This window comes from Arachis hypogaea, chromosome 14 (genome assembly GCF_003086295.3).
Source record: "Arachis hypogaea cultivar Tifrunner chromosome 14, arahy.Tifrunner.gnm2.J5K5, whole genome shotgun sequence".
NCBI classification, from domain to species: domain Eukaryota; kingdom Viridiplantae; phylum Streptophyta; class Magnoliopsida; order Fabales; family Fabaceae; genus Arachis; species Arachis hypogaea.
Genome location: NC_092049.1, coordinates 44,615,120 through 44,678,809, shown reverse-complemented (window position 1 = coordinate 44,678,809; position 63,690 = coordinate 44,615,120). Strand labels below are relative to the sequence as shown.

General features: G+C 38.3%; 1 non-coding gene across 1 annotated transcript; it reads right to left on the bottom strand.

Annotated features, from left to right (window-relative positions):
- Positions 1-19,592: 19,592 nt before the first annotated feature.
- Positions 19,593-19,699, bottom strand: LOC112745213 (small nucleolar RNA R71). The gene has a single exon (XR_003173152.1). It is a non-coding gene; the product is annotated as a small nucleolar RNA R71 (small nucleolar RNA).
- Positions 19,700-63,690: the final 43,991 nt, after the last annotated feature.

The window sequence follows — 63,690 nt, the reverse complement described above, 5'->3', positions numbered from 1 at the left end:
TTCGCATAACTAACCAGCAAGTGCACTGGGTCGTCCAAGTAATACCTTACGTGAGTAAGGGTCGAATCCCACGGAGATTGTCGGTATGAAGCAAGCTATGGTCACCTTGTAAATCTCAGTCAGGCGGATATTAAATGGTTATGTAGTTTTCGAAAATAATATAGTAAAATAGGGGTAGAAATACTTATGTAATTCATTGGTGAGAATTTCAGATAAGCGAATGGAGATGCTTTCGTTCCTCTGAACCTCGGCTTTCCTACTATCTTCATCCAATCAGTCTTACTCCTCTCCATGGCTGGCTTTATGTGATACATCACCACTGTCAATGGCTACTTTCGGTCATCTCTCGGAAAAATGATCCAATGCCCTGTCACGACACGGCTAATCGTCTGGAGGCATCACCCTTGTCAATGGCTTCATCTTATCCTCTCAGTGAAAATGGTCAACGCACCCTGACACGGCACGGCTATTCATCTGTCGGTTCTCGATCATGCTGGAATAGGATTTACTATCCTTTTGCGTCTGTCACTAACGCCCTGCAATCGCGAGTTTGGAGCTCGTCACAGTCATTCATTCATTGAATCCTACTCGGAATACCACAGACAAGGTTTAGACCTTCCGGATTCTCTTGAATGCCGCCATCATACTAGCTTACACCACGAAGATCCTAATTAGGAGATCTAAGAGATACTCATTCAGTCTGAGGTAGAACGGAAGTGGTTGTCAGGCACGCGTTCATAGGGAATGATGATGATTGTCACGTTCATCACATTCAGATTGAAGTACGAATGAATATCTTAGAAGCGAAACAAGATGAATTGAATAGAAAACAGTAGTACTTTGCATTAATCTCTGAGGAACAGCAGAGCTCCACACCTTAATCTATGGAGTGTAGAAACTCTACCGTTTGAAAATACATAAGTGAATAGAGGGTAGGCATGGCCGAGTGGCCAGCCCCCAAAACGTGATCAATAGATCAAAAGATAATCCAAAGATGTCGAATACAATAGTAAAATGTCCTATTTATAATAAACTAGCTACTAGGGTTTACAGAAGTAAGTAATTGATGGATAAATTCACTTCCGGGGCCCACTTGGTGTGTGCTTAGGCTGAGCTTGAGTGTTGCACGTGTAGAGGTCCTTCTTGGAGTTGAACGCCAGCTTTTGTGCCAGTTTGGGCGTTCAACTCTGGTTTTGGCTCCTTTTCTGGCGCTGGACGCCAGAATTGGGTAGAGAGCTGGTGTTGAACGCCAGTTTGTGTCGTCTATTCTTGGCCAAAGTATGGACTATTCTTGGCCACAGACACATAATTGGGTGAACCTTTTCAGATTGTGACTCAGCTTTGCTAAAGTCCCCAATTAGAGGTGTCCAGGGTTCTTAAGCACACTCTTCTTTTGCTTTGGACCTTGACTTTAACCGCTCAGTCTCAAGTTTTCACTTGACACCTACACGCCACAAGCACATGGTTAGGGACAGCTTGGTTTAGCCGCTTAGGCCAGGATTTTATTCCTGTAGGCCCTCCTATCCACTGATGCTCAAAGCCTTGGGATCCTTTTTATTTGCCCTTGCCTTTTGGTTTTAAGGGTTATTGGCTTTTTGCTCTTGCCTCTTGGTTTTAAGAGCTTTTGGCTTTTTCTGCTTGCTTTTTCTTTTTCTTTCTATTTTTTTTCTCCTATTTTTTTTTCTGCAAGCTTTGTTCTTTGCTGCTTTTTCTTGCTTCAAGAATCATTTTTATGATTTTTCAGATTATCAAATAACATGTCTCCTAGTCATCATTCTTTCAAGAGCCAACATATTTAACATTCTTAAACAACAACTTCAAAAGACATATGCACTGTTCAAGCATACATTCAGAAAACAAGAAGCATTGTCACCACATCAATATAATTGAACTAAGTTCAAGGATAAATTCGAAACTCATGTACTTCTTGTTCTTTTGAATTAAAACATTTTTTATTTAAGAGAGGTGATGGATTCATAGGACATTCATAACTTTAAGACAGTGTTACTAACTACTAATGATCATGTAATGAAGACACAAACATAGATAAGCACTTAACATAGAAAACGAAAAACAGAAGAAATAAGAGCAAAGAATGAATCCACCTTAGTGATGGTGGCGTTTCCTTCTTGAGGGACCAATGACGTCCTTGAGCTCTTCTATGTCTCTTCCTTGTCTTTGTTGCTCCTCCCTCATTGCTTTTTGATCTTCTCTTATTTCGTGAAGGATGATGGAGTGCTCTTGATGTTCCACCCTTAGTTGCTTCTAATAATTGTGTGGAAGAAAATGTATCCCCTGAGGTATCTCAGGGATCTCTTGATTTGCAGTTAAATGTTCTACCACTGAGCTATAGACCCTTGATGGAAGCTTTTGTCTTCCCTTTCCTCTTTCTAGAGGTTTCTCTGGCCTTAGGTGCCATCAATGGTTATGGAAAAACAACAAAAAAGCTATGCTTTTACCACACCAAACTTAGAATGTTGCTCGCCCTCGAGCAAAAGAAGAAAGAATAGAAGAAGAAGAAGAAGATATGGAGGAGATGGAGGGATGTGTGTATGGATGTGAGTGGTGAATGGAAAGCAGAAGGGATGGTCATGAATGGAGAGAGAGGGTGAGGTGGGTGGGGATCCTGTGGGGTCCACAGATCCTGAGATAATCATGTGGGATCCACAGATCCTGAGGTGTCAAGGCATTTACATCCCTGCACCAATTTAGGCATGCAAAATGCCCTTGCACACAACTCTGGGCGTTCAGCGCCAGGTTGGTGCCCATTTTGGGCATTCAACGCCCATTTGTTGCCATTTCTGGCATTGAACGCCAGAACCATGCTTGTTCTGGGCGTTCAGCGCCAGGATGCTGCCCATTTTGGGCGTTCAGCGCCAGAACCATGCTCTGTTCTGGCGTTGAACGCCAGGCAGATGCTTCCTCCAGGGTGTGATTTTTCTTCTGCTGTTTTTGATTCCGTTTTCAATTTTTATATTTATTTTGTGACTCCACATGATCATGAACCTATAAAGACATATAACTAAGAAAATATAGTTAGATAAAAATTGGGTTGCCTCCCAACAAGCGCTTCTTTAATGTCAGTAGCTTGACAGTGGGCTCTCATGGAGCCTCACAGATGTGCAGAGCTTTGTTGAGACTCTCCAACACCAAACTTAAAGTTTGGATATGGGAGTTCAACACCAAACTTAGAGTTTGGTTGTGGCCTCCCAATACCAAACTTAGAGTTTGACTGTGGGGGCTTTGTTTGACTCTGCTTTGAGAGAAGCTTTTTCTGCTTCCTCTCCATGGATGCAGAGAGAGATTATTGAGTTGTAAACACAAGGTTGTCCTCATTCAATTGAAGGATTAATTCTCCTCTGTCCACATCAATCACAGCTCTTGCTGTGACTAGGAAAGGTCTTCCTAGGATGATGGATTCATCCTCTTCCTTTCCAGTATCCAGGACTATGAAATCAGCAGGGATGTAAAGGCCTTCAACCTTTACTAACACGTCCTCTACTTGTCCATAAGCCTATTTTCTTGAATTGTTTGCCATCTCTAATGAGATTTTAGCGGCTTGCACCCCATAGACTCCCAGTTTCTCTATTACAGAGAGTGGCATGAGGTTTATTCCTGAACCAAGGTCACACAGAGCCTTAAAGATCATGGTGCCTATAGTACAAGGTATTATGAACTTTCCAGGATCCTGTCTCTTCTGAGGTAATGTTAGTTGATCCAGATCACTTAGTTCATTGATGAACAAGGGAGGTTCAACTTCCCAAGTATCAATGCCAAATATTTTGGCATTTAGCTTCATGATTGCACCAAGAAACTTGGCAGTTTGCTCTTCAGTAACATCCTCATTTTCTTCAGAAGATGAATACTCATCAGAGCTCATGAAGGGCATAAGGAGGTTCAATGGAATCTCTATGGTCTCTAGATGAGCCTCATAGTCCTTAGGTTCCTCAGAGGGAAGCTTCTTATTGATCACTGGACGTCCCAGGAGGTCTTCCTCCTTGGGATTCACGTCCTCCCCTCCTTCTTTGGGTTCGGCCATGGTGCTTATGTCAATGGCCTTGCACTCTCCTTTTGGATTCTCTTCTGTATTGCTTGGGAGAGTACTAGGAGGGATTTCAGTGATCCTTTTACTCAGCTGGCCCACTTGTGCTTCCAAATTTCTAATGGAATACCTTGTTTCATTCATAAAACTTGCAGTGGCCTTGGATAGATCAGAGACTAAGTTTGCTAAATTAAAAGTATTTTGTTCAGAGTTCTCTGTCTGTTGCTGAGTGGATGATGGAAAAGGCTTGCTATTGCTAAACCTATTTCTTCCACCATTATTAAAGCCTTGTTGAGGCTTTTGATCCTTCCATGAGAAATTTGGATGATTTCTCCATGATTGATTATAGGTGTTTCCATAAGGTTCACCTAAGTAATTCACCTCTGCTATTGCAGGGTTTTCAGGATCATAAGCCTCTTCTGCATAAGAAGCCTCTTGAGTATTGTTGGATGCAGCTTGCATTCCATTTAGACTCTGAGAAATCATATTGACTTGCTGAGTCAATATTTTGTTCTGAGCCAATATGGCATTCAGAGTATCAATCTCAAGAACTCCCTTCTTCATAGGCGTCCCATTATTCACAGGATTCCTTTCAGAAGTGTACATGAACTGGTTATTTTCAACCATGTCAATGAGTTCTTGAGCTTCTGCAGGCGTTTTCTTCAGGTGAATGGATCCACCTGCAGAAGTATCCAATGACATCTTTGATAGCTCAGATAAACCATCATAGAATATAACCAGGATGGTCCATTCTGAAAGCATGTCAGAAGGACACTTTTTGGTCAGCTGTTTGTATCTTTCCCAAGCTTCATAGAGGGATTCACCATCTTTTTATTTGAAGGTTTGAACATCCACTCTAAGCTTGCTCAACTTTTGAGGAGGAAAGAACTTGGCTAAGAAAGCCGTGACCAGCTTATCCCAAGAGTTCAGGCTGTCTTTGGGTTGAGAGTCCCACCATATTCTAGCTCTGTCTCTTACAGCAAAAGGGAAAAGCATGAGCCTGTAGACTTCAGGATCTACTCCATTAGTCTTAACAGTATCACATATCTGCAAGAATTCAGTTAAGAACTGAAAAGGATCTTCAGATGGAAGTCCATGAAACTTGCAGTTCTGCTGCATCAGAGAAACTAATTGAGGTTTCAGCTCAAAGTTGTTTACTCCAATGGCAGGAATGGAGATGCTTCTTCCATGTAAATTGGAATTAGGTGCAGTAAAGTCACCAAGCATCCTCTTTGCATTATTATTATTTTCGGCTGCCATCTCCTCTTCCTGTTCGAAAATTTCTGAAAGGTTATCTCTGGATTGTTGTATTTTAGCTTCTCTTAGTTTCCTCTTCAGAGTCCTTTCAGGTTCTGGATCTGCTTCAACAAGAATGTTCTTGTCCTTGCTCCTGCTCATATGAAAAAGAGAGAACAGAAAAATAATAATAATAGGGGTCCTTTTTACCACAGTATAGAGGTCCCAGTGTGAGTAGAAGAAAAGAAGAAGAAGGAATTCGAACACAGATGGAAGAGGGGGTTCAAATTTGGGTGGGATGAAGTGTTAGTAGATGAATAAATAAATAGAAGGAGATGAGAGAGAAGGAGAATTTTCGAAAATAATTTTTGAAAAAGAGTTAGTGATTTTTGAAAATAGTTTTTGAAAAAGGTTAGTGATTTTCGAAAATTAAGTTTTAAAATTAAAATAATTAGTTAATTAAAAAGAATTTTTGAAAAAAGAGGGAAGATATTTTCGAAAATTAGAGAAAGAGAGTTAGTTAGGTAGTTTTGAAAAAGATAAGAAACAAACAAATAGTTAGTTAGTTAGTTGAAATAAATTTTGAAAAGATAAGAAGTTAGGAAGTTAGAAAAGATATTTTGAAATCAAATTTTTGAAAAAGATAAGATAAGAAGATATTTTTTGAAAAGATATGATAGAAATTAGTTTTTTGAAAAAGATTTGATTTTTTTGAAATCACAATTAATGACTTGATTCACAAGAAATCACAAGATATGATTCTAGAACTTAAAGTTTGAATCTTTCTTAACAAGCAAGTAACAAACTTGAAATTTTTGAATCAAAACATTAATTGTTATTGTTATTTTCGAAAATTTGTGATAAAAATAGGAAAAAGATTTTTGAAAATTTTTTTTGAAATTTTCGAAAATAACTAAGAATTTTGAAAAAGATTTGATTTTTGAAAAAGATTTTGAAAAAGATGAGATTTTCAAATTGAAAATTTGATTTGACTCATAAGAAACAACTTGATTTTTAAAATTTTTGAAAAAGTCAATCCAAATTTTCGAATTTGATGAGAGAAAAATGGAAAGATATTTTTTTGATTTTTTTTTTTGAATTTTTTTATGATGAGAGAGAAAAACACTAAAAAGATGCAATGCATGAAATTTTTAGATCAAAACATGTGATGCATGCAAGAATGCTATGAATGTCAAGATGAACACCAAGAACACTATGAAGATCATGATGAACACCAAGAACATATTTTTGAAAAATTTTTAATGCAAAGAAAACATGCAAGACACCAAACTTAGAATTCTTTAATGCTTAGACACTAAGAATTCAAGAATGTATATGAAAAACAAGAAAAAACACAAAACATGCAAATGCAAAGATCAAACAAGAAGACTTACCAAGAACAACTTGAAGATCATGAAGAACACTATGAATGCATGAATTTTCGAAAAATGCAAGATGCACATGCAATTGACACCAAACTTATAACATGACTCAAGACTCAAACAAGAAACAGAAAAATATTTTTGATTTTTATGATTTTCTAATTTTTTTGGATTTTTTTTCTCGAAAATTATTTGTAAAAGAAAAAAATAAGGATTCCAAAATTTTTAATATGAATTCCAGGAATCTTGCCATGTTAGTCTAAAGCTTTAGTCCAGGAATTAGACATGGCTCACTAGTCAGCCAAGCTTTCAATGAAAGCTCCGGTCCAAAACACTAGATATGGCCAATGGCTAGCCAAGCTTCAGCAAACATAGATACCTCTCATGTATACAACAGCTGATATTTCATCCAACTTCATATACTTATGAGTGGGGGCCTCAGTCCAAAAGAATTTAGACATGGCTTTACAGCCAGCCAGGCTTCACATGCTTCATGAAACACTAGAATTCATTCTTAAAAATTTTGAAGCCATAGAATAATTTATTTTTGAAAACATTATTATTATTTTTCTTTTTTTTTTTTTCGAAAACAAAAGAAAAATTTTTGAAAGATTTTTGAAAAATTTTTTTGAAAACAAAACAAAAAGAAAATTACCTAATCTGAGCAACAGGATGAACCGTCAGTTGTCCAAACTCGAACAATCCCCGGCAACGGCGCCAAAAGCTTGGTATGCGAAATTGCTACTCGGGTTGTGAATTGTTGTTCGAAATTGATTCCCTGGCAATGGCACCAAAAACGGATGCACAGAACCATGGTCTAAACATATCTTCACAACTTCGCATAACTAACCAGCAAGTGCACTGGGTCGTCCAAGTAATACCTTACGTGAGTAAGGGTCGAATCCCACGGAGATTGTCGGTATGAAGCAAGCTATGGTCACCTTGTAAATCTCAGTCAGGCGGATATCAAATGGTTATGTAGTTTTCGAAAATAATATAGTAAAATAGGGGTAGAAATACTTATGTAATTCATTGGTGAGAATTTCAGATAAGCGAATGGAGATGCTTTCGTTCCTCTAAACCTCTGCTTTCCTGCTATCTTCATCCAATCAGTCTTACTCCTTTCCATGGCTGGCTTTATGTGATACATCACCACTGTCAATGGCTTCATCTTATCCTCTCAGTGAAAATGGTCAACGCACCCTGTCACGACACGGCTATTCATCTGTCGGTACTCGATCATGCTAGAATAGGATTTACTATCCTTTTGCGTCTGTCACTAACGCCCTGCAATCGCGAGTTTGGAGCTCGTCACAGTTATTCATTCATTGAATCCTACTCGGAATACCACAGACAAGGTTTAGACCTTCCAGATTCTCTTGAATGCCGCCATCATTCTAGCTTACACCACGAAGATCCTGATTAGGAGATCTAAGAGATACTCATTCAGTCTGAGGTAGAACAGAAGTGGTTGTCAGGCACGCGTTCATAGGGAATGATGATGATTGTCACGTTCATCACATTCAGATTGAAGTACGAATGAATATCTTAGAAGCGAAACAAGATGAATTGAATAGAAAACAGTAGTACTTTGCATTAATCTCTGAGGAACAGCAGAGCTCCACACCTTAATCTATGGAGTGTAGAAACTCTACCGTTTGAAAATACATAAGTGAATAGAGGGTAGGCATGGCCGAGTGGCCAGCCCCCAAAACGTGATCAATAGATCAAAAGATAATCCAAAGATGTCGAATACAATAGTAAAATGTCCTATTTATAATAAACTAGCTACTAGGGTTTACAGAAGTAAGTAATTGATGCATAAATCCACTTCCGGGGCCCACTTGGTGTGTGCTTGGGCTGAGCTTGAGTGTTGCACGTGTAGAGGTCCTTCTTGGAGTTGAACGCCAGCTTTTGTGCCAGTTTGGGCGTTCAACTCTGGTTTTGGCTCCTTTTCTGGCGCTGGACGCCAGAATTGGGTAGAGAGCTGGCGTTGAACGCCAGTTTGCGTCATCTAAACTTGGCCAAAGTATGGACTATTATATATTGTTGGAAAGCCCTGGATGTCTACTTTCCAACGCAATTGAAAGCACGCCATTTTGAGGTCTGTAGCTCCAGAAAATCCACTTTGAGAGCAGGGAGGTCAGAATCCAACAGCATCAGCAGTCCTTCTTTAACCTCTGAATCTGATTTTTGCTCAAGTCCCTCAATTTCAGCCAGAAAATACCTGAAATCACAGAAAAACACACAAACTCATAGTAAAGTCCAGAAATATGAATTTAACATAAAAACTAATAAAAACATCCCTAAAAGTAACTAGATCCTACTAAAAACATACTAAAAACAATGCCAAAAAGCGTATAAATTATCCGCTCATCATTGTCTCCTTTATTTCTTGGGCTCTTTCCATTTTTGCAAGCTTCCTCTCCATCCTCTAAGCCATTCTTGCACTATAAAGCCTAAAAACACTGAACACACAGATCACGGCATCGAATGATATAAAGAAGGATTAAAATACACAAATTAAAGGCTTAGAAAGCAAGTTTTCAAACATAAAACAAAACTAGGAAGGAATTGTAAAACATGCAAATTGTATGAATATGTGTGCAAAGACTTGATAAAAACCAATCAATTGAGCATAAGATAAACCATAAAATAGTGGTTTATCAACCTCCCCACACTTAAACATTAGCATGTCCTCATGCTAAGCTCAAGGAGATCAAAAGAATAAATAGGGAAAAGTAAGACTCATGAAATGCAACCTATATATGAATGCAACTATATGCTAAGATGGTTCTGTATACTTGGTCAAAAGTAAAGAAGTTCTTCAAAACAAACATAGGTCAGATATCACTAATTCAAATCATATAGTAAATATAAGTAGACTTGTGAGAAGATAGCTCATGAAAGCAGGGAACATAGAATCAAGCATTGAACCCTCACTAGTAGTATATGTGCACTCTAATCACTCAAGTGTATAGGGTAATCCACTCTAGTCTTCTCTAGTCATGCTTTCTAAACTTTGTTCTTCACCTAACCAATCAACAAGTATTTAATGTACCAATGCAAACATCATGAGGTATTTTCAAGGTTATAATGGGGCCAAGGTAAAGGTGAGGGTATATATATGGCTAAGTGAGCTATAAATTGAATCCTTGACTAACCTAAGCTCTCGCCTAACACATACTCTATATACTTCTTAAATCATGCCTAGCTACCCAAAATTCCTATTTTTGCATCTCATACTCATGCATCAACTTTTCTTTAATTTTATCACATATGCATTGATCTTTTATTAACTTAACATTGTGATAATTTTGTCCCCTTATTATTTATTTATTTATTGAATATTTTTGGGTTTTTTTTTAAAAGTAAAAGTATAAAAGTAAACATAACATATCAATGCACATAGATTTTTAATTTTTCTGGTCTCACATGAGTAGGTACCCAAATTCCTAATATTTTATCATAACACATTTCCTATTAACCCATGTTCCCAAAGTTTCCCCACACTTGGTTGATACACAATCTCTATCTTAAGCTAACCAAAGATTCAATTGGGATAATTAATTATTTTTCTACTTAAGGCTAGTGATGTGGTAAAATATAGAACAAATAGGGATTAAGAGGCTCAAGGTGGCTAACAAAGGTGATTAAAAGGGTAGGCTATTTGGGATAAGTGAGCTAATAACAAATGATGGCCTCAATCATATGCATGCGTATAAACATATTAAACATTGGACATATAGAGTGGAACAAAATAAAAATTACAATCATAGAGAAGAAAACACACAAGAATAAAATGTTATGGTTAAATAGTGTAACCATATAATTAAGCTCAAGTCTCACAGGTTGTGTGTTCTTAACTCAAAAACCATGTTCCAATTTACAGTCTTCAAACAAGTTTAACACAAATTTTTCAATTTAAATTAGTGAAATATTATAAAATAGAGTCTTGAAAAGAAATTTATTACTTTAACCAAGCAAACATACATGAAAACAATTATTATCATGCAATCTATTCTATCTAACCAAAAAAAACTAAAATATTGGTGTTAAGAGAAAGAGAGATTACCTCTGGAAGTCAGGTACTGACCGACCTCCTCACACTTAAAGCTTGGCACCGTCCTCGGTGCCATCAGTCAGGAACAAAGGGGGCTGGTAACAGCATCTCCACAGTCGGGGTCATCATGGCTCTCGGTGCTAGTAGGTGAGGTGGAGTCCGAAGTGTCTGGCTCTTCTTCAGGTGGTTAGTTGCCAACAATCAGCTCCTTGAGGTATGTACATCGGCGCTTGTTACGGCGCTCTCTTTGCTTTGCTTGCCGGTCAAGCCGGTCCAACCTCTGAAGTATCTGTAAGAGCAACTGATTTGTTGAAGGTGCTTGTGATGTAGAAGGAGAAGGAATATCTCCGGCCGGGTCTGCGGTCCGGCTAGTAGTGGCTGCTGGGGGTCTGATGTCCTTCCCGTTGGGGACAATCTGATCATCCCACAGAAGTGTGGTCTTGGTGTCCCCAGCTCTATAGGAGACTCCGGCTACCGAGACTAGATCTGAAACCAAGGCGGGAAAGGGTAGGTTGCCCGCAATCTGTACGTGTCCCATGGCGTGCCAGAGGTGTCTTGGTAAGTTGAGAAGCTGGTCTGTAAGGATACACCAGAGGAAAACAGCCATATCTGTAGTGAAGGAGGATTCGTGAGTGCTCGGAAAGACGTAGTAGGACATAATCTGTGCCCACACTCGAGCCTCCAGGGTAAATGCTGAAGCTAATATGCCCTTAGGTCGGGATCGATGGTATCCATAGATCCATTTGTTGCCAGGTTGTGCTATCACTCTGAGGACGTCGTCCCAGTTGAATTAGTATATCTGGCGCTTAACAGAGGCTTCCTGGTATGCGTCCAATCCTTCTGGGGCAAGGAGGAGATCTAAAGCTCGCTGAATAGCCCCTTCGGAGATAGGGACATTCTTCAGACAGACATAGACAGACTGTAGGATTGGCATGTGAAAATTAAAGTAGATTTCAACTACCCATGAAAGGTTGACCTGCCGTGGCTGCCTCCGTAAGAATCCCCATTTTCTGCGCTCCATGAGGGGTTCGACAAACTCAACAATGTGGGTAGAGAGGATGAGTAGGTGCTCATTATTGTAGTTCCGCTCAGCCAAGATGGGGAACATCTACTCACAGTAGCGGTTAGTGAACCACGCAGTGTCCCTTACTGGAAAGGCTTTCTTTGTTTCATCGACCTTGATAATCCTCTTGACTCGCTTTATGGATGGTTTGACTGATGTTGAGGATGGTTCCGTAGCTAGTGCTCTTTTTGTTCCGCTCCTCGTCGGTGGTTTGTTAGAGGCTTTCTCTTTACTCTTCCTGGTGGCCATCTTGAAAAGGGAGAAAAGAAAGGAATATGAGATCAAGTGGCTAGAACTGGGAGGAGGGAAATACAAGGGATAATCAATGCCAAGGTGAAGAAGAATGTCGTAAACACATGGTCGTGATTCCATGTATTTAGGACATCAATGGAAATATAGCATGATAAATTAAGACAATTAGATGCAAGGTGTTTATTGGCATGCCAGTAAAGGCATGAGTAGCATAGATCAAGCATTAGGAGCTTAATTTGATTATCCAATGTAACAAACTAACAATCATGTTTGTATTGACAATTATAATTAATTAATAAAAGGTTGCAAGGATTTTATGAAAAACAGGCAGTAGAGTAGAAGAATAGAATAATTCAGAATTCACAATGCCATACGGACATTTCACAAACACTTGGTATGCATGTAAAATATTTTAAAGAAAGTATGAAATACAACATGCAAGCAACCTAAAAATTAGTGTTAATTTTCAAATCACATCCTAATATATCCACAAGCAAAATATAGAAGAAAACAATCACCCATTTACATTTCTAACACCAACATAAAAATGCATGGAAGAAGAAAGAAAAAGAAACCATAGATAATGAAATTAAAAGAAAAAAATAAAGAAGAAGGAAACATAAATTAAAGTAATAATGGAAGGGTAAAAGGGAAAGAAGAAAGAACCTGGATGAAGAAGATGAAGAAGGGGAGAAGGAAGTAATAGAGAGTAAGAAAGAATAAGGAAGAATAAAGAAAGAAGAAGGAAGAAATAATTAGTATTGAAAAAAATTAGCATTGGAGGGGTGGGAGATATGAAATCAGGCGCTGAGGTGTTTTAGTTGTGTGTCGCATGCGATGCGTACGCGTGCATCACGCGTACGCGTGGGGCGCGGAAATTTCAGGCGACGCGTACGCGTGACATGGATTGTGCTATTGGCACGAGGACAGCCCCGCGCGTGCACAACTCTCTGTCTTATACGCACGAGAGTAAAAAATCTTCATGACGCGTGCGCGTCAGGGACGCGCACACGTGGATGGCAATGGTGAGAAAACGACACGTACGCATCAGAGACGCGTACATGTGATGTGGTTTGTGCTCCCAGCACAGTTCCAGCTCCACACCATCATAACTTTCTGGCCATACATTAATTACGCCGATTTTACATGTTCACGCGTGCGCGTCAGGGACGCGTACGCGTGGTGGGCTAGAATCACAAGCGACGCGCACGCATGAGGGACGCGTATGCGTCATCTCGCTTGTGCGCTTGGCATGTGTCCAGCACCACTCCAGCCCAACTCTCTGTTAAATTCTTCTCATTCTCGCACTCATATATGACGCGTACGCGTCAGCGACGCTTGCGCGTCGAGTGCTCTCTTCTTTTTTTTTTATGCAGAATGCAGAATGCAGCATGCAGATGAATATGAAAAAATTATGGATGAATGCTAATAAAAAGAAAATAAAATAAAATAAAACTGAGAATAAAAGGAAAAAATCATACAATGGTGGGTTGTCTCCCACCTAGCACTTTGCTTTTACGTCCTTAAGTTGGACGGTCTTCAAGCTCATTCTACTTCTGTTGGTGGGTCCTCCAAGAGGAAGACCTCTAGCTCTTTGTGTTCCTTCATCTTCTCACCATGATAAAGCTTTAAGCGATGTTCATTGACCTTGATGCAATTGGAACTTGAAGGATGACGCTGGTGGAAGATTCCATATGGCTCTTCCTTTTCTACTCTATAGGGACCTTCCCATCTGGATCTCAGCTTTCCTGGCATGAGTCTCAACCTGGAGTTGTAAAGGAGAACCAGATCTCCAGGTCTGAACTCTCTTCTCTTGATATGCTTGTCATGCACAGCCTTCACCTTCTCTTTGTATAATCTGGAGTTGTCATATGCTTCGAGTCGAAGGGTCTCCAGTTCTGCTAGTTGCAGCTTTCTTTCAGCACCAGCTTTCTCAAATCCCATGTTGCATTCCCGCATAGTCCAGAAAGCCTTGTGTTCCACCTCTACTGGAAAGTGGCAAGCCTTTCCGTACACTAAGCGGAAGGGACTCATCCCAATGAGTGTCTTGTACGCTATCCGACATGCCCAGAGCACATCAACAAGTCTGGTGCTCTAGTCCTTCCTATGAGGCTTTACGATCTTCTACAGAATGCGCTTTATTTCTCTGTTAGACACCTCTGCTTGCCCATTGGTCTGGGGATGGTAAGCTGTTACCACTTTGTGAACGATCCCATGCTTCTTCAGTAATCCTGCTAGTCTCTTGTTACAAAAGTGAATGCCTTGATCACTCACGATTGCTCGAGGTGATCCAAAGCGACAAATAATATGGTTTTTAACAAAGGAGACAACAGTGTTAGCATCATCAGTGCGGGTAGGAATTGCTTCCACCCATTTAGAAACAAAATCTACAGCTAACACTATATATAAGAAACCACCAAAGTTTGGGAATGGACCCATGAAGTCAATGCCCCAAACATAAAAAATTTCACAGAATAGCATAATTTGTTGGGGCATCTCATCCCTCTTAGATATATTACCAAACCTTTGGCATGGGGGACATGATTTATGAAAGGTAGCAGTATCCTTAAAAAGAGTGGGCCACCAGAATCTACAGTCTAATATTTTTCTAGCTGTTCTTTGAGGGCCAAAATGTCCTCCACTCTCAGAAGTGTGGCAGGCCTCTAAAATGGACTGGAACTTTGATTGGGGCACACACCTTCTAATTATTTGGTCAGCACCATACCTCCATAAATATGGGTCATCCTATATATAATATTTGGACGTGCTTTTCCGCTTGTCTCTCTGATGCTTAGTAAAATTAGGAGGGAAAGTATGGCTAACTAGATAATTAGCTACAGGTGCATACCAAGGAACTACTTCAGATACTGCATGAAAGCTATCAAATGGAAAAGCATCATTGATAGGAGTGGAGTCATCCTTGATGTGCTCAAAGCGACTCAAGTGGTCTACCACTAAATTATGGGAACCACTCCTATCCTTAATTTCTAAATCAAATTCTTGTAGCAACAGTATCCAACGTATCAACCTTGGTTTGGACTCTTTTTTAGCTAATAAATATTTTAGAGATGCATGGTCCGAGTACACTACCACTTTAGTACCAAGTAAATAGGCTCGGAATTTATCTGGAGCAAAAACAATAGCCAGAAGCTCTTTTTCAGTGGTAGTGTAATTAGACTGAGCAGCGTCTAGGGTCTTAGAAGCATAAGCAATTACGAAAGGATCCTTACCTTCGCGCTGAGCCAGCGCCGTTCCTATAGCATGGTTGGAGGCATCACACATAATCTCAAATAGCTGGCTCCAGTCTGGTCCTCTCACAATCGGAGCTTGAGTTAAGGTGATCTTCAGCTGATCAAATGCATTCATGCAGTCTAATGAGCGGAAAATTTATACACTTTTTGACATTATTTTTAGTATGTTTTTAGTAGGATCTAGTTACTTTTAAGGATGTTTTCATTAGTTTTTATGTTAAATTCACATTTCTGGACTTTACTATGAGTTTGTGTATTTTTCTGTGATTTCAGGTATTTTCTGGCTGAAATTGAGGAACTTGAGCAGAAATCAGATTCAGAGGTTGAAGAAGGACTGCTGATGCTGTTGGATTCTGACCTCCCTGCACTCAAAGTGGATTTTCTAGAGCTACAGAACTCGAAATGGCGCGCTTCTATTTGCGTTGGAAAGTAGACATCCAGGGCTTTCCAGAAATATATAATAGTCCATACTTTGGCCAAGAATAGACGACGTAAACTGGCGTTCAACGCCAGCTTTCTGCCCAAATCTGGCGTCCAGCGCCAGAAAAGGAGCCAAAACCAGAGTTGAACACCCAAAATGGCACAAAAGCTGGCGTTCAACTCCAAGAAGGACCTCTACACGTGCAACACTCAAGCTCAGCCCAAGCACACACCAAGTGGGCCCCGGAAGTGGATTTATGCATCAATTACTTACTTCTGTAAACCCTAGTAGCTAGTTTATTATAAATAGGACCTTTCACTATTGTATTAGAAGTCTTTTTGACCATCTTTGGATGCCTGGTTCTTAGATCAGAGGGGCTGGCCTCTCGGCCATGCCTGGACTTTCACTCATGTATTTTTAACGGTAGAGTTTCTACACTCCATAGATTAAGGTGTGGAGCTCTGCTGTTCCTCAAAGATTAATACAAAGTACTACTGTTTTCTATTCAATTCATCTTGTTTCGCTTCTAAGATATTCATTCGTACTTTAATCTGAATGTGATGAACGTGACAATCATCATCATTCCCTATGAACGCGTGCCTGACAACCACTTCCGTTCTACCTTCGACTGAATGAGTATCTCTTAGATCTCTTAATCGGAATCTTCGTGGTGTAAGCTAGAATGATGGCGGCATTCAAGAGAATCCGGAAAGTCTAAACCTTGTCTGTGGTATTCCGAGTAGGATTCAATGAATGAATGACTGTGACGAGCTCCAAACTCACGATTGCAGGGCGTTAGTGACAGACGCAAAAGGATAGTAAATCCTATTCCAGCATGATCGAGAACCGACAGATGAATAGCCGTGCCGTGACAGGGTGCGTTGACCATTTTCACTGAGAGAATAAGATGAAGCCATTGACAAGGGTGATGCCTCCAGACGATTAGCCGTGCCGTGACAGGCCATTGGATCATTTTCCCGAGAGATGACCGAAAGTAGTCATTGACAGTAGTGATGTATCACATAAAGCCAGCCATGGAAAGGAGTAAGACTGATTGGATGAAGATAGCAGGAAAGCAGAGGTTCAGAGGAACGAAAGCATCTCTATTCGCTTATCTGAAACTCTCACCAATGATTTACATAAGTATTTCTATCCCTTCTTTTATTTATTAATTTCGAAAACTCCATAACCATTTGATATCCGCCTGACTGAGATTTACAAGGTGACCATAGCTTGCTTCATACCAACAATCTCCGTGGGATTCGACCCTTACTCACGTAAGGTATTACTTGGACGACCCAGTGCACTTGCTGGTTAGTTATGCGAAGTTGTGAAGATATGTTTAGATCATGGTTCTGTGCATCCGTCTTTGGTGCCATTGCCAGGGAATCAATTTCGAACAACAATTCACAACCTGAGTAGCAATTTCGCATACCAAGTTTTTGGCACCGTTGCCGGGGATTGTTCGAGTTTGGACAACTGACGGTTCATCTTGTTGCTCAGATTAGGTAATTTTCTTCTTTGTTTTCTTTTCAAAAATTTTTCAAAAATCTTTCAAAAATTTTTCTCATCTGTTTTCGAAAAAAAAAAATAAAAATGTTTTAAAAAATTTTATTCAAAATTTTTAAGAATGAATTCTAGTGTCTCATGAAGCATGTGAAGCCTGGCTAGCTGTAAAGCCATGTCTAAATTTATTTGGACTGAGGCTTGCAATTTGTTATCAAGAGCAAGCTAGTTGTTGCTAATCCACCTGCTGCGGTTCCTGATATACATGCTGAAGCTTGGCTGGCCATTGGCCATGTCTAGTGTTTTGGAGCTTTCTTTGAAAGCTTGGCTGGCTAGTGAGCCATGTCTAATTCCTGGACTGAAGCTTTAGACTAATATGGCAAGATTCCTGGAATTCATATTAAAAATTATGGAATCCTTATTTTTCTTTTTCAATTAATTTTTCGAAAAAAAAAATTTTAGAAAATCATAAAAATCAAAAAAATATTTTTGTGTTTCTTGTTTGAGTCTTGAGTCATATCATAAGTTTGGTATCAATTGCATATGCATCTTGCATTTTTCGAAAATTCATGCATTCATAGTGTTCTTCATGATCTTCAAGTTGTTCTTGGTAAGTCTTCTTGTTTGATCTTGATGATTTCTTGTTTTGTGTTGTATGGTGTTTTTCATATGCATTCTTGAATTCTTAATGCCTAAGCATTAAAGAATTCTAAGTTTGGTGTCTTGCATGTTTTCTTTGCATTAAAATTTTTTCAAAAACATGTTCTTGATGTTCATCATGATCTTCATAGTGTTCTTAGTGTTCATCTTGACATTCATAGTGTTCTTGCATGCATCCCTTGTTTTGATTCAAAAATAAAAGAGAAAAACATGAAAATGATGTTTTTAATATTTCTCTCTCATCATAAAAATTCAAAAATCAAAAAAATATCTTTCCCTCTTCTCTCTCATAAATTCGAAAATTTGAGTTGACTTTTTCAAAAATTTTTAAAATCTAGTTGTTTCTTATGAGTCAAATCAAATTTTCAATTTAAAAATCTTATCTTTTTCAAAATCTTTTTCAAAAATCAAATCTTTTTCAAATTTCTTAGTTATTTTCAAAAATTCCAAAAATTTTTCAAAAATCTTTTTCTTATTTTTATATCAAATTTTCGAAAATAACAATAACAATTAATGTTTTGATTCAAAAATTTCAAGTTTGTTACTTACTTGTTAAGAAAGATTCAAACTTTGAGTTCTAGAATCATATCTTGTGATTTCTTGTGAATCAAGTCATTAATTGAGATTTTAAAAAAATTCAAATCTTTTTCAAAAACTAATTTTTATCATATCTTTTCAAAAATATCTTCTTATCTTATCTTTTTCAAAAATTTGATTTCAAAATATCTTCTCTAACTTCCTAACTTCTTATCTTTTCAAAAATTGTTTCAACTAACTAACTAACTTTTTGTTTGTTTCTTATCTTTTTCAAAACCACCTTACTAACTCTCTCCCTCTAATTTTCGAAAATATCTTCCCCTTTTTCAAAATTTCTTTTTAATTAACTAATTATTTCAATTTTAAAACTTAATTTTCGAAAATCACTAACCTTTTTCAAAAACTATTTTCAAAAATCACTAACTCTTTTTCAAAAATTATTTTCGAAAATTCTCCTTCTCTCTCATCTCCTTTTATTTATTTATTCATCTACTAACACTTCATCCCACCCAAATTCGAACCCCCTATTCCATCTGTGTTCGAATTTCTTCTTCTTCTTTTCTTCTACTAACACAAGGACCTCTATACTGTGGTATAACGGATCTATTATTATTATTATTTTTTCTGTGCCCTCTTCTTTGTCATATGAGCAGGAGCAAGGACAAGAACATTCTTGTTGAAGCAGATCCAGAACCTGAAAGGACTCTGAAGAGAAAACTAAGAGAAGCTAAATTACAACAATCCAGAGAGAACCTCTCAGAAATTTTCGAACAAGAAGAGGAGATGGCAGCCGAAAATAATAATAATGCAAGGAGAATGCCTGGTAACTTTACTGCACCTAATTCCAATTTACATGGAAGAAGCATCTCCATTCCTGCCATTGGAGCAAACAACTTTGTGCTGAAACCTCAATTAGTTTCTCTGATGCAGCAGAACTGCAAGTTTCATGGACTTCCATCTGAAGATCCTTTTCAGTTCTTAACTGAATTCTTGCAGATATGTGATACTGTAAAGGCTAATGGAGTAGATCCTGAAGTCTACAGGCTCATGCTTTTCCCTTTTGCTGTAAGAGACAGAGCTAGACTCTGGTTGGATTCTCAACCTAAGGATAGCCTGAACTCATGGGATAAGCTGGTTAAGGCTTTCTTAGCCAAGTTCTTTCCTCCTCAAAAGCTTAGTAAGATTAGAGTGGACGTTCAGACCTTCAGACAGAAAGAAGGTGAATCCCTCTATGAAGCTTGGGAGAGATACAAAGGACTGACCAAAAAGTGTCCTTCTGACATGCTTTCAGAATGGACCATCCTGGATATATTCTATGATGGTTTATCTGAGCTATCAAAGATGTCATTGGATACCTCTGCAGGTGGATCTATTCACCTAAAGAAAACGCCTGCAGAAGCTCAAGAAATCATTGACATGGTTGCTAATAACCAGTTCATGTACACTTCTGAGAGGAATCCTGTGAGTAATGGGACGCCTATGAAGAAGGGAGTTCTTGAGGTTGATACTTTGAATGCCATATTGGCTCAGAACAAAGTATTGACTCAGCAAGTCAATATGATTTCTCAGAGTCTGAATGGAATGCAAGCTGCATCCAACAGTACTCAAGAGGCTTCTTATGAAGAAGAAGCTTATGATCCTGAGAACCCTGCAATAGCAGAGGTGAATTACTTAGGTGAACCTTATGGAAACACCTATAACTCATCATGGATAAATCATCCAAATTTCTCATGGACGGATCAAAAGCCTCAACAAGGCTTTAATAATGGTGGAAGAAACAGGTTTAACAATAATAAACCTTTTCCATCATCCACTCAGCAATAGACAGAGAACTCTGAACAAAATACTTCTAATTTAGTAAACTTAGTCTCTGATCTATCTAAGGCCACTGTAAGTTTCATGAATGAAACAAGATCTTCCATTAGAAATCTGAAAGCACAAGTGGGCCAGCTGAGTAAAAGGATCACTGAAATCCCTCCTAGTACTCTCCCAAGCAATACAGAAGAGAATCCAAAAGGAGAGTGCAAGGCCATTGACATAAGCACCATGGCCGAACCCAAAGAAGGAGAGGAGGACGTGAATCCCAAGGAGGAAGACCTCCTGGGACGTCCAGTGATCAATAAGGAGCTTCCCTCTGAGGAACCAAAGGACTCTGAGGCTCATCTAGAGACCATAGAGATTCCAGTGAACCTCCTTATGCCCTTGATGAGCTCTGATGAGTATTCCTCTTTTGAAGAGAATGAGGATGTTACTGAAGAGCAAACTGCCAAGTTTCTTGGTGCAATCATGAAGCTAAATGCCAAATTATTTGGCATTGATACTTGGGAAGTTGAACCTCCCTTGTTCATCAATGAACTAAGTGATCTGGATCAACTGACATTACCTCAGAAGAGACAGGATCCTGGAAAGTTCATAATACCTGGTACCATGGGCACCATGATCTTTAAGGCTCTGTGTGACCTTGGTTCAGGGATAAACCTCATGCCCCTCTCTGTAATAGAGAAACTAGGAATCTATGGGGTGCAAACTGCTAGAATCTCATTAGAGATGGCAGATAATTCAAGAAAACAGGCTTATGGACAAGTAGAGGACGTGTTAGTAAAGGTTGAAGGCCTTTACATCCCTGCTGATTTCATAGTCCTGGATACTGGAAAGGAAGAGGATGAATCCATCATCCTAGGAAGACCTTTCCTAGCCACAGCAAGAGCTGTGATTGATGTGGACAGAGGAGAATTAATCCTTCAATTGAATGAGGACAACCTTGTGTTTACAACTCAAGGATCTCTCTCTGCATCCATGGAGACGAAGCAGAAAAAGCTTCTCTCAAAGCAGAGTCAAACAAAGCCCCCACAGTCAAACTCTAAGTTTGGTGTTGGGAGGCCACAACCAAACTCTAAGTTTGGTGTTGAACTCCCATATCCAAACTCTAAATTTGGTGTTGGAGAGTCTCAACAAAGCTCTGAACATCTGTGAGGCTCCATGAGAGCCCACTGTCAAGCTATTGACATTAAAGAAGCGCTTGTTGGGAGGCAACTCAATTTTTATTTATCTAACTATATTTTTCTTAGTTATATGTCTGTATAGGTTCATGATCATGTGGAGTCACAAAATAAAAATAAAAATTGAAAACGGAGTCAAAAACAGCGGAAGAAAAAAATCACACCCTGGAGGAGTATCTGCCTGGCGTTCAACGCCAGAACAGAGCATGGTTCTGGCGCTGAACGCCCAAAATGGGCAGCATTCTGGCGCTGAACGCCCAGAACAAGCATGGTTCTGGCGTTCAACGCCAGAAATGGCAACAAATGGGCGTTGAACGCCCAAAATGGGCACCAACCTGGCGTTGAACGCCCAGAGTTGTGTGCAAAGGCATTTTACATGCCTAATTGGTGCAGGGATGCAAATCCTTGACACCCCAGGATCTGTGGACCCCACAGGATCATCTCAGGATCTGTGGACCCCACAGGATCCCCACCTACCTCCACTCACTTCTTCTCACCACTCTCTTTCACACAACCCCATAAACACTCTTCCCCGAAAACCCTTCACCAATCACCTCAATCTCTCTTCCCCATCACCTCTTCACCACTCACATCCATCCACTCTTCCCCATAAACCTACCTCATAAACTCCACCTACCTTCAAAATTCAAAACCAATTTCCCACTCAAACCCACCAATATGGCCGAAACCTTTCCCCCCCTCTCTTCCCTATATAAAGCCCTCCATTCTTCATCAAATTCACACAACACACCCCTCTACACCCTTCTTGGCCGAATACACACATCCCTCCATCTCCTCCATATCTTCTTCTTCTTCTTCTATTCTTTCTTCTTTTTCTCGAGGGCAAGCAACATTCTAAGTTTGGTGTGGTAAAAGCATAAGCTTTTTGTTTTTCCATTACCATTAATGGCACCTGAGGCCAGAGAAACCTCAAGAAAGAGGAAAGGGAAGACAATTGCTTCCACCTCTGAGCCATGGGAGATGGAAAGATTCATCTCACAAGCCCATCACTAAGAAAAGGATGGAGCAAACAAGAGAGCACATTCATGGATCTCAACAGGCACATGAAGAAGCTCATCATCAAGAAATCCCTGAGATACCTCAAGGGATGCACTCTCCTCCACAGAATTTTTTTTTTGGGAGCAAATCAACACCTCCCTAGGAGAATTGAGTTCCAATATGGGACAATTAAGGGTGGAACATCAAGAGCACTCCATCATCCTTCATGAAATAAGAGAAGACCAAAAAGCAATGAGGGAGGAGCAACAAAGACAAGGAAGAGACATAGAAGAGCTCAAGGACATCATTGGTTCCTCAAGAAGGAAACGCCACCATCACTAAGGTGGATTCATTCCTTGTTCTTATTTCTTCTGTTTTTCATTTTCTATGCTATGTGCTTATCTATGTTTGTGTCTTCATTACATGATCATTAGTGGTTAGTAACTATGTCTTAAGGTTATGAATGTCCTATGAATCCATCACCTCTCTTAAATGAAAAATGTTTTAATTCAAAAGAACAAGAAGTACATGAGTTTCAAATTATCCTTGAACTTAGTTTAATTATATTGATGTGGTGACAATGCTTCTTGTTTTCTGAATGTATGCTTGAACAGTGCATATGTCTTTTGAAGTTGTTGTTTAAGAATGTTAAATATGTTGGCTCTTGAAAGAATGATGACAAGGAGACATGTTAATTGATAATCTGAAAAATTATAAAAATGATTCTTGAAGCAAGAAAAAGCAGCAAAGAACAAAGCTTGCAGAAAAAAAAAGAGAGAGAATAGGCGAAAAAAAAATAGAAAAAAAAAAAAGAAAAAGCAAGCAGAAAAAGCCAAAAGCTCTTAAAACCAAGAGGCAAGAGCAAAAAGCCAATAACCCTTAAAACCAAAAGGCAAGGGCAAATAAAAAGGATCCCAAGGCTTTAAGCATCAGTGGATAGGAGGGCCTAAAGGAATAAAATCCTGGTCTAAGCGGCTAAACCAAGCTGTCCCTAACCATGTGCTTGTGGCGTGTAGGTGTCAAGTGAAAACTTGAGACTGAGCAGTTAAAGTCAAGGTCCAAAGCAAAAAAAAGAGTGTGCTTAAGAACCCTGGATACCTCTAATTGGGGACTTTAGCAAAGCTGAGTCACAATCTGAAAAGGTTCACCCAATTATGTGTCTGTGGCATTTATGTATCCGGTAGTAATACTGGAAAACAAAGTGCTTAGGGCCACGGCCAAGACTCATAAAGAAGCTGTGTTCAAGAATCATCATACTGAACTAGGAGAGTCAATAACACTATCTGAACTCTGAGTTCCTATAGATGCCAATCATTCTGAACCTCCATGGATAAAGTGAGATGCCAAAACTATTCAAGAGGCAAAAAGCTATAAGTCCCGCTCATTTGATTAGAGCTATGTTTCATTGATAGTTTGAAATTTATAGTATATTCTCTTCTTTTTATCCTATTTGATTTTCAGTTGCTTGGGGACAAGCAACAATTTAAGTTTGGTGTTGTGATGAGCGGATAATTTATACGCTTTTTGACATTGTTTTTAGTATGTTTTTAGTAGGATCTAGTTACTTTTAAGGATGTTTTCATTAGTTTTTATGTTAAATTCATATTTCTGGACTTTACTATGAGTTTGTGTGTTTTTCTGTGTTTTCAGGTATTTTCTGGCTGAAATTGAGGGACTTGAGCAGAAATCAGATTCAGAGGTTGAAGAAGGACTGCTGATGCTGTTGGATTCTGACCTCCCTGCACTCAAAGTGGATTTTCTGGAGCTACAGAACTCGAAATGGCGCGCTTCTAATTGCGTTGGAAAGTAGACATCCAGGGCTTTCCAGCAATATATAATAGTCCATACTTTGGCCAAGAATAGACGACGTAAACTGGCGTTCAACGCCAGCTTTCTGCCCAAATCTGGCGTCCAGCGCCAGAAAAGGAGCCAAAACCAGAGTTGAACGCCCAAAATGGCACAAAAGCTGGCGTTCAACTCCAAGAAGGACCTCTACACGTGCAACACTCAAGATCAGCCCAAGCACACACCAAGTGGGCCCCGGAAGTGGATTTATGCATCAATTACTTACTTCTGTAAACCCTAGTAGCTAGTTTATTATAAATAGGACCTTTCACTATTGTACTAGAAGTCTTTTTGACCATCTTTGGACGCCTAGTTCTTAGATCAGAGGGGCTGGCCTCTCGGCCATGCCTGGACTTTCACTCATGTATTTTTAACGGTAGAGTTTCTACACTCCATAGATTAAGGTGTGGAGCTCTGCTGTTCCTCAAAGATTAATGCAAAGTACTACTGTTTTCTATTCAATTCATCTTGTTTCGCTTCTAAGATATTCATTCGTACTTCAATCTGAATGTGATGAACGTGACAATCATCATCATTCCCTATGAACGCGTGCCTGACAACCACTTCCGTTCTACCTTCGACTGAATGAGTATCTCTTAGATCTCTTAATCGGAATCTTCGTGGTGTAAGCTAGAATGATGGCGGCATTCAAGAGAATCCGGAAAGTCTAAACCTTGTCTGTGGTATTCCGAGTAGGATTCAATGAATGAATGACTGTGACGAGCTCCAAACTCGCGATTGCAGGGCGTTAGTGACAGACGCAAAAGGATAGTAAATCCTATTCCAGCATGAACGAGAACCGATAGATGAATAGCCGTGCCGTGACAGGGTGCGTTGACCATTTTCACTGAGAGGATAAGATGAAGCCATTGACAAGGGTGATGCCTCCAGACGATTAGCCGTGCCGTGACAGGCCATTGGATCATTTTCCCGAGAGATGACCGAAAGTAGCCATTGACAGTGGTGATGTATCACATAAAGCCAGCCATGGAAAGTAGTAAGACTGATTGGATGAAGATAGCAGGAAAGCAGAGGTTCAGAGGAACGAAAGCATCTCTATTCGCTTATCTGAAACTCTCACCAATGATTTACATAAGTATTTCTATCCCTTCTTTTATTTATTAATTTCGAAAACTCCATAACCATTTGATATCCGCCTGACTGAGATTTACAAGGTGACCATAGCTTGCTTCATACCAACAATCTCCGTGGGATTCGACCCTTACTCACGTAAGGTATTACTTGGACGATCCAGTGCACTTGCTGGTTAGTTATGCGAAGTTGTGAAGATATGTTTAGACCATAGTTCTGTGCATCCGTCTTTGGTGCCATTGCCAGGGAATCAATTTCGAACAACAATTCACAACCTGAGTAGCAATTTCGCATACCAATGTCCTTACTCAGCTCGAACTCAACATCTTTCTGCAGCAGTCTGGATAAAGGCAATGCTACCATACTGAAGTCCTTGATAAATCTCCTGTAGAAACCTGCATGGCCAAGGAACGAACGGACTTTCCTCACGGAGGAGGGGTAAGGTAAACTAGAAATGACATCTACCTTTGATGGATCTACAGAAATACCAGTATTAGATACAACATGTCCTAGTACAATACCTTGTTTTACGATAAAGTGGCATTTTTCAAAATTTAAAACAAGGTTTGAACTAACACACCTGTGTAATACTCTAGCTAAACTATCCAAACAAAGGTGAAATGAATCACCATATACGCTAAAATCATCCATGAAAACTTCCATATAGTTCTCAATAAGATCTGAGAAGATACTCATCATGCATTTTTGGAAAGTAGCCGGTGCATTACATAAGCCAAAAGGCATCCTTTTGTATGCATATGTTCCAAAGGGACATGTAAAAGTAGTCTTCTCCTGATCTTCAGGAGCTATATGAATTTGAAAATAGCCTGTATAACCATCTAAAAAGCAGTAATGTGATTTACCTGACAGGCGATCAAGCATCTGATCAATAAATGGCAAGGGGTAATGATCCTTGCGAGTAGCTTGGTTGAGACACCTGTAATCAATGCAAACTCTCCATGAATTCTATACTCTAGTTGTCAGGAGCTCTCCATGCTCATTCTTTACTGTTGTGACTCTAGACTTCTTGGGCACCACTTATACTGGACTGACCCATTCACTATCTGATATGGGAACGAACTGCTCTGATACCAAATTGTAACGACCCAATTTTCAATATGTCTAGATCATACCAGAAACTGAGCGCTACCAATTTCTCTTCCTAATTATTATCTATTATTTATCATATGAGCCTGATTCATTGTTAAAAGCGTAGTTAATTTGCGAGGTGTGTTTTTTTTTTTTTTGAAAACGATTGGATTAATAGACAGAATCATTTATAATCAATTCACAAATAATAACAGATAAAACAGATATAAACAACCATACATAAATACATCACAAGTAGTTGACAACATTCGGTGATTCAGCCTTTATTAGAATATAGACTGTTAGTTAGAACACCCCTAGATATAGCTAAATAATATCTATATACATGTATATACATACAACATCTCAGGTCCTGACCTATTCAAGAGGTCCCTAAGCTGGCACCTAGGCTAGCCTAGACTCTATACTCACCTAGTCCATCTAAACTACTAAACTGAGGGAAAGTACGTTGTAAGTCTTCAAAACTCGAGTCAAGTCAAATTTCATCAAAAGGTGGAAGGTCGTCTACTACTCTTCTGCACGATCATACATTTCCATATGACGTCCTACTGGTACTCCATCAAGTAGCGACACAACATGAGTCTCGTACACAGGATTTAGGCTAAAGTGCGCATACGAACGGGGAGCAGATGTTGGCTGGTCTCACAGTATATACATATAATCAAAGAACAATATTCACCCTAGACTCAGAAGATTATCTAGAGCAGAATCCTCTTCTTGTGAACAGTCATCAGTGAACTATGGTAAGGTACTCTTACTTCCATCTAAAGGGGGAAGGGAGAGAGAAGGGGTAAGAACTGGGGAGTTCTTAGTAGGGTCGGGGTTATTAGTTACGTTCATTAATTCTGTGTTGTTTAGCAGACTATTAGTAGAATACAAAGAAGCAGTAATTAGAAAACACAGATAAGTAGAGAAGATAGAGAAAACAGATAGCAGAACACAAACAGAAGAATACAAGAAAATAACACAAGCGCAGAGAATGGAATACAAACAAGGAAAGTATACATTCATACCACAATCATAACAAAGGAAATGTGCAACCAAGTATGATGCATGTCTAGCCCTAGCGCAGGTAATGAGCTCATTTGTCGGTTTCTACCCGCTCCCGACATAACCCGAAGCAGCTGAAACGGGTATGGTTTTCCAGTCAGCATAGGTACAGTTCTCACTAACCGACGTATGCGTCATATCCTCTGTAAGCAAACTCTGCCTTACAGGTGGTGGCATTCCAGCCGTGTATGAAATCATATTCTCTGTAAGCAATCCTTGCCTTACAAATGCGGCATTCTAGCCGTGTATGAATTAATATCCTCTACAAGTGATCCCAGGTTATCAGTTGCAGGTACAGCTCTCAATAGCTGTGTAACACTGGAAAATATTCTGTGGTCATACCACTATCTATCTGACTGCCTTCACGCAGCAGATCATTACATAATCATTCTCATAATCATCATTCATCATCATTTTCACATTCTTATGCAGTACCTCTTTCTTTCTCTGTTCAATCATACTATACAAACTTTACATCTTTCACTTTTACAATATCCTGGCTCAAACCATTTCTCTTTATCATATTATTCTTTTCTCTTTGTATCTCTTTACTTTACTCTGGTTACTCTGTGCTCTGTGTTACTTTATTCTGCTCTGATTTCTCTGTTTAACATGTCTATTTAAAGCTTATGTAAATTTCGGTATGAATAGTTAGCCTGTCCCAGGTATAGGTTCATTAAGTCTATACTGAAACAGTTTAACTTTTCATATAACACCTAACCCTAGTCGCAACTCAAGTACTAACTATGTTGCCCTAGTTCGTTCACTAGTCTCTGTCTGTTTTTCTGTTATTAAAATTTTACAGACTTTTTCTTTGGTTTTTATCTTTTCTTTAAATTTTTATCTTTTCTTTATCTTTGCCTCACTATCATGTTATTACCACTCCCTAAGTGTTTTATGAAGGTAATTATGAGATTCTACACTTAAAGTTGTCTTTCTAAAGCTTTTACAAAAAACTACCTTTTCCGCATTATTTTATTATTTTTATTAAAATATTATTTTTAATTAAATATTATTATTTAATATTTTATTATTATTTGTTATTTTATAATTAATTTTCGAAAATTAACTTACCTTTTACTTTTAACCTTTAAAATTCACTTTTTACCACCCGTAACTTTTAATATTTCTACTTTTACCACCCTAACTTCCAGAAATTACCATATAACCCCTTAAACACCAAAAATTTTACTTCCTTGCCCTTTCTAAGATCTAAAAGGTGTTCTTCAATGTTCTTCACCACACTCAAAGTGTTCTTTGTGTTCTTCGTATATTCTTCAAATTCTTTCTCTGTTTTTACCCGTTTTTCAATCTTTTCAGCAACCGATTTTTACCAAAATTCAAAATAAATTTCCAGCCACTAAAACCCCATATTTTCTACATGATTTTAACACAAATTTAACCTCAATTTAAGCTCTAGAGTTTCGTTTTCCAGCAGCCACAAGAACACACATTCATAACTTGAATTTCATCAAATTTCATCAAAATTTCACCAAAATTTCAACAAGAATTACTCATACAAACAATCAATTTCAAGCACAGCCAAACCATATCATAATCACACAACTCAAACGCAATCAATCAAGATTAAATTCGTCAATCTCTACCTGGTTTTGCTGCTCCTAATTCGGTTAAACTTTTAGGTGGTCCTTAAGCACTTTTTCCTCCTAAATCACATCAAGAACAACTTTAAATCCAAAAACTCTCAAATGACCAAATCTCACTCAGTATGTTAGGAAGAGATATCTCACCTTATACTTTCTGCAAATTCACGTTTCTTGGCCCTCAAGTCAAGTTAAGCATGATTCCTAAGGAAGAACATCAAGAAAACACATGTTTTGCATGGTTTTCCTTGAAAAACGAATTGAAATGGGAGGAAGACTACCATCTCACCTTATTTACATCCTTGATAAGTTACATGGTTATGTAGAGGAAGAAGAGAGGATCATTTTGGTAAAATCGGAGTTTTGATTTGAGTTTTAGTTCAGAAGAAATCAAGCTTTGAAGATTAAGTGTTCATGAAAGTTTCTCTCTTTTCTCTCTTGTTATTTTCGGCCAAAATGATGAAATGAGACAGCCTTGGAGGTCTTGGGGGTGTAAGGTGAGTTGTGATTGGTTGGCTTGGAGGTGGATTAAAATAATATTAAAATATCTTTAGTGTACAACTACTAAAACTAGGTGTATTGGAACACTCGTAAAAACATCTCTAAAAAATATTTTCTGAGCTACTAGCATAAATGACACTAGTAACATATTTATTATGAGAATAGAACATGTATAATGAGGCCTTAGCATTGCTAAATTCATCAGAGAGTGCTGGTGCTAAGCTGCACCAGTAAACTGTAAACCTGGTTAAACCGATTTTCTGTTTTTAACAAAAACAGACCAGGTAACCTTATAATGTCATTCAAGAATTTTCTAATACTAATATAATGATAATATTATACTATTATCTCTCTCTTCTCATGAATCGAGTCCGGTTCGTCAAACTGAGACTATTTACGAAAAACCAAATCAAAACTTCTAACCAATACGGTTCAAAAACTAGGTTCTTCGTGACCGCGTTATCGAGCTTGCCTCGGAAAAGGTTATAGCTTAAAGATGACATAATGACAATGAGGATTGAGATACTTGATGATATATCAAAGGTTTTCCCCTTACTGATCTTCCGGAGAAATCCGTACTTTCAGAAAAGATCTCATGTACTCGAAAATCAGGGTTGTTACAGGATCGACCCTCACTCACCTGAGGTATTACTTAGTACGACCCGGTGTACTTTCCGGTTAGTTTGTGGGTTATAAATTCCGCACCATGTTTTTGGCGCCGTTGCCGGGGATTGATAGTGATTAATAACTATCAGTTGTTTGATTGCTTAGATTAGGCGTTTTAATTTTTATTTTTTTATTTTTTTTTGCTTATTATTTTCGAAAAAAATTTATTAAAAAAAATAACACTAATATTTTTCCTTAATTTCTGAAATTAAGTTTGGTGTTGACTAGTTAATTTTATTTTAATTGTCTTGTTTATTTTTCCTGTTAATTTTCAAAAATTTCTATTTAATTTTAGTTATTATTTTTGAATTTTATTTATTTATTTTATTTAGCAGTTTTATTTTATTATTTTACACAGGATACCTCACTGGGAACTTTCTACACCATGACGTAGAGATTCTCATCTTTTCTTATTTTCTGTTTGTTTATGCGTAGGAACAGAGACAGGGAACCTCTGTTAGACTTTGATGCAGAACCTAAAAGGACTTGTAGGCGACGTTTACAACAAGCAAGACTTTGCAATCCTGCAAAATCCATCATGGATCACAATAATGCTGTTAATGCCAATGTGGAAAATCCGAACGGGAATGAAGAACAAAGGAGAGTGCTTGGCTCCTACTCTGCTCCAACTGCAGATCTCTATGGTAAAAGCATTTTGGTGCCTCCTATAACTGCGAACAACTTTGAGTTAAAGCCATAATTGGTCACCTTGGTGCAACAAAACTGCCAGTATCATGGTCTTCCTCACGAAGACTCAAATTAGTTTATTTCTAATTTTCTGCAGATTTGTGATACTGTGAAGACAAATGGAGTAAACCTAGAGGTGTATAAACTCATGCTCTTCTCGTTTGCTCTGAGGGATGGAGCAAAGCTATGGCTAGATTCCTAACCCAAGGAGAGCTTGAATACTTGGGACAAAGTTGTTACTGAGTTTTTTACTAAATTTTTCCCACCAAAGAAGTTGACTAAGCTTAGGGTGGAGGTTCAGACCTTCAGGCAGAGGGATGGAGAAACTCTTTATGAAGCTTGGGAGAGGTATAACCTACTGATTAGGCAATGCCCTCCGGACATGTTCTCTAAATGGACCCAACTAGACATTTTTTATGAAGGCTTGGGTGAAATATTCAAGATGTGCTTAGATAATTCTGCAGGTGGTTCATTGCACAAGAAGAAGACACCGGAGGAGACTATTGAGCTGGTTGAATTAGTTGCTAGCAACCAATATTTGTATTCATCAAACAGGAATCCTGTGAACTCTGAGGCTCCTCAGAAGAAGCGTGTTACAGAAGTAGAAGCTCTTAATGCTCTTCTTGCTCAGAATAAGCTTATGTCTCAGCAAATAACTCTACTTACTCAACAGATGGGTGGAATGCAAGTCTCAGCTATCATCACCCAAAACCCATCTCAAGAGATTTCTTATGACATGACAGGTAATTTTGTGCAAAATGATAATTATGATTATGCTCAACCCTCTTCTGAACAGGTCAATTACATGGGGAGTGGTCCTAGAAATCCCAACAATAATCCATATTCTAAGATATACAATCAGGGATGGAGAAATCACCCAAATTTTAGGTGGAGGGACCAATCTCAGAAACCTCAAAGCTTCAACAATAATTCTCAGGGTGGCTTTCAACAGAACAATCACAATAACCGTCAATTTCAGTCTCAGCAGCAATAACCACCTCAGCAAGCAAACTCTAAATCCCAAGAAGATTCTAATTGGGAGATGATGAAAAGTTTTATGCAGGAAACCAAAGCCTCCATTAGAAACTTAGAGGTGCAAAGCAAATGGGCCAACTGAGCAAGCAAATACCTGAGAGGTTTGCAAGTACATGTCCAGGTGATACAGTGGTGAACCCAAGAGAAGACTGCAAGGTTATGCAATTGAGAAGTGGTAAAATAGTTGGCTCTGAGACAAGGGCCAATGAAGAGCTAGTTGAAAAGAAAGCTCCAGAGAAGAAAAAGGAAGAAGTAGAGCATGCCCCTCCAAAGCGTGCAGACAACCCGTTCTCTGACTCTCTGGATACGTATCCTACATTGCCAAAGGCTCCTGAATACAAGCCAAAAATGCCATATCCTCAGAGACTTCAGAAGGCTTCCAAAGAAAAGTAGTTCTCTAAATTTTTAGATGTCTTCAAAAAGCTACAGATCAACATTTCTTTTGTAGAGGCTCTTGAGCAAATGCATCTCTATGCTAAATTTATGAAAGAATTGTTGACTAACAAGAAGAATTAGAAGGAGCAAGAAACTGTGGTGTTAACCAAGGAATGCAGTTCTATTATTCAACATAAACTTCCTGAGAAAATGCAAGATTCAGGGAGTTTTGTGATTCCTTGGACCATTGGAGATGTCACCATTCAGAGAGATTTATGTGATCTTGGAGCTAGCATCAATCTCATGCCACTTTCAGTGATGAAAAAGCTTCAAATTGAGGAGGTAAAACCCACTCGTATTTCTCTCCAACTTGCTGATCTTTCTATTAAATTACCTGTGGGTGTTGTTGAGGATTTACTTGTGAAAGTAGGACCATTTATCTTTCCTGCTGATTTTGTTATATTAGACATGGAAGAGGATGTAAAATCCTCTATTATTCTAGGTAGACCCTTTTTAGCTATAGGTAGAGCTCTGATTGATGTACAAAAGGGTGAATTAACCCTGAGGGTCAATGAAGAACATGTGGTCCTTAATGTTTTTGAAGCACTCAAGCACCCTAATGATTCTGAAGGGTGTATGAGAATTGATGTTATTGAACCACTTGTTCAAGAAGTACTGAAAGCTGAGGTACTTGATGACATTCTGGATCACATTTCTGAGTATGAGTTAGTTGAAGTTGATGATTCACCACCCTAGAAGGCACTGGTTCACACGCCTAAAGCAGAGGAGGAAGACCCCAAGCTTGAGCTCAAGCCTTTACCTTTTTCTCTGAAATATGTGTTCTTGGGTGAAAATGATTCCTATCCAGTGATTATTAGCTCCTCCCTGAAACCCGAAGAGGAAGAGGCGCTCATTTCAGTGCTTAGGAGCCATAAAACAGCTCTTAGGTGGACAATTAGTGACTTGAAGGGGATTAGTCCAACTAAGTACATGCACAAGATCCTCCTTGAAGATGATGCTAAACCAGTTGTGCAACCACAAAGGAGACTCAATCCAACTATGAAAGAGGTGGTCCAAAAAGAGGTAATTAAACAATGGAAAGCAAGTATTATTTATCCTATTTCTGACAGTCCTTGGGTAAGTCCTGTACAAGTAGTTCCCAAGAAAGGAGGGATGACAGTGATCAAGAATGAAGAGAATGAGCTTATTCCTACAAGAACAATCACCGGATGAAGAATGTGTATAGACTACAGGAGGCTCAACATTGCTACAAGGAAGGATCACTTCCCCTTGCCTTTCATTGATCAGATGCTTGAGAGGTTAGCTGGTCATGCATTTTACTGTTTTCTAGATGGATACTCTGGATATAACCAAATTGCAGTGGACCCTCAAGATCAAGAGAAGACAGTATTCACATGCCCCTTTGGAGTATTTGCCTATAGAAGAATGCCTTTTGGACTTTGCAATGCTCCAGCAACTTTTAAGAGGTGTATGCTTTCAATTTTTTCTGATATGGTTGTAAAGTTCATTGAGGTATTTATGGATGACTTTTCCGTCTTTGGTAATTCTTTTGAATTCTGCCTTAAGCATTTATCTCTTATCTTGAAACGGTGTCTAAAATCAAACCTTGTTTTAAATTGGGAAAAATGTCATTTTATGGTTACAGAAGGTATTGTTCTTGGACACCAGATTTCAAGTAAGTGAATTGAGGTTGATAGAGGAAAGGTGGAGGTAATTGAAAAATTACCACCACCAACTAATGTTAAGGCAGTCAGGAGTTTCTTGGGTCATGCAGGATTTTATAGAAGATTTATAAAGGATCTTTCTAAAATTGCTAAACCTTTAAGTAACCTGTTGGTTGCTGATGTTCCTTTTGTCTTTGATTCTGATTGTCTGCATGCTTTTGAAACTCTGAAAGCAACCCTTACATCTGCTCCCATTATAGCTCCCCGTGACTAGGATTTACCATTTGAATTAATGTGTGATGCTAGTGACTTTGCTATAGGAGCTGTTTTAGGACAGAGGCATGGTAAGCTTGTACATGTCATTTACTGTGCCAGTCGTGTGTTAAATGATGCTCAAAAGAATTACACAACTACAGAAAAGGAATTAATAGATGTTGTGTATGCTGTTGATAAGTTTAGGTCCTATTTACTTGGTTCTAAGGTTATTGTTTATATTGACCATGCTGCTTTGAAGTACCTTCTAACCAAATAGGATTCTAAACTAAGATTAATCAGATGGGTGTTGCTCCTTCAGGAGTTTGATATTGAGATAAAAGATAGGAAAGGGTCAGAGAATCAAGTAGCTGACCATCTCTCCAGAATTGAGCCTGAAGCAGGAGTATAACCACCTACAGCTGTGACTGAGATGTTTCTGGATGAGCAGTTATTCCTCATTCCGCAGGCTCCATGGTTTGCAGACATTGCAAACTATAAGGCCATGAATTTTATTCCGAGGGAGTACAGTAAGCAACAAGTGAAGAAGCTATTGACTGATGCAAAGTACTACATTTGGGAGGAACCATACCGTTTTAAAAGGTATTCAGATGGAATCATCTGGAGATGTGTCCCAGATGAAGAAAAATAGCAGATTCTTTGGCACTGTCATGGTTCTGAGTATGGAGGCCACTTTTGTGGTAAAAGGACAGCTACAAAGGTCCTTTAGAGTGGGTTTTATTGGCTGACTCTCTTCAGAGATTCAAGAGCATTTGTGAAACAATGTGACAGATGTGAAAAAGCCACAAATCTCCCTGCCAACCATGAAATGCCACAACAGGGGATCCTTGAGGTTGAGTTGTTTGATGTGTGGGGTATTGATTTCATGGGACCTTTTCCACCCTCACATTCAAACAACTATATTCTAGTGGCAGTTGATTATATGTCCATGTGGGTGGAAGCTGTGGCTCTACCCACCAATGATGCCAAGGTGATAATGAGCTTCCTTCAGAGATATATCTTTAGCTGGTTTGGTGTCCCAAGGACACTCATTAGTGATGGAGGAAGTCACTTCTGTAACAGACAACTAGACTCTCTTCTGCAGAGATATAGAGTCCATCATAAAGTGGCAACCCCTTATCACCATCAGACAAGTGGATAGGTTGAAGTTTCCAACCGGAAACTTAAGAGGATTTTAGAGAAGACCGTCAGTATTTCAAGGAAGGACTGGTCTAGGAAGCTTGATGATGCTCTCTGGGCATACCGGACAGCATACAAGACTCCCATTGGCATGTCCCCTTATCAGTTAGTCTATGGCAAAGCCTGTCACTTGCCGGTTGAGTTGGAGCATAAAGCTTACTAGGCAATCCGATATCTGAATCTTGATTCAGAAGCTGCAGGAATCAAGCGAATGCTTCAGTTGAATGAGCTTGATGAATTCAGATATTCAGCCTATGAGAATGCCAAGCTCTATAAGGAGAGAACCAAGCTACTGCATGACAAGAAGATTGCCATCAGAGTCTTTGAGCCAGGACAAAAAGTACTTCTGTATAATTCAAGGCTCAAATTCTTTCCCGGGAAGCTGAAATCCCGGTGGTCAGGACCGTTTGTGATTACCAGAGTTTCACCATATGGTCATGTGGAAATACAGGAAGAGAATTCTGATAGGAAATTTACAGTGAATGGCCAGAGGCTGAAGCACTATCTTGGAGGCAAGATTGATCGCCAGAGGTCCACTCATCTGCTGAAGTAGCAGAACTGACCGTCAAGCTAGTGACGTTAAAGAAGCGCTTGTCGGGAGGCAACCCGATAAATTCGTATCCTTAGCTATTTTTCGTAGTAGTAGTTTTCTTCCTTATTGATTTTTACTAAGTTTTTACTATTTTTCAGATCATGCAGCTATCTTAGAACAGGAGCCGAACAAAAAAAAAAAAAAAAACACCCGACGCGCAAGCGTTGCTGACGCATACGCGTCAGATGGGTGTGCATGAAAAATAAAAATGCATAGAGAGTTGCGCGGGAGTGGCACAAGAATGATGCCTTTCGCACAAACACGCCCACGCGTACGCGTACCACACGCATGCGCGTCATTCGTGATTTTGGCACTCCACGCGTACGCGTTATCGACGCGTACGCATGACCTAAAAAAATCGACGTAAATAAGTGTTTTGGCAGAGAGTTGTGCTGGCTTAGTGCTGGAAGTGTGCTAGAAGCACAAAACTTGTTCACGCGTACGCGTCCCTAACACATGCACATCATCTGCACAAATGGCCATCCACGCGTGCGCGTGCCTGACGCGCACGCGTCATTTGAAATTATTGGTTCCCAAGCCATGCGAACAGAGAGTTGTGCGTGCGTGCGGCTGGCTTCGCGTGAATCGCACAAAACCAAGGGCACGCGGATGCGTGCCTTAAGCTAACGCATCATTATGAAATTTTCGCGCCCCACGCGTACGCGTGCCGTACGCGTACGCGTCGCTTGCGCCGCACAATTACACTAGTTCGCCGCCCAATTTTAATTTTCTTTCTCACTCTCCCAATCCTAATTCTCTCTTGTTCTTTCATCCTTTTATTCTTCTTTCATCGTAATAATTGTTTCTTTCTGTTTTCAGTTCTTCTTTACTTTGGACAAGCAAACCTTTAAGTTTGGTGTTGACGCTTCGCTTAGAAGTTTTCTATTTATTCTTATGGCACCAAAGGGAGGCGAATCATCTTCACGAAGGAGCACAACTTAAAGAATAAAACGACCGCTAGGATAACTAAGGTGGTTGAGTTCCTTTCATTCTATATTCCTTCCCGCTTTTACTATATTATGTTCCGTTTTTCTGCTATTTTGCTTTGTTTGTTGCATTATCCCTTATTAGTTAGAATCCTAGGTCTAGTTTAGTTTTCTCTTAATTGCTTTAATTCCAAAAATATGTCTCATGTATTACTCACTAAGCTTGAATTCAAATTAAAAATACAGAAGTGATGTATTGCATGAGAAAGTGAGTTTATATTGAAGAATAGTCTTATTTACATAGATGTGGTGGTACTTTCTGTGATTCTGAATGCATGACATGAACAATGCATATTTAAATTTGAATCAAAGAATGTTGATGCACAAGGAATGGAAATTTAGGGAATTATTATGATTTCTATGAAATTAATGAAAGTTTAATCCATGAAGCAAAGGAAACAGCAAAAGAAAAACAAAAGCAAGGTCCAAGACTCTGAGCATCAATGACTAGGGAGGTCAGACATGATTAAAAGCTCAAAGAGTTGTTTCCCTAGTCACATGCTTTTGGAGTTTTTGTGTCAAGTAATCCTTGAGACAAAACATTTAGAGTCGAGATCAATTGCAGAGTACGCCAAAGGCTTTAAGAACTACTATCTGGGAGTAACTGAAAATTTTTTTTATAAAATACTAATAAAAATAATAATATTTAGAACGTAAAGAGAGTTCCCCAGTTAAGTGCTTGTGGTGTTTCTGTGTCAAGTAAAGCTTAAGACAAAACATTTAAAGTCACGGCTAGGCTCAAGGTGCAAAGCACCAGAAAAAATTTGCTATGTTCAAGGATTAAATTGAGTTACAAAAGATCAGAGAATTCATAATATTATCCGGATTCTAATTCCGAATGACAGTAACATCCTTCTGATTCAAAGGAGAGTGAGATGCTAAAACTATTCAGGATTGCAGTTGTAAACCCCACTATAAGAGACATGAGCTTAATCGAACTCTCATTCTCATGCAAATTCACATCCTAAACCTATATTAGTTATGGTTGCTTGAGGACAAGCAATAATTCATGTTTGGTGTTGTGATGCATGAGCATCTTTCCCATCTTTTCCTAATGAATTTGCATCTAATTTGTTGAGTTTAATAAAGAATTAATTATCTTTTAGCCAATATGGATGCTACTTTGAGTCTTTTGAAATTTTGTTTATTTTAGGTAGCATTCGGCTGGATTTGATGGAGTTTCTGCAGCACAAGAACAAAAGGAGATAGCAACAAGGAGCGACGCGTACGCGTGACTGATGCATATGCGTGACTGACGCGTGTGCGTGATTTGGAGCATTCCATGTCGACGCGTGCACATGACTGACACGTACGCGTGATTTGAAGATTTGCTCAGTGACGTGTACGCGTGACTAACTCGTGCGCGTGACATGCGAAGAAGACCATCGACGCGTACGTGTGACTGACGCGTACGCGTGACATGCGCCACGTGCAGAAAACACAGAAAAACACTGGGGGTGATTTCTAGGATGTTTTGACTCAGTTTTTAGCCCAGAAAACACATATTAGAAGCTGCAGAATGGATAAAATGAGTGGTCCCCACCCATCAACTGAAGACTTGTTAATTAATTCTAATTTAAATTCAAATATTATTTTTAGGAAAAAATATTATTTTAGTTTTAGAAGATAGATTTTAAATTAATAAGGATTATATATAGAAAGGGATTCCAACAGGGTGATTCCAACACAACATTATTCCCATTTACAATTTACAATCCTTATTTTCACTCTGAACCATGAGCAACTAAACCTCCACTGTTAAGGTTAGGAGCTTTGTCTATTGTATGGATTGATTTTATTATTTTTCTATTTTAATTCATGTTTTCATTTATATTTAAGAATTGTTTTTGTTCTTTAATTTATGAATTTGGGTGGAACGGAAGTATGACCCTCTTTCTAATTGAGTTCTTGTATAACTTGGAAAAGCTCTTTACTTGAACAACAGCTTGAAAACAATTTCTCCTAAACTTCTAATTGTCTGGATTTAATGGGATACATGACATATATTCCTCTTACATTTGTGTAATTAGAGTTTTTGTGGCATATAACTAGAATTAAAACTTCACCCCCTAATTGGAATTAATTGACCAAGGAATTGGCAGTTGATGAATTTTAGAGGAGAGTAGAACGGTCTAAGGAATTAGGGTCTAGTCACATATAGTTTGCCATGAATTAAATCTTGCATGATTAAAATAAATTAATAAGAAAAGTCAATCTGGAAAATAAATAACTCTGAAGCCTTAACTGTCTTCTCCATATTTTATTCCCAACTCATCTACTTTAATATTTTAATTTCTGAACGATTGTTTAACACTCTTTGAATTGGCAAGTTTCTATGAATTATTGCCCTGCATTCCTTGGTTAGGACCACTGTTTCATCTCCCTTCAAGGTCTTCTTCTTAGAAAGAAAGCTTTCATGAACTTGACATAGGAAGGCATTTGCTCCAGAACCTCAACAAAAGGAATATTGATTTCAAACTTTCTAAAAACTTCCAAGAACTGTGAGAATTGCTCGTCCTTGGTCTCTTTTTAGAGCTTCTAGGCGTGTACCTTCTTACCCTCAGTCTTTTTTGGAGCTTCTGTCTTCTCTGATCCTTCAGCAACTTGTACTTTCTCCTCTATCACTAGCTCATTTGTCACTGTAACGGCCTTGCACTCTTCTCTTGGATTAGGTATGGTGTCACTAGGAAGAGTGTTAGGAGATCTCTTAGGCATTTGCTTACTCAACTGACCCACTTGTATCTCCAAGTTCTGAAGTGAAGCTCTGGTCTCCTGCATAAAATTGTTAGTGTTCTTGAAGAGTTCTGCAACTATAGAGGCTAGGTCAGGAGTACCCTGAAACTGGGTAGATGCTTGCTGTGGCTGAGAGGCTTGGAATTGACGGTTGTTGAAGTAATTCTGATTAAAACCACCGTGAGATTAAGGTCTCCGTGGTATAGGCTAGATCCAAGAAAGCAGCATTCTCTAATCTGACTTGTCTGTAGAGTTTTGAGTAGGATCACCAGGAGAGTGATTTGCTAAGCGCTTCACCCTCCATTGGATTGAATGACCGAGGTACATAGCGTTCATTCTGTAGCAGAGAAGATCAATGAACACGGGCAATGGCTTTGATCACTTACAGCCTGCCATAGAAGATGATTAGTCACAAGCAAAGAAGATAGTAGTACGAGAGTTACTTTAGAAAGACAAAGAAACTCCAACTCTCAACTGAATTCCCATCATATAATTCCTATTTGTGCATAATCCAATTGGTTTTACCCCTATTGCTTTCATAGTTTCATGATCATCTTACTTCACAATATAAAACCTTCTGATTCCACCTGACTAAGACCTACAAGGCAACCACAAGCTTACTTCAAGCCACAATCCTTGTGGGATCGACCCTGACTCGCTCAGGTATTACTTGGACGACCCAGTGCACTTGCTCGTACTTCTACTGTACGGAAAGTGTGGAGGATTGCGTACGCACGCATCAAGTTTTTGGTGCCGTTGTCGGAGATTGTTGAGTTTGGACAAACTGCTGGATTGTTTTGCTCCTTAGATCAGGTAAGTTTAATTTACATTATTTTATTTGAGTCTTTTAATTTTTGTTTTCTTCTTCTTAATTTTCAAAAAATTCTAAAATCTTCTTCAAAAATATTTTTCTTTTCTTTTTTTAATTTTTGTTCTTGATATTGAGTCTTGTGTTCTTGTTGATTCTTTTATTTCTTTCGTCTCTAATTTTCAAAAACACGTTAAATTTCTAGCTCAATTGGCTAAAACCCAGACATATGCTCTTGGTTGAATTGTCTGAGCCAATTTTCCTTTCCAAAAATTTTTCAAAAATAATTTTTCTTTGCTTAAATCTTGTTTCAATTTTTAAGTTTGGTGTTCTCTTGTTATTTTTCTATAATTTTCGAAATTTTATTTTTAGTTTTCTAAAAATTTTAATTTTAGTGTTCTTTTTGTGTTCTTATTTTCTGAGTCTTTAAATTTTTGTTCTTTGTGTTCTTGTGTTTATTCAAAGTGTTCTTGAGTCTTGTGTGTATCTTGATCTTAAAATTTTTAAGTTTGGTGTTCTTTTGTGTTTCCCTTCAAATTTTTGAAAATTTGGGTGCACCAGATCTAAAAATTTTAAGTTTGGTGCCTTTTACGTGTTTTTCTCTCTCTTCATTAATTTCAAAAATAAAAATATCTTTTCTAACTAATTTTAAGCCTAATTTTTTAATTTTTTTTATTAAAATTCAGATTCAACTTTTAAATTTTTATCTTATCTTATCTTAGTTGTCAAGTTTTCAAAAAATCAAAATTTTCAAAATTAAAAATCATATTTTTTCAAAATCTTATCTTTTTCAAAACTTATTATATCTTTTTCAAAATTTAAAAATCTTATCTTATCTTTTTCAAATTTCAAATTTTCAAAATTATATCTTTTCAAATTCAAATTTTAAAAATCTTATCTTTTTTAAAATTAATTTCAAATCTTTTTAATTTCATATCTTATCTTTTTCTAATTTCAAATTTTGATTTCAAATCTTTTTCTTATCTTATCTTTTATTTTTATTTTTATCTTTTCTTAATTAATATCTTATCTTCTCTCTCTTAATTTTTCAAAACTACCTAACTAACTCTCTTCTCTTTTAAATTTTCAAAAACTAACTTTCATTTTCTCTCTCTTCTTTTTCAAAACCACCTAACTAACTCTTCTCTTCCTTAATTTTCGAAAATAATATATTATTTTCTCTCTCTTTATTTTCAAAACTACCTAACTAACACTCTTCTATATTAATTTTTGAAAATTTCTCTTTCTTCTGCTTCTTCTATTTTAAAAAATTTAACAATTAAATTCAAATATTTTTAAATTAATTAACTTATTTTTGAAAATTAAATAAATAAATAAATAAATAAAAACAAAAATATTCTAATTTTAATTCAATTCTATCTTCTTCCTTCTTCATCTTCTACCTTTCTTAATCATGAATCCAAGTGAAAATGCAGAGTTAAAGAGAACTCTGGGATCTTATACAACTCATACTGTTGACTTCTATGGAAGAAGTATCATCATACCTCAAATCAGAGCTAGTAGCTTTGAATTGAACCTTCAACTGATTACTCTATTGCAGCAGAACTGCCAGTATTCTGGGCTTCCTCAGGAAAAACCTACAGAATTTCTTGCAGATTTCTTAAGAATTGCTGACACAGTACACAGTGAGGGAGTAGACCAAAAGGTCTACAGGTTACTACTATTTCCTTTTGCTTTCAAAGATCAAGAACAAAGGTGGTTGGATAACCAACCTAAAGATAGTTTGAAAACTTGGAAATAGTTAGTGGACAAGTTATTAAACCATTACTTTCCCCCTAGAAAGATGACTCAGCTAAGGTTGGACATCCATGGCTTCAAACAAAGAGACAGTGAATCTCTTTATGATTCATAGGAAAGGTATAAGAGGATGCGAAGAAAATGTCCTACTGAAATATTTTCAGAATGGGTACAGTTAGACATCTTCTAATATAGGCTCTCAGACACAGATAGAATGTCTTTGGACCACTCTGCTGGTGGTTTCATACACATGAGAAAGACTATAGGAGAGGCTCAAGAGCTTATTGAGACAGTTGCCACTAATCAGCATCTGTACTCATATCCTGAGACCTCTATAAAAGGAGAGGTTAAGGCAGTAGTTACTGAACCTAACCCTCTAGAGCAGGATAACCCATTGACTCAGCAACTGCACGCCCTTGCCCAGTAAATGTTGGAACTGCAAGATGCTCTAAGAAAAACTCAGGCTTCTAATAGAAATATAGAATTCCAGCTGAGTCAAACAAGGCAGCAGTTATCTAAGCAGATAACAGATGAATGCCAGGCTATCCAACTGAGGAGTGGACCAACTGAGGAGTGGAAAAACCTTGAACACCCAACCTCAGTATAATAAAAACAAAAAGCCCATAGAGGACAACCAGAAAGGTAGTGCTCCTGGTGTTAAACGCCAAGAATAGGCAGAGACTAGGCGTTCAAACGCCCAGGAAAGCAAACCAACTGGCATTGCACGCCAAGAAAGAGGAGAGATTGGGCATCCAAACGCCCAAGGGGACCGTAGCATGGCCGTTGAACGCCTATGCAAGGGAGATGAGTCGTTTATCGATAACAACCCTCCTAAACAAGCTAGTAACCCCCCTTCAAACTCACGTGGCATTCGGCCTCCTTCAACCAAGGTTGAGGAGTACAAGGCTAAAATGCCATTTCCTTAGAAACACTGTCAAGAGGAAAGGGATAAACAATTTGCCCACTTTGCGGAGTATCTCAGAACATTAGAAATAAAAATCTATTTCGCAGAAGCTCTTGAACAGATACCCTCTTATGCAAAGTTCATGAAGGACATTCTAAGTCATAAGAAGAATTGGAGAGAGACACAAACAGTCTTCCTCACTGAGGAATGTAGTGCAATCATTCAGAACAGCTTGTCAGAGAAGCTTAAAGATCCTGTAAGCTTTATGTGAATAATTGTACTGCATTCCTCAGTGAGGAGGACTGTTTGTGTCTCTCTCCAATCCTTCTTATGTGAATGATTGTATTGCATTCCTCAGTGAGGAGTACTCTAGGTGATCCTTGTACAAGGACAGCATTATGTGACCTTGGAGCAAGCATTAACCTAATACCAGCATCACTAATAAAGGAGCTCTACTTGACTAGTGAGGTCAAACCAACCCGCATGTGCCTTCAACTTGTTGATGGGTCTATTAAGATACCATCAGGGGTAAGAGAGGACATAATTGTCAAGGTTGGACCTTTTGCCTTTCCCACTGACTCTGTGGTATTGGACATAGAGGGACACAAGAGTGGATCTCTCATCTTAGGAAGACCTTTCTTAGTCACAGGACGAACCCTCATTGATGTTGAAAAAGGGAAAGTAACGCTAAGAGTCAATGAGGAGAAGTTCGTACTGAATGCTGTTAAAGCTATGCAGCATCCAGATATTCCTGAGGAATGTCTGAGCATTGACTTTATTGATTCCCTGGTGGAAGAAGTCAATATGGCCGAAAGCTCCAAGGACAGGCTTGATGATATCCTAGATGATACTCAGCCTAATTCAGAGAAACCTCTAGAAACCTCTGAGGAAAAGGAGAAGCCTCTTAAGCTTGAGCTTAAACCATTATCCTCTCCCTAAAATATGCATTTCTATGAGAGGGAGATACCTATCTTGTGATCATAAGCTCTACATTAGAGCCACAGGAAGAAGAAGCACTAATTCAGGTGCTTAAAACCTATAAGACTGCCCTTGGGTGGTCTATCAGTGACCTTAAGGGCATTAGCCTTGCCTGATGCATGCATAAAATCTGGCTGGAGGATAATGCCAAACCAGTGGTACAACTACAGAGGCGACTGAACCCAGCCATGAAGGAAGTAGTGCAGAAGGAGGTCACTAAACTCTATGAGGCTGGGATTATTTATCCCATTTCTGACAGCCCAAGGGTGAGCCCTATCCAGGTTGTTCCTAAGAAGGATAGAATGACAGTGGTTCACAATGACAAGACTGAACTGATCCCGAAAAAAGACAGTTACAGGGTGGCGTATGTGCATTGATTACAAAAAACTCAATGACGCCACCAGGAAAGATCACTTTCCTTTACCCTTCATTGACCAAATGCTAGAAAGACTAGCAGGTCACGCTTTTTATTATTACCTAGATAGATATTCTGGATACAATTAAATAGCACTAGATCCATAAGATCAAGAAAAGACGGCATTCATATGTCCTTCGGGCGTATTCGCCTATAGACGAATGCCATTTGGCCTGTGCAATGCACCTACCACATTTCAGATATGCATGTTATCCATCTTCTCTGACATGGTAGAGAAGTTCCTTGAGGTATTCATGGATGACTTCTCTGTCTATGGAGACTCTTTTGACTCCTGTCTTGATCATCTGACCCTGGTCCTAAAAAGATGCCAAGAAACAAACCTAGTTTTAAACTAGGAGAAATGCCAATTCATGGTAATGGAGGACATTGTTCTTAGGCATCGGATCTCAAACAAAAGGATAGAAGTGGATCAAGCTAAGGTGGAAGTGATCGAATGTTTGCCTCCACCTACTAGTGTTAAGGCTATCAGAAGCTTTCTAGGATATGCAGGATTCTACAGGTAGTTCAAAAAGGATTTTTCTAAAATTGCTAAACACATGTGCAATCTCTTGGCCACTGATGTCCCATTCGTCTTTGACCAAGAATGCCTGCATGCCTTTGAAACTCTGAAGGCCAAGCTTGTCAGTGCTCCTATCATCTCTGCACCCAACTGGAACCTGCCATTTGAGCTAATGTGTAATGCAAGTGATAATGCAATTGGCGCAGTCCTAGGTCAGAGACATGACAAACTTCTGAATGTCATTTACTATGGCAGATGCGTATAAATGACGCGCAGAAAAATTACACTACTATAGAAAAGGAGCTACTTGCAGTGGTTTATGCCATTGACAAGTTCAGATCCTACTTAGTAGGATCTAAGGTCATTATTTATACTGACGATGCTGCTCTAAAATATCTGCTCACTAAGCAGGATTCTAAACCCATGCTTATAAAATGGGTATTACTCCTGCAAGAGTTTAATATAAAAATTAGAGACAGAAAAAGGAAAGAGAATAAGGTAGCTGGCCACCTGTCCCGGATTGAGCCAGTAGTAGGCACCCCCTCTCCCTCTCCCTCTATGTGTCTGAAGAAGAGGCACAGAGAATTCTATGGCATTGCCATAGCTTTGACTGTGGAGGACACTTTGGAGGTTAGCGGATGACGAGAGGAACTTTTGCGTGGTTTAGAATTCAGAATAAATTCCCGTTGCAAGTATAGCTTATAAACCAACAAAAGTCCTTTCTTACAAATGTTTTGGTTGTCACAAGTAACAAACCCCTTTAAAATTGATAACCGAAGTATTTAAACCTCGGGTCGTCTTCTCAAGGAACTGCAGGGAGGTATGTTATTATTATTGGTTATGAGTTTTGTAAATTGGGGTTTTGAAAGTGAAGAACAGGTAATTTAAACGACAAATAAAATAAATAAATAACTGTAAAATAAACTCTTGGCAAGGTATGAGAATTTGGAATTTCTATCCTAGTTATCCTTATCAGGTGTGATGAGAATTGGATTTTAATCCCACTTAGTTAAGTCAAGTGGACTAATTAGATTGATCCTCAAGTCCTAGTCAATCCCTGTGAGACGACTAGCTTTAGAGCGATCTAGATTAATTAGGAATCTGCCAATTTCAACCACTGCTGAGTTTGACAACTCAAGTGTCACCAATTACTTAACCAAAGCCAAAAGGGAGAAAATATTTAAATTAAATTAAATACATTCATAAATAGAATAAAACAATTATAAACTGAAATACCTCAAATAATATTAATTAAGAGAATCAAATCTAAACATGAATGGTTCATAAGCCAATTTGGCAACAAAAATGATTAAGGGAAAGCATTAAAATATATGGAAGTAAAAGAGAGATATAAAGTAAAAGGAATATTGAACCTGATAAGGAGTCGGAATATTAAATAGAAATAATAAGAAATCCTAATCCTAAAACCTAAGAGAGAGGAGAGAACTTCTCTCTCTAAAAGCTACATCTAAACTATGAAAAGTGAATAACTGTAGATCTCCCTCAATGGATGCATTCCCCCACTTCATAACCTCTAATCTGTGCCTTCTGGACTTGGATCTGGGCCAAAAAGGGTTTCATAAATCGGTGGGAGCGTTTTCTGTAATTTCTGGTGCGTGGCGTCTATCACGCGTCCGCGTGGGTCACGTGGTCGCGTCATCTGGAGTTTTCCTTGTCACGCGTTCGCTTAGGTCATGCGTCCGCGTCATCTGTGTTCTACTCATAGCGTGCGTCCGCGTCAGTCATGCGTTCGCGTCGCTGTCTTTTCGCGCTAGGCATGCGGCCGCGTCGTCCATGCGTTCGCGTCGCTGCCAGTTTCTTCAAAAACTCCATTTTGTGCTTTTCTTCCATTTTTGTTTGTTTCCTTTCCATCCTTTAAGTCATTCCTGCCTTAGAAGATTTGAAACTACTTAACACACAAATCACGGCATCGAATGGTAATAAAAGGTAATTAAAATAAATAATTTCTGAAACATAGGAAACATGTATTTCGCATATATCACATAATAAGGAAGGGAAAGTAAAACCATGCAATTTACATGAATAAGTGGGTGAAGGATTGAATAAATCTCTTGAATTGAGCACAATATATATCATAAAATATGGGTTTATAAACAATAAGAACAGTAAGAACATCATATGAACAATACTTAGATCACAGCAACAGCAGAATTGTGAAAATTATAAAACAAGAAGCAAGAACAGCACAATGAATCAGACCTAAATCCACTAACCACATCCTAGCTACCTAACCACCTCGGATCCAATACAACATACATCTCGAACTATCCCAAATTTAAACATAAATTGAAAAATATGCAAAAAATTTTGAAAGAAAGAAAGGTGGCGTTCGGCAGAACCTGGTGGGCGTATGAATGAAGCTAGGAGACTGGGAGGTGGTGGGGGTGTGGTTGCGGTGGTGCTGGGAGGGGCACGGTGGTGTGGTGGCAGAACAGGGTGGTGTGGTGGCAGAACAGGGTGGTTGGCGCAGCAGTTGGTGGCTGTTTGGTGGCAGGGGGTTCTGGGTGGGGGTAAAGTGGAGAGGGGGTTCAGGAGGGGGAAAGGAAGGGGGTGAAGGTGATGGTGGTGGGAAGCGCGGCAGTGACAGCGCGGTGGTGGTGGTGGTCGCGAAGGGGCCGCGGTGGTGGAGGGAAGAAGAGAAGAGAAAGAGAAGAAAGAGAGGGAAGGAAGAAGGGGGGTGGCGTCGTGGTCGTGGCTGGGTGGTCGACGGTGGTGCGGCGGTTGGAGGGGGTTGGCCGGGAGTGGTGGTGGTTGGGGATGGGTTGCAGTGAAGAAAGGCAGAAGAAGGGGAATGGGGGGCGCGACAGGGTAGGGTTTCGCGTCACTGGGGGTTAGTGAAATTGAATCCACGCGAACGCGTGGGGCACGCGGTCGCGTGGCTAGGGTGGACGGGGGGTTGATGCAATCGCGTGAGTGACGCGATCGCATGGAATGGATAAAAGGATGAATGACGCAGTCGCGTGAGGCATGCGACCGCGTCGCTGGAAATTGTGCTAAACGCACAATTCCGGCGTCGTTTCAGCGCAACTCTCTGTCTCCTTTGGGGTGTTGTGTAATCCACGCGACGCGAACGCATCGCTCACGCTTTCGCGTGGGATGGGTGTTATATAAGTGACGCGTTCGCGTCGGGGACGCGAACGCATGGGCTGTTTTGTGCTAAACGCACAACATCCGCATGATTCCAGCCCAGATTTCTGGGCGTTGGATTTTGACGCTGATTTCCAGATCACGCGGCCGTGTGAATGATGCGGACGCGTGGGAGGTGTTTTTCGCAACTGACGCGAATGCTTTAGTGATGCGATCGCGTCGCACGCCTTCCTTCTTCTTTTTTTTATTATGCAGGTATGCAATTATGCAGTATGCAATGCTAAATGCAAATGTTTATGAATAGCATCCAGGTTCAATAAAAATAAAACAATATAAAAATAAACAAAATGAAATAAAATGGAAACAGGAACGATCATACCATGGTGGATTGTCTCCCACCTAGCACTTTTAGTTAAAGTCCTTAAGTTGGACATTAGATGAGCTTACTGTTATGGTGGTTTGTGCTTAAATTCATCCAGAAATCTCCACCAATGTTTGGAATGCCAACAGCCTCCGGGATCCCAAACTAGGCTTGTGAAGCTTTTGAGCAGCTTCAAACAGGTCCTCAGGCTCCCGGGGTGACGAATGTCAGAATATTTGCCAGGATCCCAAACTTTGCTTTTAAATCCGCCTTCGTCTTGATCTATATTTTTCCATCTGGGCAGTTCAGAAATTAGATTCTCACCAAGATGGCCAAACGTTTTCCGAGATCCATACGATCGAACATGATACCAGTCCGTGCACTTCGAGTTGAAGCGTGGAACCTTATTGAACCTTGTGCACCAGCTTTGAGTACGAGCCATTTCCCTCTTACTCTTAAAGCCGCAGAGAGCTCTAAGCTGGCCATCTGTTTCAAGCAAACTATATTCAAGTGGAAAAATAAAGTTAAAGGTTAAGGATTGTACCCACTTGAAGCTTGTATTAGGTGGTAATGGCCTTGGGATAGGTGTTTCCAGTGGTTTTGTAAGTTCTACTCCCTTGTGATCTTCTGTGAATTTCTCCACTTCCTTGTAGAATTCTTCAAATGCAACATCGTCCTGATCAAAGTCTTCTATGTCTTCCTCATCACTCAAGTCATAAGCTGGAGGTTGAGAGAAATCTACCTCCGCATCATCTTCGTATTCACTTGGGGAAGATTCTTCAATCTCGGGGAATTCACTTGCAGATGCAAGTTCATTACTAGGAGAACTTGACTTGAGATTATCATCATCAAGGAAACGTGCGTCTTGGGTTATTCCGTTTAGTTCTTCATGAAACACCTGCTTTAGGGGTTGTGCACTATCCTCCTTAGCATCAATTGTAACGTCCTTGATGGAATTCTTCACAACTCTGGATTCCCATGGAGGTTCAGCATCTCCTAAATCTTCAATCAGTACTTCTTCTTCTTGGATAATTTGAGCTTCCTCCAATTGTTCTAGAACAAAGTTGTGCTCATTACTGCCCTCTGGGGTTTCTAGTGTCTCCATCATGCTACGTTCGTCATTAGATTCTCCACATAAAGCTGTTGGAGCTCCTTGAGTGTCTAAACGTCTGGAAGATAATTGATGTATTGCTTGCTCCAGCTGATGAAGGGTTGTATGAAGTTATTCTACTGTTTCCTTGAGGCGAACCTGTGATTCTCGAGGTGATGGATTTGGACATGGTACATAGGGAAGTGGTGGTGTTTGGGAGTAATTGGATTAGAACTGGGGTAAATAAGGATCATACGGTGGTGAATGGTGAAAAGGAGCTTGTGAGTGGGGTGGTTCAAAGTTATGTTGAAAGGATGGTCTATAGGCACAGGGTGGAGCTTGTTGGTAGTTACAAGGTTGTCCACCATATCTATCAGCTTAGGTTGCATTGTATAATGGTCTTTGTCCATGATATTTCGGAGGGTGTTGTTGCCTAAAGGGTTGATCAAATCCTCTTGGCTCCATCCATCTTTGATTGCTTAGACCTTGATGCATATTCCTGTTATAGCTTTCACTCCTTTCAACAATATTAGAACCAAACTCAAAGCGAGAGGGGTGAGAATTCATAGTGGATAAAAATATAAAAGAGAAAAAACAAAAATAAATAAATAAGTAAAAGAAAAATATTTACAATAACCAATAATAAGGCACATGTTTGCAGTTCCCCGGCAACGGCGCCATTTTGACGAGAGGAACTTTTCCGTGGTCTAGAATTCAGAATAAATTCCCGTTGCAAGTATAGCTCCTAAACCAACAAAAGTCCTTTCTTAGAAACGTTTTGGTTGTCACAAGTAACAAACCCCTTTAAAATTGATAACCGAAGTATTTAAACCTCGGGTCGTCTTCTCAAGGAACTGCAGGGAGGTATGTTCTTATTATTGTTTATGAGTTTTGTAAATTGGGGTTTTGAAAGTGAGGAACAGGTAATTTAAACGACAAATAAAATAAATAAATAACTGTAAAATAAACTTTTGGCAAGGTATGAGAATTTGGAATTTCTATCCTAGTTATCCTTATCAGTTGTGATAAGAATTGGATTTTAATCCCACTTAGTTAAGTCAAGTGGACTAATTAGATTGATCCCCAAGTCCTATTCAATCCCTGTGAGACGACTAGCTTTAGAGCGATCTAGATTAATTAGGAATCTGCCAATTTCAACCACTGCTGAGTTTGACAACTCAAGTGTTACCAATTACTTAACCAAAGCCAAATGGGAGAAGATATTTAAATTAAATTAAATACATTCATAAATAGAATAAAACAATTATAAACTGAAATACCTCAAATAATATTAATTAAGAGAATCAAATCTAAACATGAATGGTTCATAAGCCAATTTGACAACAAAAGTGATTAAGGGAAAGCATTAAAATATATGGAAGTAAAAGAGAGATATAAAGTAAAAGGAATATTGAACCTAATAAGGAGTCGGAATACTAAATAGTAATAATAAGAAATCCTAATCCTAAAACCTAAGAGAGAGGAGAGAACCTCTCTCTCTAAAAACTACATCTAAACTATGAAAAGTGAATAATTGGAGATCTCCCTCAATGGATGAATTCCCCCACTTCATAACCTCTAATCTGTGCCTTCTGGACTTGGATCTGGGCCAAAAAAGGCTTTAGAAATTGTTGGGAGCGTTTTCTGTAATTTCTGGTGTGTGGCATCTGTCACGCGGTCACGTCATCTGGAGTTTTCCTTGTCACGCGTTCGCTTAGGTCATGCGTCTGCGTCATCTGTGTTCTGCTCATAGCACACATCCGCGTCAGTCACGCGTTCGCGTCGCTGTCTTTTCGCACTAGGCATGCGGCCGCGTCGTCCATGCGTTCGCGTCGCTGCCAGTTTCTTCAAAAACTCCATTTTGTGCTTTCCTTCCATTTTTGTGTGTTTCTTTTCCATCCTTTAAGTCATTCCTGCCTTAGAAGATCTGAAACTACTTAACACACAAATCACGGCATCGAATGGTAATAAAAGGTAATTAAAATAAATAATTTCTAAAACATAGGAAACATGTATTTCGCATATATCACATAATAAGGAAGGAAAAGTAAAACCATGCAATTTACATGAATAAGTGGGTGAAAGATTGAATAAATCTCTTGAATTGAGCACAATATATATCATAAAATATGGGTTTATCAGCGGACAGCCACTAAAGTACTCCAAAGTGGCTTTTACTGGCCTACTCTCTTTAAAGATTCTAGAGAGTTCGTCCGTAACTATGATAGTGGCCAGCGGGCTGGTAACCTTCCTCATGGTCACAGCATGCCTTGATAAACTACTATTTTATGGTTTATATTATGCTAAATTGAGTGGTTTTTCATCCATTATTCTCAAACTTATTCATACAATTCGCATGTTTTACGTTTTCCGTCCTAATTTTGTGCCATGATTGAAAACATGCTTCTTTGGGCTTTAAACTTGCTATGTATAATCTTCTCTTATTACCATTCGATGCCTTGATATGTGTGTTAAGTGTTTTCAAAGATTACAGAGCAAGAATGGCTTAGAGGACGGAAAAGAAGCATGAAAAAGTGGAAGGAATACAAGAAACTGAAGGAACTGCTAATGCTGTCCAGCCTGACCTCCTAGTACTAAATCGACCATAACATGAGCTACAGAGGTCCAAATGACATGTTTCAAGTTGTGTTGAAAAGCTAACGTCCGGGACTTCGCAATGATATATAATTTGCCATAGCTGCCTTGAAGCCAGGTGACATGCACACGTAGATCACGCGGACACGTGACTTTGCAGCGACCTGTATGTACCAGAAATCACTGGGGGCAATTTCTGGGCTATTTTTGACCCAGTTTTTGGCCCAGAAAACACATATTAGAGGCTATAAAGTGGGAGAATCAATCCATTCATTGAAACAACAAAATCATACATTCATAATTCATAATTTTAGGTTTTAGATGTAGTTTTTAGAGAGAGAGAGAGGCTCTCTCCTCTCTCTTAAATTTTAGGATTAGGATTTCAACTTCTTCTCAAGTTCAATGTTCCTTTAAATTAGGATTCATATATTTTTATTTATTCCATAGTATTTTTTCATTTAAATCTTATTGTTTAGTTAATTGCTTCCAATTTTATTTCAATTATCATCTCTACTCTTTTATATCTTTAATCCTTATTCAGAGTTACAATTGGAAAGCTTTTATGACATTATTGATGCAAAGAGTATTTTTCTGTTTACCTCATTATTTGTTTGGTTATCTTCAAGTATTTATTTATTCATTTATTATATGAAATTGGCATCCATGTCAATGGAGTAGATTTTCCACTTGACATGGGGGTTGATTAAGAGGAGACACTTGAATTGGAATGCTCAAGTGCTTAGTTAAAAGTGACATTGTTGGCTAATTCTGTATCTACTAACGCTAGACCTTTCCAAGGGAAAGGACTAAGAATTGTGGATAAGAGTCAGTTTAATCACTTGACTTTCCTTTACTCAGTAAGGGTTAACTAAGTGAAAACAACAACCTCTTTACACTACACTTGAGAAGATTCCAACAAGGATAGAACTTCCAATTAATCACACCCCCGGTCAAGGCTTTTTAATTAATTATATAAATTATTTTTTTAATTTCCACCGCCTTAAATTACAATTATTTATTTTTCTATTCTCAAACTCTAAATCTTCTCAGAAAAACCCATAACCAATAATAAATACACCTCCCTGCAATTCCTTGAGAGACGACCCGAGGTTTGAATACTTCGGTTATAAATTTTATTGGGTTTTTTTACCTGTGACAACCAAGTTTTTGTATGAAAGGATTCTCTGTTGGTTTAGAAACTATACTTACAACGCGATTATATTTGTGAATTTCTTTACCGGCAGAAATCAGATCGTTCAAAATGGCGGCGTTGCCGAGGAATTGCAAACGTGTGCCTTATTATTAGTTATTGTAAATATTTGCTTTTTGCTTGTTTATTTGTTTTTATTTTTGTTTTTATTTTTGATTTTTCGTAAATTAAGAGGTTATTGGTTTTTATTTAGTTATTAAAATTTTCGAAAACAATGTTCCTTGTTCTTTCTTGATTTTCAAGTTGTTCTTCGTATTCATCTTGACTTTCAAGTTGTTCTTGGTTGTTTTCTTCGTTTTGATCTAAAAATTTTAAGTTTGGTGTCATTTTATTGTTTTTATCTTTCCTCATTAAATTCAAAAATATCTTTTCTCTTTATTTTAATTGATTTTTTTCAAAAATTACAAAAAACAAAATTTAGATTTTTATTTTAAAATTTTTATCTTATCTTATCTTAGTTTTAAATTTCAAAATTCAAATCTTTTTCAAAAATCATATCTTTTTCAAAATCTTATCTTATATTATTTCAAAATCAAATTTCAAATTTCAATATTTAAATTCCAAAATTCAAAATTTAAATTTCATAATTTAAATTTAAAATTTTAAAAATCAAACCTTTTCAAAATTTAAACCTTTTTCAAATCTTTATCCTATATTGTTATTAGTGTTTCTAGTTTTAGGAGTTTATTTTTATTAATTTTTTATTAGATTTTATTTTTATTTTCTTTTGCTACTATGAATTCTCACACATCTGGTTTCAAGTTTGGTTCCAATGCTGTTGTAAGGAATGGAAACTATAATGAAAATAGGCATCAAGGTTGGAAGAATCAAAGATGGGAGGAGCCACAAAGATTTGATCAACCCTCTTAGCAACAACCCCCTCCAGTGCGCTATAACCAACAACCATTCTGTGATGCATACCAAGACAATAGTTATGGTGGACCCTTTCATGACAAACTACCTCCACCAAATTACTATGGTCAAGAGCCATTCCGAGGTGCATACCAAGATGATAGATATGGTGGACCCCCTTGTAGTTACCAACAAGCCCCACCCTATGCTTATGAACCACCTCCACAACATACCTTTGAACCACCAAACTCACAAGCCCCTTTACACCATTCACCTCCATATGACACTAACCCTTATCCACCCCAACCTCTACTGGATGACAACACCCTTGGTGTTATTCACCAAGGGAAAACAGAGCTTCAAACCACACATGCCTCTATGACTAGTCTCACCTCTACTCTTCAAGCTCTTATATCCCGCATGGACCAATCCTCTACCTCCAATATTCAACCCTCAAGCTCTAGTGCACTTCCTTTTCAACCACATAATGATCTTTCCATCCTATCACCACCCTCCATGGAAGAGCACCCACATCCATCAATCCAAGAGCAAGATGATCCCAATTATGCTATTGATATGGAACAAGAAAAAAGGAATCATCTTCGCGAATCCATACTTCATAAGAAGCTAGACGAGGCCCTACAGGTGAAGGTAGTGGAGACCCTTGAAGTCGAAGGAGTGATTGAAGAATTAGTAAAGGAAGACATCAAGGAGGAGTCTAATTTTGTCTTAGAGCAAGAGGAGGCCCAAAATATGGAGATAGTAGAGACCCTTGAAGATGAAGGAATAGTTGAAAGGAGTTGTCATGGAAAGGAAATCATCAAGAAGGAGTACGATTTTATACTAAAACAACTAGACAAAGCAGCATTTATTGAAGAAGAAGAAGCGGTTGCAGACTTCGGAGATGCTGAACCTCCATGGGAAGGTCCAGTCATAGAGCCTCCATCCAAGATGCTTGATGTTGATGTTAAGGAGGGTGTACAACCTCCAAGGTATAGCCTGGTTGAAGACTTTGAAGAGGTTGATCAAGAGATGGACTCAATCATTGATGAATCCTTATCTACAATTGAATCCTCTCCCATTGGACTTGACATGGAAATTAAAGAAGAAGAAGCACAACCTCCCATGCCCTTGGTAAGCAATGAAGAAGAGATTGAATTGGAAGAAAGCTACCAAGAGGAAGAGGTTGAAATTGAAGAAGCTTGCAAAGAGGTGAAAGTTGTCAAAGAAGAGTACAAGGGAGTGGAGCTTGAAATCACCTTGCCAAAGTTGTTGGAGACCTCTCCACCTAAGTCATCATCATCCTTCACAACATTCAAGTGGGTAAAATTCATATCCCTTAGCTTTCTCATTCCACTTGAATATGGTTTACTTGAGACAGATGGTCAACTTAGAGCTCTTTGTGGCTTTAAGAGTAAGAGGGAGATGGTTAGTAGTAGGAGTCGTCATGCAAGATTAATTATGGTGGAAAGCTCAAAGTTTAAATGCAAAGGTTGGTGTAAAGCTCAACTGAATGGGTCTAGGAAATTGTTTGGATATCTCCATAAGAATTCCGACTGTTCACCACCCGGATGGAATCATAATGATCAACAAGAAGACGGGTGCAAAAGCAAGGTTTGGGACCCCGGAATTCATTCTGGCAATCAACACTCTTGGGGCCTTGTCACTTGCTTTAACTTGCTTGAAGGCTCTTTACGCCTAGTTTGGAATCCCGGAGGCCATTGAAATTACAAACATTGGTGGAGATTCCTGGATGAGTTCAAGCACAAGCCTCCATGAAAAGAAGCTCACCAAATGTCCAACTTAAGGACTCTAACTAAAAGTGCTAGGTGGGAGACAACCCACCATGGTATGATCGTTCAGTTTTGGTCTTGGTTTTATTTTACTTTATTCTGTTTTTGTTTTTGTTAATGACTCTTCTTATAACCTCTGCATATAACTGCTTATAGCTTGCAATATATATATATATATATATATATAAGAGAGAGGCATGCGACGCGTCCGCGTCATAGTGCATTCGAAACAAGGAGAAAAGAAGCAGAGAGTCACGTGAAAGCGTGGCTGGAGGCATGCCTTAGGCACAAATATGCCCACGCGACCGTGTCGCTGACGCGCTTGCGTCGTTTGCGAAATAGCTTCCCCACGCATCCGCGTCACCCACGCGAATGTGTGGCCCTGCAAAATCGACGTAAAGAGGTGTTTGGCAGTAAGTTATGATGGAGCTGGGCTGGACTCGTGCTAGAAGCACCAGCCCACCCACGCAAATGCGTGCCCACGCGTCTGCATCATTTTCAAAATATGGACATTGACGCGATCGCGTCACCCACGCGAATGCGTCACCCATATTTTTGGTATTATGCATTTAAAACAGAGAGTTGCTCGAATGCACGGCTGCACTCGCGCCAATAGCACAAATCAGGCCACACGATCGCGTCACCCACGCGTCCGCGTCACCTAAACTTAGCACCCACCACGTGATCGCGTGACTCACGCGTCCGCGTCGCCTGCGCCGCACAGCTTATCCAGATCAGCGCCAGATATCTTATCTTTTCTTCTCCAATCCTACTTATCTTTTTATTATCATTCTTTCTTGTTTCTTCTATCTTTTCTTTTTCTTTCTTCTTCTTCATCTTTTTAACTTCTCATCCTTCTTCACTTTCATTCTATTTTACTTAATTTATCTGCATACTTTCATTCATTGCATTTTTATTTTGTGCATATTTTTATTTTCTTTTCTAAATTTATTATTTTTCCATTGATGTTAAATTTTCTTTTTCAACTGTTGTATCTTTTCTGGTATTATTTTGGTGCTTAATGACCTGTTTTACACTGTTGGATGATACTATTTATCTATCAATGCTAATCTTTTATGATACCTGTGCTCCTTTTGCATCAACATGAATTTATACTGCCTCTTCCCCATTGTTGCAAATTTTGGCACTCTTGATTTGCCATGTGCTTCTATTGTTTTCTCACTTGCATATTGTAGCTACCATGTAATTGAGACCCTTATTATTTGGCATTAACCCACCCATACTTTATTTGTTTCCTATCTTTATTTCTAGGTTACTTTTCTTCTTTTCCTCTTCTTTTAGGGTGGCCACCAAAGAAGGGAAAGGGAAAGCTTCTAAATGGGGGAGACAAACAAGTCCATCTGCACAATCCTTGGAGAAAAGCATCAGTTGTCGCAACACGTCCACTTGCACATCTCAGCATGCACCGAGGACGGTGCAATCTTTAAGTGTGGGGAGGTCGATACCGATCTCCATGGGTTAGTTACTCTCCTATCTCAACACCAATGGTTTATTTTCCTTGTTAGTTGTTGCATTTGCATGTTTGATTGCATAGTTGTTTGATTTTGTGCATATCTTACCACCACTTGGTTAAAGTAATATTTTCTATTTCAAGAAACTTTTTATAGCATTTCACTAATCTGAATTAAACTTTTTGATAAACTTGTCTGAAGAAATATTATACTGGAACATGGTTTAGAGCTCGAACACACAAAACTAGTGAGATTTTCAGCCTACTTGATTGGTTGCATTTTATCAACCAATATTTTTTTTTTTTGGTGTGTGTTTTTCTCTCTAAAATTGTGATCTTTGTCTTGCTTGATTCTATATTTCCATTGTTTGATGTATGCATGCACTTATATGATTGAGGCCTTTGTTTCACTGAGCTTACATATCCATATGGCATTACCCTTTCATTATCCCTTGCAAACCAATTTGAGCCTATTTTACCCCATTTGTTCTTTATTTTAGCACATCATTAACTCTAAGCGGAAAATAATAATGTCCTTAATTTGAATCCTTGGTTAGCTTAGACTAGTGAGAGTGCTCACAAATTAAGTGTGGAGAAATTGGGATTGAAAACATTTGGTTTGAGAATTGAGTATGTTAGAATTATCTGAAAATGTAAAAGAAATGTTGAGAATATGGTCATGCATTCAATAATTTAATCATATGCATTGAGAAAAAAAAAAGAAAAAAATAGGCATTAAAAAAAGAAAAAATAAATAAATAAATAAATAAAAAGAAAAGAAAAGAAAAGAAAAAGAGCAAATAACAAAAATGGGACAAAATGCCCCAAAGTAAATGGTGAAAGCAATGCATATGTACTGTACTAGTAAATTAGGATGCCTGAATATGTGGAAAACATGGTTAATGGATAGTTAGATGTGGTATTATGATTACATGGATTGTCTAAAGTTAGGTGGAAAGTTTAAGTTAATTAAGGATTCAGATTTCAGTCCACTTGGCCAAATACAATCCTACCTTGACCCTAACCCCATTACAATCCTTAAAAGACCTCTTGATATGTGTATCTGTGCATTAAATTTATGTTGATTGTTAGATGAAGAGCAAGCCTTAGTGAAATCCTTAAACACCTGAGCGATTAGAGTGCATACACTTCCAGTAAGGGTTCGATGCTCGATTCTTTGTTCCCAGCTTTCGTGAGCTACTTTCTTCTGTAAGTTTACTTGTACTTTATTTTATGATTTGAATTAGTGAAATCCTGTTCATATTTGTTCTTAAAAGATTTTTTTACTTTTGACCAAGTAGGTAGAAGCATTTCACATTTAGTTGCATTCATATAGATAGGTTGCATTTCATACATTCTACTATTCCTCTTCACTCTTTTAGTTCTCTTAAGCTTCGCATGAGGACATGCTAATGTTTAAGTGTGGGGAGGTTGATAAACCACTATTTTATGGTTTATATTATGCTAAATTGAGTGGTTTTTCATCCATTATTCTCACACTTATTCATACAATTCGCATGTTTTACGTTTTCCTTCCTGATTTTGTGCCATGATTGAAAACATGATTCTTTGTGCTTTAAATTTGCTATGTTTAATCCTCTCTTATTACCATTCGATGCCTTGATATGTGTGTTAAGTGTTTTCAGAGATTACGGGGCAGGAATGCCTTAGAGGATGGAAAAGAAGCATGCAAAAGTGGAAGGAATACAAGAAACTGAAGGAACTGCTAATGCTGTCCAGCCTGACCTCCTGGTACTAAATCGACCATAACTTGAGCTACAGAGGTCCAAATGACACGGTTTTAGTTGCGTTGGAAAGCTAACGTTCGGGGCTTCACAAAGATATATAATTTTTCATAGCTTCCCCGAAGCCAGGTGACACACAAACGTGGATCACGCGGACGCGTGACCTGGCAAAAACCCAATCCACGCTAACGCATGGACGACGCTTCGGCGTGATTTTGTAGCGACCTGTACATACCAGAAATCACTGGGGGCGATTTCTGGGCTATTTTTTATCCAGTTTTTGGCCCAGAAAATATAGATTAGAGGCTATAAAGTGGGGAAATTAATCCATTCATTGAAACAACAAAATCATACATTCATAATTCATAATTTTAGGTTTTAGATGTAGTTTTTAGAGAGAAAGAGGCTCTCTCCTCTCTCTTAAGTTTTAGGATTAGGATTTCAACTTCTTCTCAGGTTCAATGTTCCTTTAAATTAGGATTCTTATATTTTCATTTATTCCATACTATTTTTCCATTTAAATCTTATTGTTTAGTTAATTGCTTCCAATTTTATTTCAATTATCATCTCTACTCTTTAATATCTTTTATCCTTATTCAGAGTTACAATTGGAAAGCTTTTATGACATTATTAATGCAAAGAGTATTTTTCTATTTACCTCATTATTTTTTTGATTATCTTCAAGTATTTATTTAGTCATTTATTATATGAAATTGGCATCCATGTTAATGGAGTAGATTTTTCACTTGACATGGGGGTTGATTAAGAGGAGACACTTGAGTTGGAATGCTCAAGTGCTTAGTTAAATGTGACATTGTTAGCTAATTCTGTATCCACTAACGCTAGACCTTCCCAAGGGAAAGGACTAGAAATTGTGGATAAGAGTCAGTTCAATCACTTGACTTTCCTTTACTCAGTAAGGGTTAATTAAGTGAAAACAACAACCTCTTTACACTACACTTGAGAAGATTCCAACAAGGATAGAACTTCCAATTAATCACACCCCCGGTCAAGACTTTTTAATTAATTATATAAATTATCTTTTTAATTTCCACCGCCTTAAATTACAATTATTTATTTTTCTGTTCTCAAACTCTAAATCTTCTCAGAAAAACCCATAACCAATAATAAATACACCTCCCTGCAATTCCTTGAGAGACGACCCGAGGTTTGAATACTTTGGGTATAAATTTTATTGGGTTTTGTTACTTATGACAACCAAGTATTTGTACGAAAGGATTCTCTGTTGGTTTAGAAACTATACTTACAATGCGATTATATTTGTGAATTTCTTTACTGGCAGAAATCAGATCGTTCAAAATTAGTAAATAAAATGCGTTGCAAGTACAGTTCTCAACCAGCTAAGATTCGCCTTCTCAATTTAAAAGGGGTTGTCACAAAAAAATTAGAATTAAAATTACTGGGAGTATGAGTCCCAGGTCGTCTCCCAACGAGTTGCAGGAAAGAGTGCTAATTTATTAATTAGAAATTTTCCAGAAGGTTTGAGTTGGATAATGAGTAATTAAAATAATTGTAAATTAAAGCAATAAAACTAAGAATTATTATTAATATAAAAAGCCTTGACTGGGGAATTGATTAATTGGAAGTTCTATCCTTGTTGGAATCTTCTCAAGTGTAATGTAAAGCGGTTGTTGTTTTCACTTAGTTAACCCTTACTGAGTAAAGGAAAGTTAAGTGATTGGACTGATTCTTATCCATAGATCCTGGTCCTTTCCCTTGGGAAGGTCTAGCGTTAGTAGATATAGAATTAGCCAACAATTGTTCAATTTAACTAAGCACTTGAGCATTCCAACTCAAGTGTCTCCTCTTAATCAACCCCCATGTCAAGTAGAAAATCTACTCCATTGACATGGAATTAATATTCATAAAAATATAAGAGGACATATTTAAATAAAATAAAATAAAATAGAGATTCAAAATTAATTAAAAGTAAAAGCAATTCTATATATTAATAAATCCAAAATGCAACATACTTATTTGAATAGGGTCAATGATCAAAAGAGTAAGGAATAAGGAAACAAACTAAAGTAGTGTCTTCAACGGAGGTAATGACTCTTCAGCATCCAAAATCCAAAGCAAAAGCATAAACTACCAATGTAAAGCTAATCTCGATTCAGATCTAAAACTAAATGTATCTGAATGTGTGTGGATCCGTGTTGAATATCTGCACATTCCCTAGCTTTAGTCTGTGTTTCTGGGCCGAAAACTGGCTCAAAACGCGGCCCAACATCGCCTCCAGCGTATTCTATTATTTTTGTAGATCGCACAGGTCACGCGTACGCATCATCCACGCGTTCGCGTCATTCAACGATTTTCCTTGTCACGCGTTCGCGTCGTCCACACGTTAACGTCATTCGTGCAGACCTCAATCGACGCGTTTGCGTCAGGCACAGGTTCGCATCACTGTGATTTCTTCATTTCGTGCGCTCGCGTGAGCCATGCGCTCGCGTCAGTGTTTGCTGGTCATCTCCTTAGTTTCTTGTGTTCCTTCCATTTTTGCAGGCTTCCTCTCCATTCTCTAAGCCATTCATACCCTATGAAGCCGGAAACACTTAATACACGGATCACAGCATCGAATGGTATAAAGGAGAATTAAAATACATAATTAAAAGATTTCTAGGAAGCAAATTTTCAACCATGGAACAATTTGGGGAAGGAATTGTAATATCATGCTAATCATATGAATAAGTGGGTAAATACTTGATAAAACCACTCAATTAAACACAATATAAATCATAAAATAATGGTTTATCAACCTCCCCACACTTAAGCATTAGCATGTCCTCATGCTTAGCTTAAGGAGATAAAGTAAATGAGTAGGGAAATGCAAAACTCATGCAATGCAATGCAACCTATATATATGAATGCAACTATATGATTCTTGTCTACTTGGTTAAAAGTAAATAAGCTCTTCAAGACAAACATAGATCAAATTCCACTAATTTAATTTATACAGTGAGAACAGATAAAAATACAAGAAGATAGCTCATGAAAGCAAGGAACATAGAATTAAGCATTGAACCCTTACTGATGGTGTATGTGCACTCTAGTCTCTCAAGTGTATAAGGTAATCACTCTTTCCTTCTTTAATCATGCTTTTTAAATTTTTGTTCTTCACCTAACCAATCAACAATATTTAATGTACTAATGCAAAACATCATGAGGTCTTTTTAAGGTTGTAATGGGGCTAAGGTAAGGGTAAGGGTATACATATGGCTAAGTGAGCTATAAATTGAATCTTTGACTAACCTAAGCTCTTATCTAACATACATACACTCTATATAACTCTAGAATCATGCCCAGCTACCCAAAATTTTCACTTTTGCATTACATACTCATGTATTAACTTTTCCTTTTAACTTGTATCACATATGCATTGATCTTTTTATTAACTTAACTTAGCATTGGGGTAATTTTGTCCCCTTATTTATTTACTTAATTATTACTATTATTTTTGGATTTTTTTTAAGCATAAACATAAACATAACATTATCAATGCACATAGATTTTTAATTTCTCTAGTTTCACATGTGTAGGTACCTAAATTCCTATTAGTTTATCATGACACATTCCTTTATTAACCAATATTCCCACAAATTTCCACACTTAATTGATACACACTTTCTATCTTAAGCTAACCAAAGATTCAATTTGGGGTATTACTTGTTTTTCCCGCTTAAGGCTAGTAATGAGGTAAAATATTGAACAATTGGGATAAAAAAGGCTCAAAGTGGCTGACAAGGGTGACTTAAAGGGTAGGCTTATTTGGGATAAGTGAGCTAAACAAGTAATGGCCTCAATCACATGCATCCATATAACACATTAAACATTGGACATATAGGATGAAATAAAATATAGATTACAATCATAGAGAAGTAAACACATAAGAATAAAATATTTATGGTTAAATAGTGTAACCATGTAATTAGGCTCAAAATCTCACGGGATGTGTGTTCTTAGCTTTTTAAACTATGTTCCAAATACAACTTCAAACAAATTTAACACAAAAGATTTTTTTTTATTTAAATTAGCGAAATTTTTCAAAAAATAGGGTCTTAAAAGAAACTTATTATTTTTCAACCAAATAGAACATGCATGCAACTAATTATTACTATGCAATTTATCCTATTCTACAAAAGAAAAACTAGCTAAATATTCTATTTTATTGGTGTTTTAGGGAAGAGAAATTACCTCCGGAAGTCAGGTACTGACCGACCTCCCCACACTTAAGGCTTTG